General features: G+C 31.9%; 8 protein-coding genes across 14 annotated transcripts; 6 read left to right on the forward strand and 2 right to left on the reverse strand.

The window, feature by feature from the left end:
* The first annotated feature begins 8,367 nt into the window (after nucleotides 1–8,367).
* On the forward strand, nucleotides 8,368–13,783 carry LOC112736741 (probable galacturonosyltransferase 6). 2 transcript variants are annotated; one of them, XM_025786318.3, is made up of 8 exons: nucleotides 8,368–8,785; nucleotides 8,874–8,905; nucleotides 9,559–9,600; nucleotides 9,794–9,941; nucleotides 10,062–10,422; nucleotides 10,866–11,223; nucleotides 12,204–12,719; nucleotides 13,277–13,783. In XM_025786318.3, exons 1-8 carry the CDS (start codon nucleotides 8,644–8,646, stop codon nucleotides 13,529–13,531), a joined length of 1,854 nt encoding a protein of 617 aa, XP_025642103.1. In that variant the 5' UTR covers nucleotides 8,368–8,643; the 3' UTR covers nucleotides 13,532–13,783. The 2 variants fall into 2 exon arrangements, with proteins under 2 accessions (XP_025642103.1, XP_025642104.1); XM_025786319.3 differs by having other exon boundaries at nucleotides 8,387–8,785; nucleotides 10,068–10,422.
* A 708-nt stretch (nucleotides 13,784–14,491) lies between these two features.
* LOC112736742 (UPF0664 stress-induced protein C29B12.11c) lies at nucleotides 14,492–18,087 on the forward strand. The gene is made up of 5 exons (XM_025786320.3): nucleotides 14,492–14,876; nucleotides 15,263–15,374; nucleotides 16,865–16,936; nucleotides 17,033–17,247; nucleotides 17,676–18,087. Exons 1-5 carry the CDS (start codon nucleotides 14,761–14,763, stop codon nucleotides 17,785–17,787), a joined length of 627 nt encoding a protein of 208 aa, XP_025642105.1. The 5' UTR covers nucleotides 14,492–14,760; the 3' UTR covers nucleotides 17,788–18,087.
* Nucleotides 18,088–22,472: 4,385 nt separating this feature from the next.
* Nucleotides 22,473–24,287, forward strand: LOC112736743 (UDP-glycosyltransferase 89A2). Its single transcript, XM_025786321.2, has one exon. It carries the CDS (start codon nucleotides 22,708–22,710, stop codon nucleotides 24,133–24,135), a length of 1,428 nt encoding a protein of 475 aa, XP_025642106.1. The 5' UTR covers nucleotides 22,473–22,707; the 3' UTR covers nucleotides 24,136–24,287.
* A 1,525-nt stretch (nucleotides 24,288–25,812) lies between these two features.
* Nucleotides 25,813–29,838, reverse strand: LOC112736744 (E3 ubiquitin-protein ligase BIG BROTHER). Of its 4 annotated transcripts, none has more exons than XM_025786323.3 (10): nucleotides 29,631–29,775; nucleotides 29,392–29,478; nucleotides 28,750–28,826; nucleotides 28,454–28,630; nucleotides 27,995–28,229; nucleotides 27,743–27,780; nucleotides 27,561–27,605; nucleotides 26,922–27,049; nucleotides 26,280–26,388; nucleotides 25,813–26,158 (listed from the first exon to the last, which is right to left on the reverse strand). In XM_025786323.3, the coding sequence occupies exons 4-10, from the start codon at nucleotides 28,595–28,597 to the stop codon at nucleotides 26,126–26,128; spliced, it is 732 nt and encodes a 243-aa protein (XP_025642108.1). In that variant the 5' UTR covers nucleotides 28,598–28,630; nucleotides 28,750–28,826; nucleotides 29,392–29,478; nucleotides 29,631–29,775; the 3' UTR covers nucleotides 25,813–26,125. The 4 variants fall into 4 exon arrangements, with proteins under 4 accessions (XP_025642108.1, XP_025642110.1, XP_025642107.1 ...); XM_025786325.3 differs by having other exon boundaries at nucleotides 29,392–29,461; nucleotides 29,631–29,762; XM_025786322.3 differs by lacking the exon at nucleotides 28,750–28,826 and having other exon boundaries at nucleotides 29,631–29,838.
* Nucleotides 29,839–36,999: 7,161 nt separating this feature from the next.
* Nucleotides 37,000–39,137, forward strand: LOC112736745 (zinc finger protein WIP2). The gene is made up of 2 exons (XM_029291312.2): nucleotides 37,000–37,522; nucleotides 38,686–39,137. The coding sequence occupies exons 1-2, from the start codon at nucleotides 37,043–37,045 to the stop codon at nucleotides 39,133–39,135; spliced, it is 930 nt and encodes a 309-aa protein (XP_029147145.1). The 5' UTR covers nucleotides 37,000–37,042; the 3' UTR covers nucleotides 39,136–39,137.
* A 6,157-nt stretch (nucleotides 39,138–45,294) lies between these two features.
* LOC112735716 (zinc transporter ZTP29) lies at nucleotides 45,295–47,836 on the reverse strand. Its single transcript, XM_025785230.3, has 11 exons — nucleotides 47,679–47,836; nucleotides 47,545–47,603; nucleotides 47,369–47,461; nucleotides 46,836–46,925; nucleotides 46,556–46,693; nucleotides 46,416–46,472; nucleotides 46,259–46,299; nucleotides 46,068–46,135; nucleotides 45,909–45,965; nucleotides 45,684–45,801; nucleotides 45,295–45,596 (listed from the first exon to the last, which is right to left on the reverse strand). Exons 1-11 carry the CDS (start codon nucleotides 47,740–47,742, stop codon nucleotides 45,554–45,556), a joined length of 828 nt encoding a protein of 275 aa, XP_025641015.1. The 5' UTR covers nucleotides 47,743–47,836; the 3' UTR covers nucleotides 45,295–45,553.
* Nucleotides 47,837–48,828: 992 nt separating this feature from the next.
* Nucleotides 48,829–50,262, forward strand: LOC112736746 (cytochrome c-type biogenesis protein CcmE homolog, mitochondrial). Its single transcript, XM_025786327.3, has one exon. It carries the CDS (start codon nucleotides 49,100–49,102, stop codon nucleotides 49,919–49,921), a length of 822 nt encoding a protein of 273 aa, XP_025642112.1. The 5' UTR covers nucleotides 48,829–49,099; the 3' UTR covers nucleotides 49,922–50,262.
* Nucleotides 50,263–67,029: 16,767 nt separating this feature from the next.
* Nucleotides 67,030–69,444, forward strand: LOC112736747 (zinc finger A20 and AN1 domain-containing stress-associated protein 8). 3 transcript variants are annotated; one of them, XM_025786329.2, is made up of 2 exons: nucleotides 67,030–67,165; nucleotides 68,593–69,444. In XM_025786329.2, the coding sequence occupies exon 2, from the start codon at nucleotides 68,608–68,610 to the stop codon at nucleotides 69,127–69,129; it is 522 nt and encodes a 173-aa protein (XP_025642114.1). In that variant the 5' UTR covers nucleotides 67,030–67,165; nucleotides 68,593–68,607; the 3' UTR covers nucleotides 69,130–69,444. The 3 variants fall into 3 exon arrangements, with proteins under 3 accessions (XP_025642114.1, XP_025642115.1, XP_025642116.1); XM_025786330.2 differs by having other exon boundaries at nucleotides 67,086–67,384; XM_025786331.2 differs by having other exon boundaries at nucleotides 67,113–67,325.
* The last annotated feature ends 2,110 nt before the right edge of the window (nucleotides 69,445–71,554 follow it).

Genomic DNA, 71,554 nt, shown 5'->3' on the forward strand with positions numbered 1-71,554 from the left:
GAATTTCACTTTAGAGAGTAAATATGAGAGAAAAATTATTTAAAGATAAAAAATTACACTTTACCTTCTAAAATCTAAATTTAAAATTTAGAGGATCCAAATTCAAGTGTTAGACCCAGTAGAGTAAATTAAGGACTATTAGAAATGACTGCAGTGAACCAGGCATGATTAAGGTAGAAGGTAAGACACCTTTTGGAGTATCAGGTGTGGATTTGGTAGTCACCCTTCCTATATCATGATTCCGATTCTATGAATCACCTTTTCTTGCCATACTTACCAGATTGAAAAACAAATAAGCAATATTATTTTCAGTGATGAGAGTTTTAAACACAGTAATTAAAATATAGGATATCATAATGTAAACTAAATTTTAAACACAGCAATTAAAATGTAACATAACACAATGTAAACTCGGTTGATCTTAATTCAAAAGATTGAGATTGTCTTTAGTACTTTTGAAGCTGACTTTCTTATCATCAAATTTTTCTTCTTTATCATCTCTCTTTTTAGGTCTTTTACCCCTTCTTCCATTAATGACATCATTTTCGAAAGGGACAATGTGTACAATGGACACAATTGAGTTACAAAATGAACATCTTCTATACTATCTAGAATAACTATCCGAGTACTAGTAATAATAAACATTTTCCCAAAAACTTAAACTGATTTTGGGGTTCACCAAGGCTCGAACTCTTAACCTTTCGGATCTAGCGCTCTAATACCATACATGATACCACTCATCCCAAAAGTTTCAACTGATGAAAAAAGGTAACACTAATGATTATATCTCTAATACTCTCTAAATTTTTATTGTACACATTGTATAAATATTTCATTGGCTTCTCATACTTTTTCTTTTCGAAATTATCACATTCAACGTGATTTTTTGGTTTAATCTTAACCACAGTTATCCAATTGGACTTATAATTATTCGAGTAAAGCAAATAATACACTTGCCATGAATTTCTGGATAAAATAAAAGGATAATCATAATATATTTTTTGCTAGTATTTTCCTCAATGATATTATAGTTATTATGCTTTTATGTTCTATTTTGCAGACTCAGGTTAAACCATCCATATCTAAACTGAAATATTCAAATAAGTATACAGGTTGAATGTGTATAATAACTGAAAAAATAGCATTAGATGTATATACTTTTTTCTTTCAAATAAGCATACACATTGAATATGTATAATAAATGAAAAAAATATTTATTTTTTTTCTTTACATAACTATGGCCATCATTAAAAAATGATTATTAAAAAAATATAAACAAATGCCTAACAACACTATTCAGGGCAGAGTTAGATTAAAATAAGACTAAAATAAAATTTTAAAAGATTAAACTGAAATTTACATATAATTTACATGTAAAAAATTAAAATTAGGGAGACCGTTGTCTCCCTTTCTCTCCATGTAACTCCGTCCCTGACACTATTTGATCTGCGAGTTTCTATCTCGTCTTTACTCGTTATAATATATATAAATATATAATTTTAATATATATATATGTAAAATAATTAATAAAATAATTAATTATATTGTATCATTTTTAACTTTTTATTTTAATATATGTTATGTATGTGACGATAGTTATATAAAATTTGAAATTTAAGTTTACTTGTTGGATTTTAATAGTATAGGACTGTATATCCATATAGACAAGTTAGGGTTTAATTTTTTACTATTCGTAAATAAGAGTGAGACTAATCTTATGTGAGTTATAGTAGATTAGAACGGAATCAAGTAACTCCCTATATATATAATAGTAAAAGTAGATAATATATGCTAATGAATAATAGCTCAAATGGCATAGTCTCCCCATACTCAATTAAGAGGTTGTGGGTTCGAGTCTCCTATTTTTGATAAAAAAAAAAAAGAAGTAGATAATATATATTTTTTCTTTCAAATAAGTATATCCAGATTGAATATGTATAATAATTAAAAAATACTTATCATTTTTCCTTAAATAAATATGGTAATCATTAAAACAATGCTTATTAAATATAAAGGTAAGCTTTAATTTGTTTATATCACTTAATTTTTACGAGTGATAAATAGTTTTTATTGTGGTAAAAAGGTGATAATTAGGTAATATATAAGTGTAATAATTCGTGCTATGTACGTGATAAAACTGAAATTATAATTTTAAGTTATTTTATTAAAATTAATTTGAATTATAATCATTTGATTAATAAAAAAAAGTAACATATCATTTGTTATTCGTTTTTTCTTAATCTGGTATTAAGTGTATCAACTCTAATATAGTTATTAATCATTTTTATTAATCTACTCTAATGGCGAGCACGTGACGGCGCGACGGGTGGCAGCGATGGCGAGCGCGTATCGGCGCGACGGATTTGTTTTTTATGTCGTTGGGTGGCTGCTAGGTTTGTTCACTTATTTAGGTTTAGTGTACTTGGTTAAATGGGTTGTGCCTGTGTTTGTATTAACTATTTAGTTTAATTTTTATTTTATCATATGTTACAGTTAATTTTAAAATATTTAATACAATATGTGCTAATACTAAGAGTATTTTTTAAAAAATATATACGTAAAAATAGATATAATATGATTTCAGATATAACATAAATAAATATATTAAATAAAAGGTTAAACCAATATACTTACTAATGCATTTGTTCAGTTTTGTAAATTAGAGAATAAGTATGTATTCGGTTGCTTATTAGTGATCACCTAGATAATTGAGTATTTGAGTTACAAATTGATTTCACAGTGTACATCTTATTTTTTCCTCATTTCTAAATAAAAGCGGGAATTAAAAGAAATAAGTAGTAATATATCATGAAAAAGATAAAAAAAATTTGCATATGAATAGATAATTATTACAAAACAAAATCTCATTGTGAAATATTAAAATTTAACATACTGCAAATAATGAAGATCAATCACAATGTAATGACCACTTCTCCCTGTTTTTGACAATGATATAAGTTCTCTTTTTTCGGTCAAAAGTCCAATAATATCTAATTGAAAAAAAATTGAATTAAAAGTATCAAATTAAAGACAAATAAATGAATAATATAATAAATTTTTTATAGATTAAAGATATTTTATCAATTTATTTTATACTAAACGATAAAACTAACAATATATTAATAAAAATATATACCTTTAAAAAAGTCACAATATAATTTCAAACATTTGCATAAATTAAATGTTAAAATTTAGGATTTGGATTCTTTACATTTTGAATTTCACTTTAGAGGATAAAGTATGATCTATCACCACTTATTTCATGGGTGGGACCAAGAAAAAAACATGAGAGAGAAAATATTCAATAGTGAGAAATCTCACTTTATCCTCTAAAGTAAAAATCTAAAATTTAGAGGATCCAAATTCTAAAATTTAAAAATAATTTTATGTAGGTTAATACAAATTAACTATGTACCAAATAAGTTAGATTGTTCATTTGTTTGCTTCAATATATCAGCACGAGCAAGAAAATTGAAATGATTGTCAGAAATTTTACGATCATCGACCGTATTTACTATACGTGACTCCTTCTTAAAGTTATTCTACACACGTGTGTAGTTGGAAGATAAATTCTGCTTGATTCCTCAATCACAAAATTTGAGAAGACATAGACCCTCCACTCGATCAGTTCATTCTCAAACATCTTTGTCAAATAATTCTTGATTGAACAATGAATTTTATCACACTGTAAAACAAATTAAATATGAAAGCTATTAGCACTTATAAAGCTACTAAAAATATTTATAAATTGGACCTAGTATCACTTGAAAGAATCATGAAAAATAATCAACTAATCTTATCATCCATTAGAACCATTTCTATGTAAGTCGTCTTGCTATTGTCAAATTTGGATGGGACTTTCCATAACCTTATAATTCTTGCCTTTATTTTCTAAATTTTTTCATCACATAATCTAACATAGGTAATACTATTGATAGAATTGTAGTTAGAAGCCATTAGATATGAAAAATAAAAAATAGAAGAGAAACTATGTCTGAATTATGAATCATCTAAATGATAAATAATTGTAAAAGGGATAAGTATTGTTTTGGTCCCTGACGTTGAGGGTACGAATCGAAACCGTCCCCATTGTAATTTTGGATTTAAAATCATCCTTAACGTTTTTTTTCGTATTAAAATCGTCCTTTTAATTTTTTGGACAAAAATACCCTCACCACTACCAACACAATTACCTCCTCCACCACCACCACCACCAACACCAACACCACCACCACCACCACCACCACCACCACCACCAACAACACCAAGAACACCAAACAACAGCAACAACACCAAACAACACCAAACTAAAAAGCAGAAACAGAAAACAAGAAAGTAGAAGCAAGAAAGCAGGAAACAGAAAGCAAGAAAGCAGAAGCAAGAAAACAGGCGGCGAGGTTGCGAGGCGGAGGCAGCAAGGCAGAGGCAGCGAGGCGGAGGCAGCAAGGCTGAGGCGGCGAGGCAGAGGCGGCGAGGTTGCGAGGCGGCCGCCGTCCCCCTCCCCTTCCCCCCACCCCCACCCCGCGTCCTTTCCCCTTCCCCCCACCCCGAACCTGCGTCCCCTTTCTCTTCTTCTTTGACTTCTTCCACTTCCCCTCCCCTCTCCTCCATCACCACCACCACAGAGCCGCCGTCGCCGTCCACCCTCCCCCCATTCCCCTTCCCCCCACCCCCACCCCATGTCCTTTCCCCTTCCCCCCACCCCGAACCCGCGTCCCCTTCCTCTTCTTCTCTAGCTTCTTCCACTTCCCCTCCCCTCTCCTCCATCACCACCACCATAGAGCCGCCGTCGCCATCTCCCCTTCCCCTTCCCCCCTTCCCCCTTTCCCTCCCCTCTCCCTTCGTATACCCTTTCCCTCCCCCCATCCAAATGCGTTTTTTTTTTAATTTTATAATTTTTTTAATATAGTAGGGGTAGTTTAAGAATAAATTAAAAAATTTTATTAGAAATGACGATTTTAAAATGAAATGCAACATTAAGGACGATTTTAAGTCAAAAATTACACCAGGAACGGTTTCGATTCTGACCCTCAACGTTAGGGACCAAAACAATACTTATCCCATTGTAAAACATCACTATGACTGAGTGTGTGTGTATATATACATATATATACATATGACTACACAACAATAATTAGACAATATCTCTAATGAAAATACTTACTATAATTAGGTAAAAATTATGTCATTATATTTTATTAATAATCTTTATGATTAATTCAATGAAAATACTTGCTCAATATTTATATTATCTAAATAGTTAAAGAAGATAAAAAATATATAAAAATAAATAAATAAATAATTATCAAATAATATAGAATAAAATTTTCGTATTCTATAAAAATTGATATAATCTACGATGTATTCATTATATAAAATAAGTAAGTTAAATTTATTATCAAAATTTAAACACAACTAAAAATATTATTGGATGTGTAAAACTTTTAATAAATATTATTGTTGATTTATTCGGACTCAATTATTAATTATTTTATTATTTGTTTACAATAATTTTACATACTTGATTAAAATAATTGTCATATAAAAAATAATATTTATTATTTACAGTTTTTTTAACTTAACTATTTTTTTCTTAATTATATTGAGAGCAAATAAAAATAAAAATAAAAATAACTTAAAAACCGAAAAAAGAAAGAAACTTCATATTTAAAATTTTAAAAATAACATATTAAAGAAGAATAATCGTAATATATAAATTGAGGCAACAATTTAAATTAATCTAAAACTAATTTAATCAAATAGCAATATTAAAAATAAATTACTTAAATAATATTTAATTTATTATAGTCCTTAGACACGTATAGATTAGAGTCATTCTCGTAACGATAACCATATGAAACATTATAAGTTCGAACATTTAGAATTCGTGCAAATTCAGACCATCCCTTTGTTAAATAAGTTTAATCATGTGCTATTCATGTAATGTGGCAAGATATAGAATTGCCACACCCAGAAACTAAACCGACCTTTATTCCCCCCAATGGCATTATATTGATGTAAAAGAAAACAGGTAATTTGTGAAAAAAATCACAATATATTATAAAATTATTTTAATTACGGAAAGTTTAAAATAAGAAAATTTGAATATATTACAAATTGTTGAAATTGCATCTTTGAGCTTGACACGAATTTACCAAAGCTGAACTTAAATTGAGAAAATTCAATCTCATTATGTGCTCCACTTCAAAAATTTTCGGACAGGCGTAATAAGCATTGAGGGAATGGAACTTGAACTTGACCTACAAAACTCTATGAAAACAATTCCTCAATAAAAAATCGAACTCCTCCTAAGAAAACTAACTTTATCCACATTCTATTAGGTTGGTCAGAACATGTGAGTAGATCAAATCATCTTTCGGTAAAATAGAGTTTACTGCCCCTTCAGTAAAATATGTAAGTGAATACAACTTGCGATGGTATTTGATGGATATGGTGCATTGTAAACGATTGCACCAAAAGACAATCGCATTGAAACATTAGACAAAAAGAATAAATTGGAGTAAGAACAATCATTAAATTAACGAAAGAATATTATAATAGAAAGAATATATAAAAAATACTATAAAGAATTATAAATTGTACTTTAAAAGGATCAACCTCGATGAAAAATAATAATAAATTAAAAAAAATAAAAAATACTATATATAACCTTTATTAGAACAAAAATAATTATATAAATTAGTTATTATTAAGTTAATTTTTTATTATTTACGTTATACATCATATATTTGTCTTGATTGAATAAGTCATTATCATATCATATATTTTTTTTATCATTATTAGAATCATAGATTTTTATTTTAAATTTTTAAAGTAGATATTAATATCAACTTGGCGAAAATTACGATTAATTTAAAATTATATTATAATGATTGAAAATTAAAATTATTGACAATTAACATGATTATGTATTAAATGCTAATTTGATGTATAATGATTGACAATAATTAACATAATTATGTAAAAAATAAAATATAACAACTAAAATTAAATTTGTTAACTAATTTAAGTTAGGTAGACAATGTTTGGCAATTATTTTATTATTATTATTATTATTATTATTATTATTATTATTATTATTATTATAAATGAGTCACTATTAACATAACAACTTGCCACTAATAAAATTATTGAATAATGAATGAGAATTAGAATTGTATCAATATAATTAAAATAATTAAAAATATTCTCGATTGATAATTAGTTTAATAATGCATTAAATATTGATTTTAAATAATTATAATAAAAATATTTTTTAAATTGATATAATCATATATTATTTATTAAATACTAATTATAATATAATTATAATATTGTAATATAATTATAATAAAGATATTTTTTTAAAAAATAAATTTAGAAGAGAGAATAATACTTTCGGTTTGAAAGAAAAATGAATTTATAGGAAATTGATACTTCGCTTTCATTATTTGATAATGTATTAAATATTAATTTTATATAATTATAATAAAAATATTTTCTTAAATTAGTATAATTATGTATTATTCATTAAATTTTAATTGTAATATAATTATAATAAAGATATTTTTAAAAATAAATTTAGAAAAAAAGTAATGCTTTCATTTGAAAGGAAAAAAAATCATAAAAAATTGACATCTTATTTTTATTAGTTAAAAAAATCTAAATTTAATATATTAAATAAATTTTAAAATAATTATAAATTTGATAAATAATTCTTAAAGCAGTAACAGATAAATAAAAAAAAAAAGTTAATTTTGTTCCTATCCTTTTCACAACGTTTAATTTTTGTTACTACAATTTAGTTTTCATATATGTGTTTGTTTATAAAATTTTATTCTATAGTGTCTTATGCATTTATTTTGCCCTCACAAATTATTTTTGGTAGAAACCAATCGAAAAAATTGTGTTTTAAAAGAACCTTTAATCTGATCTGTATCTATTTACACAAAGAATAACGTGACTTTTAACAATAAAAAATAGACAATATTATTTTTAATCTTGTTTTGTATGAGATATAGATAAAAAATATTTAATTATTTTATTAATTTTTATAATTTTATTAAATTTATAATTAATTTTTTTATTAAATTTTTATATTATTTTTAATCTTATAATTAAATCATTTTTAATATAAAAAATATTAGAATTCACGAAATATGTTTTGTAAATTAAAAATATTTATAATTAATAACTAATTAAATTTTTGATTATATATATCTTAAATTTTTTTTATTAATTTTAATATAAAAAAATTAATTATAAAATTAAAAATAATATAAAAATTTAATTAAAAATTTAACAAAATGATAAAGACGAACATAATAATTAACCAAAAAAATTAGCCACAAAAGATGGCTATATCAAAACTTAAAAATTAAAAAGGAAAAAAAAAATTGGAAAACTTGGTTCTTCACTGCTCCTCCTTCACTTATTCAGTCATTCTTGCTCAGTAAGGTGCACAACGGAGAGAGTAGCTGGAAACTCTAGTAACCTCTTTCTCATCTCGACACCACCCTGTTCTTCCCTTCACCTCGAAGCACCGAATCAAACTCTCTCTCTGTTCTTTGGATTCTGATCTAAATCTACTCTGTAAAGTAATGTGCTTCAAGCAACAAAACTTTCACTCTTCATAGATATGAAATGATGATGATGAAGCAGAAGCTTCTACTTCTACTTCGTCATCGCCGCAAAAATAGGGTTCTCTTTCTCTCTCTTCTCTACCTCTCTGTCCTTTCCCCTCTTCTCTTCTTCTCTCACAGGCTCAACCTCCTCGCTCCACTCGGTAACTGCGTTTTGCTACTTTACAATGTCGTTTTATTTTTATTTATTTATTTGTGAACTGATTTGGTGCAATTTCAATGTCGTTTCAGGGAAAGATTTTCTCGAAGACTTATATCGCGTTGTAAGTAATTTTGTTTTCTTTTTCGATTTAATGCTGTTTTTTAAATTGGATAAATCAGTAATTTTGATTCTAATTTGACTGATTTAGCTGAATTTTTGGATAGATTTTTGGTAATGATTAGCTATGTGGCATTGTTTGTGAAGGAATTGTGTAATTAGGCATTTTTATTTATTTATTTATTTATTCGTAGTTTGATTTCTATTACTGTTCTAGTGTCGGTGGTGCACACTGCACAGGGCAATTGGATTTTCTTGCGCTTTTCTCTGATTTTGGATTTTGGTTCCCGTTTAAGCTGGAAGAAACTTTATTCTGCTTTATCAGCGTGAAAATTGGATTGGTACTGCTATTAATAATAATAATAATAACAACAACAACAACAACAACAATTAATTGTGTAAAACTCTTTTGCTTATCATTGTATTAAACTTAGAATTTTAATTTCTATGCAATGACAATACAAAATTTTTTAATTTCTAATTGACTACTCTTTTAATTTAACACTTTTTTTTTTCTTTTGGAGATAGTGGGTGTGGAAATTGACTATTTTGTCCAGGTGGCAATACCTATTCGATGCATTGATAATGCAAATAATAATAATTAATTAATTATATACTCTTAGCGTTAATCTCTGATTATTATTCTTATTGTTTCAGGCATACAAGACAGATAGCTTGAAGTTGAATGCTGTAGAACAGGTAGTGCGCGGTGGAAGATTTGTTTGTTAATTTTAAAAAAAAAAAAAAGAAAAGAAAAGAAAATTCTACATCATATGTTGTGACTTGTGAATAAGAAAATTCTTTTCCAGTAATTGAAAGATAAGAATCTATTATCATTATTGTTATTTCGTAATTTTGCCGTTGTGATATAGTGCCTAATATTGTTATTCAGGAGGGTGCTGAAGAATTAGAAGAGCCAAATCATGTTGTTTATAAAGTAAAAGATTCAGTTTCAACAATTAATTACAATTCCAACCAGAATAATGATTCTGAGGAGTCTAGAATTGCAGGGCACAGATATGAACTTTTGGAAAGAAATGGTTGGTAATTGTTGGTTCATTTATAGATATAGTGCTTACATTTCGGTCTGTGCCTATGATACTAGAAGTCTAGAACTAAACAATTTGGTACTTTCTGAAACTTTCACCATTATCATCAAGTTACAGGATTCGACCATGATGAAATACGAAAACAGGGAACTAAGCAGAAAGAATCATCTTCTATGGCTGGAGATAAGGATATACATGTTCATTCACTTCGAATGCCCGATGATAACATCCAAGTGACAAACAAGGACTCTGGTAGAAAAGAAGGCAAACATAATCAGATTGTAAATTCTGAGTCTCATGAAGTAAGGAATCCGAAGATTGAAGAGATTAAGGATCAAATTCTTAGAGCCAAAACATACTTGAATCTCGCACCACCAAGTGGCAACTTGCGTTTGAAGGAGTTGGAGCTGCTAATGAGAGAGCTTGAACAGGCAGTTGGCGAAGCCACCCAGGATTCAGATCTGTCAGCGAGGTAAATAAAAGTTAAGTTTCCTATGTATTTTACATTCATGCAAATACAATCTGGAAATTTCAGGAGAAAACTAATGTTTTTGGTCCTTGAAAGATTTAAAGAACTATATAACCTGATTTTTCATTTTTGTCCTGTGACACTAGTTTTATCAGTTGAATTCTTGTATGTTCTAAATTTAATAGCTTCAATTTGGACCCTCTATCAGCAGCACTGTTTGAAAAGAACTTAGTTTGTACTTAAAACAAAAAAATAAAAAATGTAAGGAGGATTCAACTCATTAATTAGAATTTTAGTGATCTCATTAAGACTTCTTGCATTTTCAGGGACCAAAGCATACTTCTTTTCTCAGATATATAAATAATAATCAATGAGACATTTGAAGTGATATGAACTGTTAACGAAAACTGGCAACTTTACAATCTGTAAACGAGAAAAGTTTGCAGTGTTTTGCAGAGTATGAGACACATGGAGGCTTCGTTGTCTAAAGCTTACCGCATATTCCCAAATTGTTGTGCTATGGCTGATAAGCTCCAAGCAATGAAGCATACCACTGAACAGCAAGTTCGTTCTCAGCGAATTCAAGCAACATTTCTTGCTCAACTTGCTGGAAGGACCACCCCGAAAGGCCTGCACTGTCTTTCTATGCGGCTGACTGCGGAATACTTTGCCATGAGGCCAGAGGAGAGGAAGCTTCCAAATGAAAATAAGATTTATAATCCAGAACTTTATCATTATGCTGTTTTCACTGACAATGTTCTAGCCTGTGCAGTGGTTGTCAACTCTACTGTCTCTACTGCCAAGGTAACATACCTAAGTTTTCTGGCATATGGATTGGGTCCCTTTTATTTTGTTTGCCTTGCGAAACTTCTACTTTCAAGCCAATGTTGATGTTGTGACTCTTGATGTAACTCTTGAAAAATAGGAAAGGGTACTAGTAAAATAGCGGTAGGCTTTCCTCTGAAGTTATTTCAATATATGGAAACTTATACTTAGTCCTTTAGTGGTCATTTTGGATTTACGAATGCTGAAGCCACCCGAGTCTTAGTACTGCCAAAACCCAAAAGTGCTTGCCTACCCTGTTCACTATATTATTGATCTAATCATTGTCAACCTTCCTTCAACATTGAGGCAAGTTGACTTTCTGCCTTTTTTAGTGAAATTTGAAGTTGATCCCAGGTACCTTAAAAGTAGTTATTCTTGGTTCAGCTTTGGTTACTGCCAATCTTGATGCAGAATCAATGTTAGTCCATTCGAGACCAGTAAAAGCTTTAGTGAGGAAATATGATATTTCAGAGTGTCAAATGTTAATTAAAAAATGAACATTCCTTTTATTATACCTCCATTTCCACATTCAATGCCCCTCTGTTGCAGTGCTGCTTGTAAAACTAAGCTTGCATATTATTTTAATTTAATTACATCACATATAACATTAACTAATGAATAACCAGTTCTTTTCCAGTTTGGTGGAGCTCTTTTTAACTTCTAAGCTTTCTTGGTTTAAAGAAGTGTCTAAGTTGTAGCAAATATTAGATTAGATAGAGAGACAAAGATGATATATCTGTGTATGAGCTCCCCTAACAAGTCATTTAATTTGTCTCCAGTACCTGCACCAAATCCTTTCGCTTGTCTTGACTCGACAAACTAGGGATTCATTTTCATTATGTACAGCATCGTGACAATTTAACTAATAGATGAGAAACTTATTGATATTGACTCCAATGTGAATGATTATTTATAGATTAATAGTTTCAATAACACTTGCAAGAACTTTTACATGGCAGGAACCAGAGAAGCTTGTTTTCCATGTAGTGACTAATTCACACAACTTACCAGGAATCTCAATGTGGTTCTTATTAAACCCTCTTGACAAAGCAACAGTTCACATTCAGAGCATAGACAACTATAGATGGTTTTCCAAGTACAATACCTTAGAGAAACCTAATTCTAGTGATCCAATATATACTTCTGAGTTGAACCACCTTCGTTTCTACCTGCCGGATATTTTCCCCACTCTAAACAAGATTATGCTATTTGATCATGATGTGGTGGTGCAACAAGATCTCAGTGAACTATGGACCGCAGATATGAATGGAAATGTCATTGGAGCTGTTGGAACTTGCAAGGAAGGAGAAGCTCCATTTCACAGGATGGATATGTTCATAAACATTTCAGATCCATTACTTGGAGAAAGGTTTGATGTCAATGCATGCACTTGGGCATTTGGGATGAACTTGTTTGATTTGCAGCAGTGGAGGATGCATAATTTAACTTCTCTCTATCACAAATATTTGCAAATGGTATGACTAGAAAACAATCCCTACTTGTCAAAAGATTAATGGTTTAATTGTTTAAATATGTTTTTGGTTTTTATAAATATACAAGTCATTTTGATTTTGATTCCTCATTAATTTTACTTTGATTTTGGCCCCTTAGACCATTTTGGTCCCTATCGTTATGTGGTTTATGTTAACTGATGATATGCCCCTCATTAATAATGACATGTGTCAATAACGACTTGAATTTCTATTTGCATGTCATCATCATTTAACAGTCCAACTTGATAGCAGGACCAAAAGAGAAATTAGTCAAAGACTAATAGTCTAATACCAAATACAAAAATGACCTGTATTTATAGAGTCTAGAGAGCAAAAACATATTTAAGAATGACTAGTAGGCATCCAAACTTTTGAAAGTTGATTCTCTCAATCTAAGTATACAATTTTCTTTTGCATTATTAGCATTTGTATTTCAGCAGCTTGTATTTTTATTTTATTTTTTGTTACTCTCTTTTATTATTCTAAACTCTGATGCACTGAAAGAAATAATGACACATTTTGGCTGGTGAATTTTTCAGAACATTGGAATTCAACCTCTAGGGTGGCTCACCTTCTATAACAAGACAACATTGTTGGACAGAAGATGGCATGTTCAAGGACTTGGTCATAACTCTGGTGTTGATAGAAATGAGATTGAGCATGCTGCTGTTATACACTATGATGGAATCAGGAAGCCATGGTTAGATATTGCAATGGGCAGATATAAAAATTATTGGACCAAATTCTTGAAATTTGACCAACCTTTTTTGGAACGGTGCAATCTCCAGCCATAGTCCAAAATCTAAATTTTTTTAATCTACGTTAAATTTAGAAATACTGTTATTTAATTATTATTAAAATTGTTTTTTATTATCATTTGTTGTATTACAATTTTTTTTTTCATATTTAGTGATGTATGTATATTCTTAATTTTTGTTTTCTTTTTTGCATTGGGAACAAAAGAACAAAGCAAAAGAAAACGTACCACAATTACAATATAATATAACAGAAAAACAAGATATGAAAGATTGTATTCTTGTCTAAAACTCATTGTGGATTGATGTATTAAAGGCTGTAAGATTTTAAAATAGCATGTGAATACAACTCTACTCTTTAAAATAAAGTTCTAAATTAAAATTGAGTGAGAAAGTTACTAATGAAGACTTGATGGAAAGGTTGTATTCTACAACTTTGGTAACACAATTAACTTTAACAAACCATGTAAAATCTACTTGGTAGCCAAAATGATACAACTCATTTGGATAAAACAAATTTCATTTAAAAAACATTAATTAGGAGTACTGGAGTAGATTGTAATTATGGGTTTAGTAATATCTATTCTTATTACGCATATTAAAATTATGAATAGAATTTTTTTATAGAAACTATATACGTCTTAACTTTTTAATATATTTATTTTATATTTATTAAAGATTTTAATTTTGACAATATTATTATCAAAAGTAATAATTTTTAAATTTATTATTTAAATATTATTTACGAATTAAATTGAATGATCATATAAAATCAGTTATATTAAATTAAATTATTTATATAAATAATAATTTTAATACGCATTCTTAATTAAAAACTTTTATTTTTATTTATAAAAATACTAGGTGGTTAGTAAAATTTATTATTTTTAGTTAGTAATTAATTAATAATATTTAAAAATATAAACTAAAAATATATTAGTAAATTATTAAACAAAAAAAATTAGACTGATAATTAAAACTAATAATAATAAATTATTTGTTATTGGAAGAATCCAGTTTGGAAAGCTGTGGAAGCTTAAACGGGGAATTTGTTCTAGAAATTCTATAAACGCGCGAGTTCGGTGCAAAATAAAACGTTGCCAACTTGCCATCATTTCATTCCTTCAAAAACCCTCCAAAACCAACCAAAATCACAAAACAAAACCCTTCTTCTTCTTCTTCTTCTGCTTCTTCTTCAAGATAAACATTATTCGCATCACTGTGATTGTGAATTTTAGTTCTTCTAATTGAATTGAATTGGTGCGATTATGGCTTTGAATCCTCAACTCTTACCAAATTGGATGCCCGTCCCTTTCGTCAACGAGATGTTCGTCTTGTCCAGAGATGGCGTCGAATTCGAAGTCGATAAGATTCCCGATTCTCCGTTAGTTTTCCTTCTCTTTCCTTTCAATTTTTCTTATTTTATCTTCAATAATCAATTTTTTTGTTAATTACTTTCTTCAATTTTGGGTTAATTATTGGTTCTATGGAGAGTGAAGACCTAATTGATACATTAAAAAACATAAAATCTATTTTGGCTCTATTGATCTGATATAATAGGAAATTTCGGTACAGAGTTATTGATTGTTGCAATTTTCTGGTGGTTAAGCACTAATGTGATCGATATTAGTAACATTATTCGTAGTTCTCAGGGACTTGTAGCTAAATGTTGCCAATGTTAGTTATTTCAAATTTGTGTACAAGGTGTTTGCTATAATGATCATTATTATTGTTTTTAATTTGTTTTTGGTTCATGTGTGCATGGTTCAGAAATGCTGGGGGTAAACTCAAAACAAAGGGAACAATCTATTTGTCGAATATAAGGATGGTCTTCGTTGCAAAATCTCAAATTGGTCACTTCTATGCTTTTGATATGCCTCTGGTATGTTGTTTCTGCTTCTCTACTTCTTACACGTTTGTTATTTCAGGTTATGCGCTTAATTAATAATTTAGAGTGAACTCCTATCCCGTCCCTTCAAAATTTGAAATGGCAAATTTATCCTTCAAAATTTGGGGGAAGGAAAAATGGTGAGGATTAGTTTTTCCACACAAAGGATTAATATGTCCATCTTTGTCCAATGGCAAGGGACGGATTTATTTGATAAGAGAATCAATAAGGGAATGGTTAGGGATGACATTGGGGGGTTTAGGGCAGCCAACTTTAGGAATTAGAAATGTATAAATCCTGAACTGTCTTTGTAAAATTTACTGATTGATACCCTGATCCGTGACTCATTGAGATGAAAACCCCTGCACGATCCTTAGGGAGTAAAAGATATCGATCGCACTGGACGTCATTAATTAGACAGAGTCCCTAAAAGTGACTAATAGCTGATGTCTGTGAGTCTGTAGGAGCCATGTTATGTTGTCTATATTTCTCAAGTATTAATGTGTCTGAGGCTATTTGTCTTGCGATGAACTTGTGGTTTTCACGTTAAAGAAGACCTTGACATACATAGAAGTTAGAACGAAGTTGACCCGAATTTAGGGATCTTTACCTTGCCACAGCCACAAACAACTTAGAATTCTAGGTGGTTCCAGGAGCAGCCTTAAACAGCTGAAGGCTTTATGAGTTATGCATCAAAATGAATGACCACAATCCACCGCCTCTCTTTTTGATACTGTCCAACACTATCTTGGAGATAAAACATTGAGGGCCAGGTCATTCTTTTAGGAGACAAATATTGTTAGACCAACTAATCATATTAAGATTTGAGAATGAGAGTCTTGATTTGGCAATGAGAGGAAGGTGGTGGAATATTCAGTTGGAAAGCTGGGAATATTGGTAAATATACATATCAATGGTTTATAATGAGAACACGAGTATGTTGTTGTCTAGTGTCTGTTCCATTGTTTATTTGGTCAACATATTTCTTTAAGCATCTTTGATGATGAAAGTGTTTCATGCCGTGGCATTATGAGTAAAATACATTTTACCTTTCAAGTGTAGCATGTAGCCCTGTTTTTTGTCGTATTACTTGTAGATTATCTTCCCTTACATCTTAACTCTTTTGAAGGATGAAGATTTACCTTTTAAGTGAAACTGTCTCTTTAACAGTAACATGATATATATGAATTGACATTATCAACACATCAGGCATTTAAAAAAAAAATGTAATTCTTTGAGGTTTGATTACTAAATGACTTGGTTACTATTTGATATGAAGTGACTGGAGGTTAACCTTGATTTGACTTAGTTGGAAAACTATTGTCCCACTTAAAACTCAACCTTATATGGTAATACAACGTACTTTTTGTCTGCATCTTTGGTTCTATATTGGTAATCATAAGTAGCACAATATATATATGTGCTATACTATTATTGTCTCATTATTTTTATCTTGCTGATCCTTATTTTTCTTCATCATGCAGCTTTATGTTCATCATGAAAAATTTAACCAGCCAGTGTTTCACTGCAATAATATTTCTGGACAAGTTGAACCAGTAAGTATATATTTTCTATTTTCTAGCTAGCCACTTTTTCTCTGAGGTACCATGATTATTTGGTCCTAATCCTTGAACTTATGAAATTTGCAACAGGTAGTTCCAGATGAGCAAAACAGAGCTCTCTACTCCACATACACATTCAAGATCTTGTTCAAAGAGGGTGGCTGTGGAACCTTTGTTCCTCTCTTCTTCAACTTGATTAGTGCAGTCAGACAGTATAATCGACAGCCATTTGTGCAGCCAACACAAACTTGGGTGGATCCGTTGCAGGCAGCTCAGACTCCTGTTGATGAGATGATGAGACATGCGTAAGTGAAACTTTTTGCTTTAAATTTATGTTAGAAATGAAGACATTAGAGTTAGGGAGAGGGTCTGAGTAGATAATAGGAAAGATAGTACGAACCTTCTTGGAAAAGGCTTGTAGAGGTTCTGGTGGATCAAATGAAGGATAATCATGTATCTTTAGTTAGACGGAGACCTAAGAAAACTTTAGAAAGATTGTTTAAGAGATATAAATAATAATCTATAAAAGAGCACTATGGTATTGTTTGATCAATGTAGCTGACCCTACCTGGTGAAAGAAAAGGGGGAATAATTCTTGTTTGTTGCTATGTTTCTTCAATAGGAAGATGATTGATTATCCTAACAAATCTTAATTATAAAACACAGAATAAATTGCTTTTTAAGATTATAGTATACTACTTATTATGTCATCCACGTTTTGAGATTTTTGCAGATACGTTGATCCTAATGATCCAACAAAAATATTTCTACAACAACCTGGTACTGATTCTCAGCTTAGGCGTCGGACATATCAGCAGCAGCCAGGTGCAGGCCAACAACTTTGAAGTCTCTGAAACTGCATCTTCCTTCTTACCCTACAGCGGAGGTGTTTATAAATGTGGAACTGTGTATTACTATTGCCGTTATAATAAACATGATCACGTTGTGCAATCAATATATATTGCTCTTTGAAGATTCTGATGTGTATGGTATCGACAGATATTTTCCTATGGAATTGTGTAATTGTGTTCCTTTTTTGATTGATGACCAGTGATTGGAGTCAGTTTACTATGAAGTGTGCAACATTTCTTGTACATAGAAACAGGACTTCAAATATATATTCTCTCACAGCAACAAATTGCTTATATTGATTCTGTTATGTCTCCGCGAAAAGTGCTTGATTAACACATTGAATAGGATTAGTGCCTATTTGTAACAATAACTAAACGATGAATATATAAATATCGTTTACACGCTTATTCTTAGATCACACGATATATATATTTTTTTATAACCATCGGGGCAGAAACGCCCAAAGAAAGCAAGAAAACTAAACAGAGACTATTCTAGGGAGAGTAATACCTATAGAATTAGCATGAAAAGCTAAGGAAATACAGAAAGGCAAATTGAAAAAAATATGACAGTCAGATGAAAGACTATGACCAAAGTGAGCTAACCTATCGGTACAAGTATTTGCTTCCTGAAAATTGGTGATGAATATTCTAGTTAGTAAGCCTGCTGCATCTGTTTTTGATAGCCAAAACTAAAGATCTAGTAGCATGTAAGTCAATTCCCTCTTGGAGGCAAAGCTTCACTGCAACAACAGAATCCGCTTCAATAATCAGATGAGAGCAACCAATATTCAAGGTTAGATCCAAGCCTAGCAAAATTCCGCAAAGCTCCGCTCTCGTCACTGTTCCGCCGTCCAAATTAGCACTAAAGCAAGCTATAAATCTTCCATCAGAGTCCCTTAGGATCCCACCACAAGCTGCTCTTCCTCCATCTAACACAGAGCCATCCGAGTTGAGCTTAATAAACGGGTGATCTGGTGGCTTTCATTTGATCTGTCTTTCAATGAAATTGCAAACCTTCTTCCTGCTCTGAACAAGCTCGAGCTGTGCCAAAGAGTAGTCCTTCGCTAAGTGGAAGGCCAAAAACTGAATGCTATTCTCTGCTACGGCCTCATCGCTATCAAAGATCACCTTATTTCGACGAAGCCAGAGTGCATTTATTGTGCACACAAAAAGGAGGGGTCAGTGAACCCCTTTGAAGAGGGATTGGGATGATAAATTCTCCAACAACCAAGGGAGGAGGGGGTGTTGAAAAAATTACCAAATCTCAATTTGGCATCAATGCTCATCCATGTTTGTCTCGCAACTCTGCAGTCTCGGATTACATGGAGTATCGATTCGGTAGCCTCACCACAAATAACACAAGATCCATCCTGCGCCATATTTCTTTTGACTATAATCTCATTTGTTAATAGCACCTCATTAGCAACAAGCCAGCAAAAAATACGCAGCCTTTGGGGAGCTTCAAGCTTCCAGATTTTCGAAAACAGCTTAGCTTTAGAGTTATCTGAGGGGCTTAGGTAGAGAGAGTAAGCTGACTTGATAGAAAACGCACCGTCTGATGTCAACAGCCAGGCTAGAATATCTTCTCCCATCTCTGGTTCAGGTGTTTTCGTCGACCTAAAAACGGGAATTCAATCGTCGCCTAGGACTACTGCAATTTGATTGAGATCCCACCTCTAGTTTGATACATAGTCACACACCCATTCCTCCAACATATCAGAAAACACCTCGGGCTGAGCAAAATCAATCAGGTGGTGTACCCCTGGCATCCAATGATCAGTCCAGAAGTTAACATTTTCACCGGACCCAAGACTCCAAACAAGATTATCGGCAAACTTCTTCCAAACATGAAAGATACCTTTCCAAGCATTAGATGAAGATAGATGTTTTGTGACAAGTGGCAGGGAGTCATCTCCACATCCATACTTGCTGCGGACTATCTTTACCCATAGCGCATCCTTATTATGGATTAGCTTCCAGGCCAACTTCATAAGATTCGCATTATTCAACACTCTAGTCAGTCTGAGGCCCAAACTGCCTTGGCTTTTGGGAAGGCAAATTTTCTCCCAACTCATGAGGTGAGGTTTCCTCCCCAAGCTAACATTTTCCCATAAAAAATTCCTGCAAATTTTATCAATGCTATCACAAATACTTAGAGGAAGTTTCATGGTCTGCATGACATAGGAAGGAATAGACGCCAGTGCTGATTGGGTGAGAGTAACTCTACCCGCAAGAGAAAGATTTTTAGCCTTCCACGAACTAAGTCTATTAGCCATTCTATCTAATATGAACTGAAAGTCCTCCTTCTTGGAACGACCATGAAGGAGAGGGACTCCAAGGTACTTACCCATATTGTTTGTTAGCCTCATTCCCAAAGCATTACTCAGTTCTTTTTTCCTAGCGAAGCACATATTCTCAGAGAAGTAAACACAGTATTTAGCATAATTTACCTTTTGACCAGAACATTTACAAAACAAATCCAGAATGTCCCGTACAACCTCAACCTGCTCCATGGAAGCTTTCCAGAATAGAACAATATCGTCAGCAAAACATATATGGGAGAGTTTCGGCCCACCTCTATTTAATACCATCGGCTCCCAAAAATTCTGATTAACAGCAAAGGAGATAATCTGAGACAGTCTTTCTATACATAAAACAAAGAGATACGGAAACATAGGATCACCCTGTCGAATACCTCTAGAAGGAGTGAAAGAATTAGATGAGATACCATTCCACAGGACTTTCATCTCCACAGATGAATAGCAATGAGAGATCAGGTTAACTAAATTCTCTGGCAGTCTAGCTTCTACTAAAGTATCCCTGATAAATTTTCAGTTCAAAAGATCATAAGCTTTTTCCAAATCTATCTTAATAGCAATATAACCGCAAGCACCTTTCTTGATCCTCATGGAATGGATGGCCTCTTGGGCTATAATAATATTGTCTGCACTCTGCCTGTCAGGAACAAAACTTGACTGGGAGGGGCCAATTAATTTGGGCATGATCTCTTTCAACCGATGAGAGATAATCTTTGTAATGAGCTTATACGAAACATTACAAAGCCCAATAGGCCAAAAGTGGCTAAAAATTTCTGGAGCGTCAATCTTTGGGATAAGCGAGATATAAGTGCTATTCGCCACTTTAATTTCTTCATGATTATTGAAAACCCGGAAAACCCAATTTACCACTGAATTTTTTACAGATTTCCAGTTGCTCTGATGAAACATCGGAGGCAGGCTGTCAGGCCCCGGCGCCTTCCAGGCTCCCATAGAGAACATAGAAGATTGGATTTCTTCAACAGTCACCATTCTTCCTAACTGGTTTTGCTCCTCATATGATAAAGTCGGAAAAAGGCCTGGAGCATTTAGTTTCTCACAATTCCCATCATCAGAATACAAAGATAGAAAGTGTTGTGCTCCAATATTTTGAATTTGTTGCACATCATCGATCCATTGTCCTTCTGCATTTTTAATCATAGATACTCTGTTTCTTCTCCTCTTGGCAGATGCTGTGCTATGGAAGTAAGCAGTATTCTTATCACCATAATTGATCCACTTGCACCTAGAACATTGCTTCCAGTAGACTTCTTTCTGAATAAGCAAAGTTTCCAATTCCTTCCACAATTGTGTTTGAAGATTATCAAGAAAAGGATTCGGCATGAAACTGAGATGAGCAGATATACCATTTAATCTCGCCAGTAGCCAATTTTTCCTTTTAACTAGATCACCAAACATTTCTCGATTCCAAGTTTTAGCAGCCTCCATGAAAGTAGAGATATTTACCTCCAGCGGTGATCAACATCCCAACTACTCCTTAGCAAGTTACTAAAATCGTTGTGAGTCATCCATGCCACAATAAACCGAAATGGACGAGTAGAGGAGCCAGGCTTATTTGCATATCTCAAATCAAGTAATAACGTCGCATGATCAGATTTCAGTTTCGGAAGATGCTTTACTACCGCATGATTGAATCTTTGAACCCAAGAAGGGGTCGCAACGTACCTGTCTAATCTCCTTCGAATACTACCTCTCTGCCAAGTAAACGGTTGTCCTTGGAAGCCAATGTCTTGGAGACCACATTCAAAGAGACAATTTGAGAAGCGAGCATGATCCCTAGAGAGATTTGAGGTACCCCTGTATCAGCCATTGAGAGAACACAATTGAAGTTACCCCCCACACACCAATCACCATGCACCAGATTCCCTAATCTTTGCAGATTTTCCCACAATTCGAATCTTGGTCCAATATGAAGTGAACCATAGACTACCGTCAGATACCAGTATTGTTCATTACAAAAAAAAACTCTAAGATAAATAAATTGCCTATGGGACTCAATAACATTAACATCCTAGAGCCTGCCATTCTACAGAAGCCAGATCCCGCCTGAGAAGCCAAGTCCTTCCACTAGATGCCAGTTCAGGAAACTAAATTTTTGAGCCACCTTCTCCGCTTTAGCCCCGAAGATATGTGTTTCAAGTAAACAAAGAAAATTAGAATGAAATCTATTGCACATATCCTTCACCAATCTGGAGAAACCTTTACCACCCATAGCTCTACGTTCCAATTTATTATATTCATGATTAAGTGTTAATTTCACTAAAGATAAATTAGACAAGAGAAATACCAGTTGAAGATCATCTATAAACCATCCAACTTGCATATCTACAGTATATTTTCTACCTCAATCTTAACCGTTAACATTTTTTATACTAAATCTGAATGATTAAGAATAAAAAAGTTCCAGAATCGTACGATGGAACAGGTAATAAGCTTCCAATCCTATACAGCCCAATCACTGCTTATTAGTTATTATTATAATAAACTTCATTCCTCATCTCATCTTTAGAACAAACCTTAATTCAATTCTTTACACACCACAAAGCAATAAAAAAAAAAAGGAAAAAAAGAAGACATGTCTTGTTCTTCCGTCAACAGTAACAACACTCACATCCTGGTGTTCCCATACCCAGCTCAAGGCCACATCCTAGCACTCCTAGACCTCACCCACAATTTAGCTCTAAGAGGTCTAACCATAACCATAATAATCACACCAAACAACCTCCCAATTCTCAAACCCCTCTTAACAACCCACCCAACAACTATCCGTACACTCACACTCCCTTTCCCTTCTCACCCTACCCTTCCGGCGCGTGTAGAACACGTCCGCGATGTTGGTAACACTGGAAACTACCCCTTCATCAACGCCCTCTCTAAACTCCAAACTCCAATCATTGAGTGGTGTAGGACCCACACTAACCCCCCTGTGGCTCTTATCTCCGATTTCTTCCTTGGCTGGACTCACCAACTCGCTGACCAACTCGGTATCAAGAGAATCGCCTTTCAGTCCTGCTCCGCTCTCTTGGCCATCATCTTCCACAGCACCTGGCCGGAGGCGCCGGCACTCAGATCCCGTCCGGTGGTGGAGTTCCCTGACCTGCTCGGAGCCCCGTCGTTTAGGAACGAGCACCTTCCGTCGCTTCTACGACTCTATAAAGAATCGGAGTCGGAATCGGAGTTCGTGAGGGAGAGCATTGTCGCTAACACGACCAAAAGTTGGGGTTACGTATTCAACACGTCACGTGCGCTGGAGGGTCCATATTTGGAGCACGTGAGCAAAATAATGGGACATTCGCGGGTTTTTGGGGTGGGCCCCTTGTGTTTGATTGGAGTTGGTGGCGGGTTTAATCGTGTCGATCGGAGCCCGAATGCCGGATCCGGTAATGTTTTGGAGTGGCTTGATGGGTGTGAGGAAGATGGATCGGTTTTGTATGTGTGCTTTGGGAGTCAAAAGCTGTTGAGGAAGGAGCTCATGGAGGCCTTGGCGGCCGGGTTGGAAAGGTCAGGGACCCGATTCGTTTGGGTGGTGAAGGAGGCAACCACAGCAGAGCACATGGAGAAAGGGTACGGGTCAGTGCCGGATGGGTTTGAGGATCGGGTTTTGGGTCGGGGCCTACTTGTGAGGGGATGGGCTCCACAAGTGAGCATTTTGGGTCATCGAGCTGTGGGTGGGTTCCTGAGCCATTGTGGGTGGAATTCAGTGTTGGAGGCGGTAGCAGCTGGGGTTGCTTTATTGGGATGGCCAATGGAGGCTGACCAATTTGTTAATGCATGGTGGTTGGTGGAGGTTATGGGAGTTGCTGCGATGGTATCTGATGGGGCAGATTCTCTGTTAGACCCGGATGATCTGGGTCGGGTCATACATCAGTCCATGGGTGCGGATAGCATCCAAAAGGAAAGGTCAAAAGCATTGAGAGAGGAAGCTATTAAGGCTGTCGATGACGGTGGAAGCTCCTCCAAGGAGTTACATGAGCTTGTTGAAGCACTAAAGCAATTGAAGTGAGAATTTTACGAGATTCTTCACCGTAAGTCGAGAATAATCTGTTGAATCTATAAGATTTCCTTTAGTACGATGGGCAAAGGTTTCTATAATAATTGGTCTGTCGCTGTAAATAGCTATATTAATATGAAATGGATTCTCTCAATTTTTTTTAATGACTGAGAGATTTCTTACGTTTTATTTTATAAGTGAGGCAAAAATAATAAAAAATTAAAAATCACAGTTTTAAACTTTTAATTTTTTTTTAATAATTGCGAGGATTCATTCCCTATTAATAACGGTTTTTCCGTTATTATAATTTTAGTTTACTCAATGTTTCCTTTTATCACTTCCACCCTGTGACTTGGTTTATCTAAGATAGACGAGTATGTGGGAAATTGTAAGCTTTTGTAAGTAAAAAATATATATGCAAGTATCCCAAATTAGGTTATTATTATTATTATTATTATTTCTAATTTCTAATTTCTAATTTGGGTTTACTTGTAATTCTGTTCTCTTGTATAGTTTATCATTAGTTAGCTAATAGGAATCTAGATATAGAACATGCATGGTAATTAATATAGTAGTCGTAGAAAAACTCAAATACAATTGTTTCATGTAAAATTGATAGTCAAAAAATTGTTAGATGATTTGACAAAGAGTCTTGTTAGGAAACCAATGGAATATTTGTACAATGGGTTCTTTGTTTGGCCCAAGAGTTAAAAAATGAACATCACTCATACTATCCAGAATAACCATCCGGGTACTAGGAATAATAATACTCTTGACTTTTCGGATCTAGAGCTCTGATACTATATCATAAAATCACTCATCCCAAAAGTTTAAACTGATGGAAAAAGGTAACATTAATAGTTATATCTCTAATATTGAATCGGACATCTCTAAACCTCCATTGTACACATTGTATAACTATTCTATTAGCTTTCTATACTTCCTCTTTTGAGAAATTTAATTAAATTGTCATTTAACAGTTTTCGACTTTCTAATTTCATATGAAAACGAGTTTCCACGTTCACAAGTTGTCTTTTCAGCTATAAGATCTGAGTCATTAACCTCATTCCCGCTGTGATATTACTATATTTTGGTCTACTTGATGAAGCTGGGATGAGATTTTTCCCTGTTTATATGCAGAGTGTAATGTAATGACCCTGAACAGTATAACGTCCATCTATACATACACTTGTGAGTCCCATTAATACATAATTGCAAATCAGACCAACACCAGCAGGAATGAAAAAACCAGAGTCACAGCCTTTGATCCTATAAATTAGAAATTAACTCTGATTATTATCAAATAACAACTAAAGTGCCAGCGTGAAACATTAGTTACTTCGTATGTTTTTTTTAAATCAGCGATACAATACAAGCATCTCTATCTAGAGCAAACAACTTCGACTATGTCATCCAACAATCTGTACAAGATTTAAGTCTGTCCAAAACTCCAAATGCAAATGCTTGATGCCAGTACAAAACAATGTAGCTTTTACCTCTATTATGATTGTACTATGATAAAGACTGATTAAAGCGCTGGAAAGTTAATCACTTCTTTGTCCAATGATGTAACTACCCTGATCGATAGAAGTTTAAATAACGTCATAAAATTGGTGGATACGGGATACATCATGCAATTTCAAGTGATGTACCGATCCCTCCAACACAAACACACTTAATCAGAAGCAGTTGACAATAAGTACGTGAAATATAAGCACACTAAAAAGTTATACAAAAACAAACCATAAAATCCAGGTTATCCAATACAACACGATGCATGTCAAATTGTCAATCGTCCCATAATATTTTATAAAACTTTGGGATTATGACCCACGCCAAAGCTATCTTTGCATTTTTTTTTTCCCTAAACCAAGTAATGGTTCGTCTCACTAAGGAAAAAAGGAAACAAATAAATGTATTTCTATGAAAGACCCCAGACTAAAGGAGAATAGAATCATATGCAGGTTACTTCTACAAATTTGTCCGAGGTTATTTCTGTTGGCTAAAACACTTCCCTGTAACATATAGGACAAGCCTGAAAAAACATGCAGAAGAAAAACAGAGTTTAAAATCATATGAATTTCAGTAGATGCCAAATACAGTGTTTGTCACCAGAACATGAACTAAAAGTATCAAGTTCATGATGAGTATCTTGCCTTATTGATGCTAAGCCATCTGGTCCCGCAACTAGCATGATAGAGATGTTTACAAGGCAAAGTGATCCGCTTGTCCCCTCTTTTATACTCCATCTGGCAAATCACACACCTAAACCGGACAATGTGTTAGATCAACAAATTAGCAGATAATAGTCACTATCAGTTAAAAGGAGCTGACTACTCATTTGAGTAAGCATCTTGTTCTCATTCACAGATTATGATACAGGATGTATTAGATTTTAGGACTATGATCCATAGTAAATTTGTTCTCAATGACCTTAGTATTTTTAAGATCACAAGAATCTATAAGTTCGTGGAATAATATAAATTTCCACTTCCAGTGAGGATATGTACCTTGTCCCTTTTTACCCCATAATATATATAACTATAGAAATTAGTAGTTTGGCAAAGAAAAAGGCATATGTGATTAATATTAATCCAAAGAATAAGCTTAACGGCAGCAATCTAAAATCGCTGAAGATCGATTTACCCCAGAGGGAAGTTGAATTGTTAAAAAGAAGTTAATAACCGAAGAACAGGAGTAAGTTAAAAATATAAAGCTGAAACAAATATTTGACAGTTAGACATAAATGGATAATAACAGCAGCAATTGCTTTGAAACTCTAAAAACACCAATATTACCTCTCATCCCTCGACTTCTTCCTTGAGAAGAACCCACACTTGTACTTTGAAACTGGAAGCATCGAAATCTGCTCTTGGGTAAGACCACGGCTTTGGGTTCCAACAGCTTCACCTAATTCGAGTAGTTCCTGTAATAAATAATATGATCTCAAGGCAGGGAAATGGGGGGAAAACAAAGCCACATTTGCACTTGAGAAATTTTTCAAATATGGCTTAAATGGAAACATGATTCATGATAGGACACTGGAATCATTTGATCCATATTAGTGACCCATTTGGGAGGACAAAACTTAGTCCCTGTTAATATCATTTTCTAAATTAATGTTCCTTTACTTTAGTTGTTATCGACACAGTTTTCTAACTGGAGTCAACATTTCAAATGTAATTCAGGTGAAACATACAATATGCTGTAAGAATATTATGTAATGATTTATCCAAACTATTTTATGGAGTAGCTAAGCTTACAACAACAAAGCCACAGAAATAACAATGTTAACAAACCTCCTAATAAAATAATTGCAAGATTAACTATTATACGTATCAAGAACATTAACCCTAAGAAAACCAGAGATATAGTAGCTGTGTTTTAAGAAGTAAATTAAGCCAATAAAGATCATAATATGAGAATCTCAATCCAACCTCGTAGGTCATGTTGTCAGGATCAATACTGTCTTGCCAAACAACCTGTAAAACATGGCAAAACTGCTTAGATATCTTTTATTGTGCTTCTCAGAGATGGAAAGCTAAAGGTAACTGCAGAAATTTCTAACACAATCACAGGAGTTAACACTAAATAAATCAGGACTTTTGAAGGCAAATACCTGATAATCATTGGAATTACTATGATGTCTTCGTGGACCTGGAACAGAAGAGACAAAAAAAACTTTAGAAAACCACCAGATGGATTACAAAAGTGGGATTACTCATTTAACTGATTTCAATCTCTTTTATCAGCTAAACAAAGCATAGGCAGAGGATCCAAATCTATCTGTTTCATACAACTTGGAAATGAATTTTTAAATTTGAGCAATTATCATATGAAAATTATCTTCAAATGAAACTCAGGAACATACACTCGATAGAATTGTCTCGTGTGGTATTGTTTACCCCTTCTCCCCATTCTGTATGTACAGCTGCAGTATGCTCATTGACAGTCGTTGAGTTTTCCAAAGGCCTCCTATATTCGTCAACCAGTGGTTCATGATGATGATTTACATCATAACCATGATTATAACGATAGTATGAAGTGCTGTCAGGTTCAGAAAGTCCAAACTTATAAAAGCTTGTAGTTGAAGGGTATGAACTCTCCTGGAATATAAATGGAATACCATTTTAATTCAACTCGAGTATTATGGATCTTTCTAATAGTTTTCCAGTAATACCAAAAGGATATCAAAATAATTTGCAGACAAAATGTGAAACAGAGCAGGGTATTTCCAGCAGATCTATATAATGGAAACAAGAAATGTGCAGCAATTTCCACCAAAACAAAGATATAAAATGCTAAATAGAACAGAAATCTTTGCAGGCACCTGAGCATGTGATGCACCAGAAAAGATGAAATTGACATGTTCATATGTGAGACCTTCGAAATATTCAATAAAGCTTCCTGCTGTACTATAGGGATAGCTGATGTTATTGTAATGGTGGATTTCCATGTGTGGATTCCAACTCATTTTGGATCCTTTCAGCCAGACAACACAACTAGTCTGCGGAATGAATCCCCAGCAATTAACATTAAGCATAGCAAAGACAATGAGGTGCAGAAACAGTAGAACACAACAAAATTTGCATTAATATTAACAAATTAATTAATTAAATTACATACACAAATTTAATATTCACAGATTCATCAATAAAACTTGAAGATAACTAACATGAGACAGCTACTCCTAAATTGTTAACCTGCACCCAAAAAAAGTCATATAGATATATTCAGCATGTATAAGAAGACAATTGTCAGAAAGCCATTCCTCCAATGTTAATTTCACTAGTTTTGCTCACATCACTTTTTTCTAAAATCTGCATTCCTAATCAAACAGCTCAAAAAACTAAGTGAAAAAAAAGCGCATTAGTACAAATGAAGCTGACAAAACTCCACCAAAACCAAAATCATGCTTTAATATATATATATATATATATATATATATATATATATATATATATTAAATGCAAGTTGAATACAATCTTTCGCTAATTGGATTCTTAAAAAAAAAAATGCAGCGTAGGATCATATTTTTTTTCTTAAATAATAATATACCGAGATCTCTCGGGAAGGCACGAAGATTCATCAATGAAGAATTGAAAATACACACACAGAAACACTGAAAAGGAAATTGTTGTGGCATCTGATCCAGTAGAAAATGCAAGCAAAACAACGAGATTATATCTCCTAAACAAACTTCAAATCCGCTGTCATTAATTCGGCTGAAACTAAACACGGCAAAAAGAGCTAAGAGAGTGGAGCCACCTGCTAAACGCGACGCAAATGCGGGAATCGAGGCAGAGAAATCCGGCAGCTGCGTCGATTGCAACAGAAGCTGAAAATGCAATGCTCCTTTACGGATCAATAACGAGAAAACAGTGTAAGATCAAGAACGATAATCGCGTGAAAAGGTAACGAAATAAACAATGGAATGAGATTGAAGAAGCAGCGAGAGAGAGAGAGAGAGAGAGAGAGAGAGAGAGGATAATGAAAATGTTAGATACCTTGATCTCGGTTTCGTTGCTTGGTGAGAGAAGTGAAAATGGTGAAATGGCTTCGTCACACACTCGTTTTGTAACTCTCTCTCTCTCTCTCTCTCTCTCTCTCTCTCTCTCTTGTGGTGTGCTGCTTTACGCACACAGTGGTGCTGGTTTCAGCAACACGCCAACTCCGTTAGATAGACAGTGATCACCTGCATCGCACCTGTTTTCCAACCCCTTGCGGATTTTTTTTTATTAAATATGTTGTAAAAAAAATTAATTAAAGGATAGAAATATTCTCTCCATTTGGGTTGCCAAAATAATGTGATATTATTGGAGGGCGCCACGTTTAAAATATTTTTTTAAAAATATTTTTTAATAATTAAAATTTAATATATATAATTAATTAAATTATATTATTTTTATTAAAATTAGATCAGATAAATTAATTTGACCAAAAATTGATAAATTATATTTTAAATTGGTTTAAATTAATATTTTTTTATAAAAATAATTATAATATTTTTATTATAAAAAATGACTAAAATACTCTTTTTATTATTATTATTATAAATTTTGATAATCCTAAATTTTAATCTTTTTTTTTCTGTTATTAGATTAGAATTTAGAATTTTTAAAATTAATATATATATATATATATATAATAAAAGTATTTTAATCATTTTTTATAATAAATATTATTATAGTCATCTTTTATAAAAAAAATATTAATTTAGATCGATTTAATATTTGATTTATTGATATTTCGACTAAATCAATTTGTCTTATCTAATTTACTTAAAAATAATACGATTTTCGATTATACGTATTAAATTTTAATTATTAAAAAATATTAAAATAAAAGACGTTTTTTGAGTGGCTCCCATTATTGGATGAATGAAGGATTCTATTCATTTAATTTATTTTATTTAGTAATAATTTCAATATATATTGTCAGGACTCAGGAAGCATTTAAATTTAATATCATAATTAGTTAAGTACAATACTATCAGAACATTGAATCATTTTAATCATTCTTTACATATTTTTGTTATTAAAAAGGGGAAAGGAAATTGGAAGATGTGTCCTCTCTTTTTTCCCCCTTTGATTTTTTTTTTTTAAATCTCCACAATAGGTACGTAGAATATTATGATTTCTATGTCGCGTATTATTTATGTATAATAATAATCAAATATACTTTAGTAGTAATATTATTATTGCAAGGGACAAGTCTAGTTGTTGGGCTGAGTTTGGAAATAGGTGATTTCTACTGTTATATTTAGTTGCATAGAGGTGACCAAAACCAAACCACTCTGCTTTTGTTAGGAACCAACCAACAAAATTCTCCTCTACTTTCCTCCAAGTAGAACAACAATCTTGTTCTAAATTAAGAGTAATTTATATTGTTAGACTTCAATTAATTTGTAGCAAAAATAAGTAATGAGAGACCTGCGAGAAGGAACAAAAGGAAAAGGCTGTCAGGCATGTGAGGAGGGGAATCAGGGATAACATAATTGAGAAGCGAATGATCCAAAACCCTGGCGTGCAAGTGAAGTGAAGCCACTATAAAAGTATCATTCATAATTAATAATTATAATCATCATAATAATAAGCTACGGTACCCCCTTTCTTTCTTTGTTATTCGGCTGGTCATGAATAAAAGAGATTCACTCCTTGTTCACAAAGGTGAAGGGTCTCATTTTGTTCTTTTTTTTTTTTTTTTTTTACATTGCACATTTTATTTTATGTCACATGCCATACAACATTTTAGAGAAAACGACCTTACATAGTTTACATGAACCCACATCAATCATCATCCTCTGCTTCTGCTCTCTTTCTGTTTAAGGAAAATATATATAACTTGTTATTATTCCATGGATAACAATTTGGAACATGGTGGTGTTAAGATTAACATTCGGGTAGGTCAAGACAAGAGAGCTAAAATAAACTGTTGAGAATCGTGGTTAGGTTTCATAAGATCACGCTTGAATTTAAAATTACATAATGTAACATGTTTCGAATGAAAAATTTTATATAATAAGACTGGCATAGATGCTTAATATTTACACTAACAAGTAAAATAATTATCAACCAGGGGTTATATATTCCAATGCCATATTAATTATCACCTATATCATTGTAATTGTAATTTAACAATCATGCCAAGACAAGAATACAAAACAACACAATGAATGATAATCAACTACTTACTCTAGTTAAGGCAAGGTATGTATGTAAAGAATATGAGTTGGTTTTATGAACAAGTAATCTTTGTTATTTCAAAAATAAAGTGTTGAGGATAAAGAAGGGACCCCACCTATTTGGTATCCAATAATTACAGCAAAAATAAAGATCAAAATGACATCTATTAGCTAATCCAAAATTAAAAGATGCAGCTTCAAGAAAGTTAAAAAAGAAATGGCCCATTAAGATTATTTAAGACTAATGCTAGCTTTAACATGAAATCAATCAAGTAGAATATACAATTATACATCAAAGTGTTTCTTATAAACCTGCACAGAAGAGATGAAAAAACCGCACTAAGTGAGCACTAGCAAGCAAGCCATGGAACTATGGAAGATAAAAGGGTTGCACCAAGGGCCTAAATGTAATTTAGCCATGTGCGCAACATGGTCTTTCTAGAAAGATCCATGGCTGTAACCATATCTACTTCCAAGCTGCTCTTCGCAAGAACTATGTCAGCTGCTTCTACGGCTACAATCACACATGTTCTCATGGATCATATTGTAACCAATATGTGTCAACTATTTGATCTATGGAAATTATGTGTATATAGTAAAATTTTCCATCATTGGTGACTTTATTGGTGTGATTATATAACCAAAGATGTGTTAAGGATCGTAATTTCAACCATTTGTTTAATGAATCTGGTTAAATTTTGTTCTTCACCCACTAAGTACTATTATTCACTAATATGGTAACGGAAATTTATTTTACACAGTTCTCTGTATTCAAATGTCGAATTAGGTGCCAATGAGTTATAACTCAAATGGCATAGTCTCTCTATACTCAATTAAGAGGTTGCGGGTTCAAATCTCCTATCTTTGGTAAAAAAAAATGTCGAATTAGGTATCTAAAGAAAGCCTTACTTGTAATTCTTTCATCTTATTCAACAAAGACATTATTTGCCTAAGATATATGAAAATACTAACAATTTCAAACAAGTTTTATCAAGTACAAGTTTTGCCTGCATCAAGAACAATGAATAAGATTCTTATTTAACATTATATTATATATGAAAATACTAACTTAGTGATCGACACAAATCACCACATATATATACAGATTATGCCAAACATCAGTACATTCAATCTACTAACTATATTAAACTAACCAGTGCCTTTGATTAAAATGGTCTAACAAAAAATATGTATACCATACATAATGCAACTACAGAAGCTCTGATTTTCACGGATAAGATATACTTGCTAACTAAACATCACTTAGTTAAGAATCATGCACTCATCTTCATGCTTCTAATCAGATTAGCATGTAAGCAGTAAAGCAAGCACATAAAACAAACAAATTGTTCATATACAAGTGGAATAAGAATTGAAATGCCTCTTCACGGGGCAGAGTTCTTAGCAACCAGAAAATAGTGACAAAAATTACTAATCGCATACATGCCCCAAGAATAGTGGTATTATTACTATTATATACATACACTGTTGGTAAATACTAAATACTGAATAGAGAACCTTTTTTGTTCCATATAGAGCCGATTTTTGGTCTACAAATAGACCTTTCGGTTTGGGTTCGGACATTGATTAATGACAAAAATATTGAAGCAGGAAAATGGGTCTTATCTATTTTTGGGCTTAAAGCCTACCTTGCTTTTTGATCTAGCCCATCAAGAGTAAAAATAAATTAAAAAAATAGTTGGTTCAACTAAAAAAAATAGTTGAAGTAACTTTGGTTAGTTGAGTTATTAGCTTACTTGTCCGCTTAAATAAGGTTCAGAGATTTAAAGTCCGTCTTGTGTATATTACAACCAATTGGTTAGCGACAAACCTTTAAATAACCCTTATATTCACAGCAAATTAGTACTTGATCTGCCGAAATGATAGATATCATAAGAAAAAAAAAGGACAACAAACAAATTAAGTGAATATTTTATACAATTATGATATTTTTCTTGGCTCCACATGGAAGAAAAATAGCTCAAATTGGATTATGTTATTATTTGTAAAAGAAAGAAATAATCCATGAAAGAAAAGAAAAATTACATGCATGCATGCCATTTAAAGTATGGAGGGCAAGATTATGGTACATACATAACATGAGAATATATATGAGATAAATCAACTTAGAATTAAGTCAAACTAACAATAACTATTGACGAATACGTACCAACTTGAATTAATGCTTTAGCCTTAATGTTAAGGTAAAAGAATCTTTAGGGAGAAAAAAAAAGAAAAGAAAAGATACTAATTGGAAAATAATTTCAACTTGGGCATGTGATTGGTTTCAAAACTCCAAATTCCAAAGTGTTCGGTGAACAAAACTAGCTCGTATCACTATAGATAGTGTGAGAAAAAGGAAGATGGAAGATGCATGGATAGTAGATAGTAGAAGATGGAATGAGTGAAGGGTGTTTTTGATTTGCATGTAATGTTATTAGAAGTGAAGAAAATTAGTGAGCATTTTGGGAGACACCGACAGAATCTGTGTCCCTTGAGGAAGCCAAGCCGACCAAAGCGTGCAAGCCAAAGAAAAATTGCCGCTTTAACATTCCACCTAACTATCTATCTAATTTTATCTGTTTCCCTAGGAACGGAAAATCACAATAATCCAACATGTCAAACATTCACATTGTGCATGTTCCCCTCGGAAATACTACTACTATTAACTTATTAACTACTACTATTACTATTTGCCTTATTATTATATTATATTATATTATATTGTATTGCTAGTTAGTCATTATTGTTTTAAAATAATAATACATGTGTTTTTTTTTCTCTTTCTATTTGTTCAATTCTTAATAGTTCTTTCTGATCTGAACAAAAAACTATATTGTTTTAATGTTATAAGTTAGTAACCATAGAATTATTAATTCATTATGGACATTTATTCTATAATTTGCTATCATTCATTACTTATAAAAGAAATATCTCAACATTAAAAAAATATATGTTTTTTATTCTATTTAAATTTATCTTTAACAGATAAATTAATATTGACATAAATATCAGAGTATTTTTTGTAAATATATTTATATTCGGTATTTTTAATTGTCAAAAGATATATTTTTTTTCAAAAATATTATTAGTATACTAAAATTAATCATTAAAATTAATTATTAATATAAATTACATATTAGAATATAAAATATACATTAAAAATAAATTAAATAATATATGCATTTATACACAAATACATAATAACTTATTTATTTTAATAGTTAAATTTATGTTTAATTACTCTACTGGTCTTTATAGTTTCGCAAAATTTTCAATCAGGTCCTTATATTTTTTTTTTTAATTGAGTCCTTACACCAATTTTTTTTTTTAATTGGGTCCTTACATTTTTTTTCCTTTTATTTAGGTCACTGTACCAATTCTTTTTTTTAGTTAGGTCCCTATAAAATTAAGCCAATTACTACTAAGAGGGACTTAATTGAAAAAAAAAAGTTGGTGCAGGAACCCAATTAAAAAAAAAAGTATAGAAACCTAATTAAAAATTTCACGAAACTATAGAGACCAACCGAGTAATTAAACCTTAAATTTAATATATATGTACCTGTTAATTTTTTTTAAGGAAAAAAGAGTTTTTCTCTATCTAAACGAGTTACACATCAAAGAAGCAAAATCACACAATAACATCAGTTCCAATGTGTTAGGTTGCATGGCTGGTTTTCTGGTGGAAGAAGGTAATTAAATTGAAAAAGTAGATAATTCAATAATAATAATAACAACTAATAATACAAAAATTTCTATTCAGAAAAGTCCCCCCATGGTGGAGCCACGACAAAACAAAAACAAGAGAGCAATGCAAAAAGAACAAATAAACTATTTTCAGCTTCTTTTATGTATAATAATAATTAGACGGAACTATACCAATGTAACTTCGGCATATTTATACTACATATTATTAATGCTTTTCTATAAAATATATTGTTTTTATATAAATTAAAAAGAACTATTATGAAATAGTGAAACTAAACTAGCTAGGTGGAATACGTACAATTATAACCCACTGTTTTGTATCCAATACAAGGTAGTAGTTTCTAGTTGAAGTAAATGACTGAATGGAATAGGAATGTTTAGGTAATAACGACACGGCAAATAGTCTTCAAGACTTCAATTTCGATAAGTGACTGTGCCTTCTCTATTTTCTCTCCTATATGTTGGTTAAGTCGGTGAACATATTATTCAGCACCTCTTTTAATTTCTAGATAGCAGAATATATACATACATATTTATTATTATGAAACATAATAGGCGTAGAATATAATGAATATTTAATTTAATCATTATATTATAAAAGCATCAAATAAACTTAAAGATCAATAATTATCGTTTGAAATTCTAATCATTATGTCCAAATATTTAAAATCATAAATTTATTCGTTAAATATTATAACTACATGGATATTTTAAACTCTCTTCATAAAATAACCATATACTAGTTAAACTTTAGTTTATTATTATTATTACAACAATTATAACACACTATATACCGACAATGTATACATACAACAATTTATAAACATCTAATCTAATGATATTTTTTCCCCTTAAAAAATCGAAATATATAGAGATTTGTTACCAGAAAATAAATAATAAAAGACCATAATTATTATGTAAATAAATGTAAAGAACTAACTTTTAATTGATGAACAATAATTGATAATTTTTTATTTATTATTAAAAATTTATAGTTTGATTCTATAAGTCAATATATTTAAAATTTCTAATTTTCTAGTTTAATTCTTTGTGGGTGACGTGCCTTATTCCCTATTTTCTTATGCTAGTTGGTTTTCTTTTAAGGAGAAACTTTTGGGATTATCAGTGTTCTTTTATTCATTTTAATCATAATTAGATCAGTATAGATATTAAATTATTTTTAATAAATAAATTTTATTTATTTATATATATAAATTATATTGACATTAATAAATATAAGTATAAATTATTATTGATTAAATATTAATTTAAAATAATAATATTTATTAAGGTGAAAATTTATGTGCAGTCGACTTCACGTGAAATTGATAGTTGAGAGCCATTAAATAAAAATTTAGTCAAATCAATCAAATTATCTAACGGCTCTCAACTATCAATTTCACGTATAGCGGACTCTATGTGTGTAGAGTAGTGCTATAATAAGGTTGCTACAACTATTTGTACCTGATCATGGATGACAGTGATAGTCATATATATCCTTCTTTTATTTCTACTCTCTCTATCTCAATGGTCATGGCAGATTCAACCTACAGCAACTCCAATAATGACTATAACACTAACAACCTCCTTCTCTTGGATCTCAATTATTCTCCTTCTCCTTCTCCATCTTCTTCTCCTTCTACCAATTCCTTCAATTACTTTCATCCTCCACCAATCACACAACCCCTTCCCTTCCTTCACCTAAGCCCTACAACAACACATCAACAACAACAACTAGATCTTCAATCTTCATTTTGTGCCATGGAAGTTGACAACAATAACAATAATAAGGTGCCTCTACACTTAGGGCTTCAAAGCACGCTAGTAGTACAAGAAGAAGAAGAAGAAGAAGAAGAAAAGATCACTGTTGCTTCTGAATATGTTATGTCAAATGGAATTAACAGAGGACAGTATTGGATCCCAACACCTACTCAGATCCTCATCGGTCCTACACAGTTCGCATGCCCCCTTTGCTTCAAAACCTTCAACAGATACAATAACATGCAGGTACTCACTAATTACTTCAATTCTTTTCCTTAAAACTTCACTTTAATTAATTTCTCTAAGGAACTCTACTTATAATTAGGGTTTCTACTTTACCTAATTTTTAGACTGCCTTTTTTCACTTTTATCTGGGCCTATAATTAAACTACTGTTCTACCACACTCCTTTTGCTGTGTTGAGGTTACAAAATTCATCAACAAGGAATATATATATGTATATATTAATTAAACCCAGCAACATGAATTAATTAATTAAGTTTCACAAAAATGAATACAAGTAGCTGTAATATTCTCTTTCTTTAGTAGCAAATGACCCATGTTGTACCTAATTAGCTTCTTTAATCCTAAACATGGCCCTGTGTTGATGAAGGAGGCGCGTCCTGCTATAAATAATGTTATTGTAATTAATAAAATAATTATTCAAAATCTTAACAGTTAAAGTTAATTAACCTACATCATACAACAAAGACCTAATGCAATTTTCACAAGGAGGTTCATTGGATGATATAAATAGTACCAAAAATTCAGTCCTCTATGCGTGTGGTTCCTTCCATGCTTCCCTTTTCACCTAATTATTACATCCAACTCATTATTACCATTTACCATTGCACCCATTCATTGGTAACTTATTTGCATAGTGCTATATATATCATACTAGGGCTTGTGGTAATAAGTTAAAATAAAATAACAATGTACCGATCCATACAAAATTTAATTGGCATACAATTCAATATTTTTTCAATTGGCACATCAGGTAATTAGATTTTTTTAATAAATTCTTCATTTTAATTTTTCATATCAAAAGTGTAATTATATATTAATTTTTAAATTTATTATTTAATAAAAAATTATTTAAATATATTAATCTAATTAAATGATGATATAAAATTTGTTACATTGTATTATTAATACATCAAAATTAAACTCATTTATTAATTACATCTATACAATTGAAATTTTGGTTATGCATATCGGAAATGTTTGGTAACCAAAGAAAATTAGCTAAAAACAGTCATAACTTGCCTTATTTAGCATTTATTAATTGTTGCGACAATTAATGAATGCTAAATAAGGCAAGTTCTGGCTGTATTTTTTGTCTCCCTAACATTACCCTATGTATATATATTGGTAGCTAATGCATGAAAGGAAAACAATGTGTATGTGTAGATGCATATGTGGGGGCATGGATCTCAATATAGAAAGGGTCCAGAATCTCTAAGGGGAACACAACCAACAGCAATGTTGAAACTGCCATGTTATTGCTGTGCACCAGGATGCAAGAACAACATAGATCACCCTAGAGCAAAACCACTCAAAGATTTCAGAACCCTTCAAACTCATTACAAGAGAAAGCATGGACTTAAACCCTTCACTTGTAGGAAGTGTTCCAAGGCATTTGCTGTGAGAGGTGATTGGAGGACTCATGAGAAGAATTGTGGGAAGCGATGGTATTGCTCTTGTGGCTCTGATTTTAAGCACAAGAGATCCCTTAAGGATCATATCAAGGCATTTGGAAATGGACACAAATCTTATGCAATTAATGACCATCTTTGTGTTGATCAAGATGATAATGGAGCTACCTCTGAAGTTGAAGAAAATGATTCATTCCACTCCTAGTATAATTTTTTTTTTGGTGACTACTCCTAGTATAATTTACATGCATGCTATGCTTTCTCATATATATTTTAATTTCTAGCTTAATTAGCACTCTGTTATTATTATTAGCTACCTTAATTATGTATGTTTCCTGTTATTGCATATGTATGTAGACCAAGTAATTTTTTTAACTTTCTAGATTCAATGTGTGATCAGGATTTTAATTTCAGTGGTCATATCATGCCTAAGGAATTAACATTTTTCTAAAAAAGGCAGGGAAAGATTTTTAGGGATCACCAATTCACCATCATCAATTAAATAAATAATACTCACTCTTTCAAAATAAGTGTGGCTTTCACTTTTTTTTAGTTCATTAAAAAATCAATGATTTAGACAATTTCCATACATTAATTTTTCAATAAATTCAAAAGTAAAAATAATACTTATTTTAACTCGAAGTGAGTAATATTATAGACATTTTCACTAAAAATATATCTTCAAATTTTAATATTAATTTTTATAAATTAGTATAATTAGCCGATTTATTAGAATTTTTAAATATTTTTAAAAAAATAATCAAATGAAATAATACAAAATAAAAGTATGTCATATTCAACTTAATATCTTAGAGAATTATGAATTTCTCCTCTTATAAATTTTCACATTTTGTTTTATCCGGTATATATGGGTCAAATCCCTCTACTTGCTATTTAACATGATTTTCATCGCATAACTTTTTTTTTTTATCATAATAAAAGTTAATTTATTCAAAATAAAATGGTAACTGATTGTCTGATTTATATATAATTATGCGACAAGAGTCATTTACAACAATTATGTATAGTCTTTATGGTGAATAACAATGCTATAGATACAACATGCTAATAGTAATCAGAATATAATATACATTAGAATATAAATATATATATAGTTTAATTCATTTTTAATGTATTTTTTATATTTTAATATTTATTTTTTAATAATAATTAAAATTCTAACTATTTAATTTTATTATCTTATTGTTAGTTAAAAAGAATTAATTCTTAATAAAGTCACTATTATTTAAGAAAGAAAAAAACAAAACTAATAATCACGTACTAGTATATCATAATAGAACCAGCCATGATCAGCTTTATGAGTCTTATGATGCTGCTATATATTTTCAACTACTTTTGATGGACCATCAGCATGAAGGACCGTCAAATAATACTATGTTATAATGATTTCTGTGAAAAATGATTAGGATCTGAAGAGAACATCTTTAATTTTCATGTACTGCTATTACTATTCTTAAAGGGGAAAAACATACATGGAAATTAATACAAGATGAAAACCCACTTTTTTTTTTTTTACGTAAAATTAATAATTAATAATTCAGAATCAGTCAAATTATCTATTGATTTTTAATTATTGATTTCACTTGAAAACGTTAATACAATCACCACATTCAAAACATAAGGCACCAATCTCTGATCCCCAACACTGTACTACGCTTTAATTTTAACATTTAGAAATAATTTTGTACTAATTTTTTTACCCTAAGGTGATTTGTTTTTCTCTATTATTTATAGCTGGCGTTTGATATAGAAGAAAGACACCAATATTGAATGTGTTTGCTTATGTCTTCATCGTTTTTTGAGAGGACAAAAACTATAAAAAGAAAAGAAAAAGAAAAAAGTTTTGAGATAGATTATTTTATATATAAATTTAATTTCAATACATACAATATAAAAAATTTCATCATTTCATAAAATTATCATTCAATTAGATGTATGTATTTAATTGATATTTTAAATAATAGACTTAAAAATTAATTTTTTATTAATGTAATAATAATATACGATTAATTATTTTTATTCAGACAAATAATATATAAAAATTAAAGTCTTTATATATTTTTCCCATAATTGTAAATACATTCTTTTGTATATTTATATTTACATTTACATTCTATCTCAAGAAAATGAACTAAGTGTATATAGAGGCTCAAATTTATGGATATGGAAGACTTGGGTGTGATCTGTCCAGATATGGAGTTATGGCGTACAAGACAAAAATGTGGGACAATTTTTTCTGAGTCAAAGGGAGAACAACTCGAACTATGCGAGTTCTTTGATCATGAAATTTTGCTTCACAAATCGCATGGTCCAATTTGCAGCTGATGGAATTTGAAATCTGAAATGTGGAATTCGAATCTTCCGTTTTTCTTGTTCTGGGTAATTTTTTTTACGTTTTGAGGGATACAACTCGTAGGGTCCGAGTTCTGCTTTTTCTGATCCCACAATGAGGTGAAGCACCCCTCCTCCCCATACGCGAGTCCAACATTTTCTTTGCTTCCATATTCAAATTAAAAGGCGGTATGTAGAAGGGAGAAAAATAAATAGAATAATATAATTGTTGAAGATTGAATGTTGGTGTAGGCCAGGTGAAGTAAATTTGAGAGAGAGAGAAAGAGATGTAGCAGCTTGAAATGTCATTTCAATTTTAAAAGTGGGTGATAAATACATAGCAGAGTTTGAATTGCATATATAGAAATAATCTCATCCAACAAATTCGGGACTCCACGTTCCTTCTTGTCCCCCTTGTTTGGATGATATGATCCAGTTGTTGAAAACATGGTAAAAATAATAATCATGGCAATTTAAGAAATCAAAGAGAAGGGGATGATGGATTGCATTGCTTGTTGGTAATCCATTCAGAACAGTGTAACGTCAATCAGTCACAACCGCAAACCCTGTCAACTTAACAAAACAAAGATGTGATACAACATAACATAACTTTTCTTTTCCATACATATATCAATATCACTCCACATGCAACACACATGTATCCAGCTACAGTCATCGTCCGCATGCACTCAACCCTAAAGATATCTCATACGGTAATTTAATTTCATACTTGATCTTTTAAAATGTTTAATTTTGTTTCAATATTATTATATTAGTCATTTCTTTGAAATTAAAAGATAGTAAAAATAGAGAAAGATATCTCTATTGTTTGTTTTTGCATTGTTATATTCTTTATCTTAATGTTGCAAGTGTGAAGAATGTATGAAATTAGTCGCACATCAAAGAAAACAAAGAAGAGTGAGGAGTTTATAAAATGAGAGACCCATTAATTTATTGTTCTGAGATTTTAAATTGGATATAATGTCATCTCATTTTATATTTTCTCGTTTGATTCCTCTCCACTCACCACATGCATGATTTTTGTTCTTGAGTTGTACTTGTAACATTTAACCTTTATATATAGTAGGTTAAATTACACAATTAGTCCTTACACTTTAAAAGTTTATAATTGAGTCCCTAAAAAGAATTAAAATTTGTAATTTAGTCTCCGCCAGTCAAAAAGTATTGATTTAACAGAATATTCTTAAAATATTCTGTTAAAATAGAGAATATTCTGTTAAATCAAAAACTTTTTGAACGATAGGGACTAAATTACAAATTTTAATTCTCTTTAGGGACCCAATTATAAACTTTTAAAGTGTAGGGATCAATTTACAATTTTACTGAAAATGTAGGACCAATCGTGTAATTTAACCAATATATTATTGATTCATCTCTGGTATGTATTTTGTAAGTTATATAATTTAACCTTGATGATTATCATTAGGATAAGCTTTTCCCCGAACCTAAAATTATAAGATGGGCCATCAATTAATTACGAAATTAAAAAGGATTCCTAGCTAGAGAATAAAGTTAATGTTGTATTTAGTTTATCAGCTAATCCATCTTTAAGGCTAGCAGTGGAGCATGTAGGGCTGGTTAATACTGATTAGTGTTAAGTGTCATTCTAAGTGTGGCGCGCCATAACAAATAAAAAATATAAATTAAGAAAAAGGAAAACGCTTTATTGATATCTTTAATAAAGTGGGAAATTTTTAATTTGTCTCCTTAATGGCTCAGGCACATCAACGACGAAGGATAAATTTTATATTTAAAAGGTAAATGTTGTTCCATCCTAAAAGTAATGCGTGCATGCATGTGATTATATGATTCATGTGATATCTACAAATATTCTTCATTACAATCAATGATTGCTTCCCTTTTTGTTCTTTCTGTGAGTACCAAATAAAAAGAGAGATTTCGGATTCATACAGATAATATTGATGAGGAACAAGGGTTGTATATGCATGTATGAGAGTTTATACACAGGTTTGTATAATCGTATTCTAATGATTCTACAAGTTATAATAAAAATAATATAAGAAGAATCTCTTAATTATAACAAAATTTAAACTTTAAATAACTAATTAATTTGGTAATAACTTTTTTCCCTAGGTACTTAGATTTGATTTAGTAAAATTTTTTAAAAAGATATTTTTATTTTTCAAAAATATAAACTTCTGATTTTGTATTTGATAAATAAAAGAAAAATAAGTAAAAGATATGAACATTTTTTAAAAGAGAGTCACTTAAATAAAGATGTTGAAAATATATTTTTATAAAAATATTTTTTAATAATTAAAATTTAACACATATAATTGATTAAATCGTGTTATTTTTGTCAAAATTAGGCTAGACAAATTGATCTGACCGAAAAATGGTGAATCAAATATTGAACTAGTCTAAATTAATATTATTTTTTATAAAAAATGTCTACAATACCCTATTATAGAAAATAACTAAAATACTTCTATTATATATATTAATTTTAAGAATCCTAAATTTTAGTCCTTTATTTTTCTATCGTAGGGTTAAGATTTAAAATTAATATATATATATATATATATATATATATATATATATATATATATTATAATAAGAGTATTTTAATCATTCTCTATAATAAGGATATTGTAGTAATTTTTTATAAAAAAATAATATTAATTTAGACCAGTTCAAGATTTGATTCTCTATTTTTTCGGTTAAATCAAGTTGTCTAACCTAATTTTGACAAAAATAACATGATTTAATCGATTATATATATTAAATTTTAATTACTGAAAAACATCTTTAAAAAAAGACGTTTTAGGTGTCTTTATTTGAGTGGCTCCCTTTTTAAAATACCTAAGGTAGAGCCTTTTAAAAATAATTTGTGCTTATTAAAATTAAAAATTCTAATATAATTTTATACATTAATTAATATTAAATTTTAAATTAAAATTTAATTTTGATACACTGTCAATATAAAAGTATTTTACATGTGTATCTAATCATATAACGTTATATTAATAAAAATAACTGCCTTTTCATTGACTACGTGAATGGTCATCCAAAAAAATAATTATAATTGTACAGTTAGTGCATTAAATTAAACTCATTTAATTATAACATGAATGTCTATTATATTATTTTTAAATTTTAAAAGTTATTTTATCAAATACACTTGTTATTATTACTTGTGCTTATTAAAAGTTATTTTTAATTTAATTTACTAAACATATATACTATAACTTTTGAAAAATTATCTTTTAAGAGTTTAATTTTAATACGCTTATAGTGTAAAAAATTTTACACCATCGTACAATCACAACTGTTCTCTTAGATGATCATTTACGTTATCAATATAAAAGATAATTATTTTTGCTAATATTATATTATATGATTATTAAACGCACGTATAAAATGATTTTATACTAACAGTATATCAAAATTAAATTCATCTTTTAAAAATTAACTTTTATAAATTATTTTAAAAAATAAAAATTTTACCAAATTAAATCTTATTGTATTAGAGATACTACCGGAATAGATAGAGAGAGGTATCTATAAATCGTCTTGCGTTTTAAGCTGTTGATTTGATGTTTAATTGAAAATTTAACAGTTTTTGTTTTTTCTTTTTTTTGGGGTGTTAGAGCAGGGCTGAGCAGTAGTCCCACTAAAATTTGAATAATTTCACATAGTATACAAAAGTGTATTTTTTTGTCACGGATACAAAAGTGTTCAAAACTCGGAGATGATCCATGTAGGCAGAGACCCAAATCGAAACCCAAAATGAGGTATATGGGCTAGGGCCCAATAATCAATAGACATAATGATAGATAAAACAGTTCAAGACAAAAAAAAAAGAGGTTAAAACTCCAACTGCAACCAAGTCCAAGATAGAAAAAAAAAAAAACTCCAACTGAAACTAACCAATCTAATATATAAGATTTTTTAGAAAAGTTAGATTACCTATTTATGAAGTTAATTTTTAATTCACAATTTATTAAAGTGATACTAAAATATTAATAGATGAAATAAAAAGTATATCACTTGCAAATAGCTTCAAATATATTTACAAATCATCTTTATATATATATATATATATATATGGATAATGACAAGATGATCTCTTTTTCGAGTAATACACAGGATTAAAATTCTTGTCATTATTTTTTTACCTCCTCCTGTTCTTTGTACAACATTCCTCTATATAGTAGGAGAAACTAAACCATAGTTAATTACATTTTAATGTTCATGTCATGTATGTTACTCCTGGGATTACTTGTACATTAAACCATGTTCTCTGGTAAACTCAGTCGTAGAAGAAACAAGCTGCAGCAGCATGCAAGAAACACTTAACTAGGTATCTTATAATAATTTAAATGTACAATATTAGCACTAATCTTATTTCTTAATTACCTTGCACACATGAATGCCATGCCACAAAAGACGGCCTTAACAGACTGCTTCTGTCCAGCATAATCAAAAGCCAATGGCAGCATTTCATGAAGTGTTAGAAATGCCATTACTCCACCAACTGTGTATTATGTTTAATGCAATCAACAATAATTAATATTAACACAACATAACGTAACATATCATATTGCTAATTGCACACAAACCAATCAAGTTGCAAGGGCTAACCTGCTCCAAGCAAACCTTCAAGAATCTCAGGATTTAAGCTTCTAGGGAACAGACATGCTACATTGTTATGTAACAAGGGAAAATCATCATCATCATCATACTTTATATAATCTTTGAATTATTTATGTATATAGAGAATGTTTTGGATGGTGTATGTACCTATAATTATGACTCCTAAAGGCTCAGCAAACCCACAAAATGATGCCAATTTCAATGCCTGCCATTTACTAATTAAGAACCATGCATCCACAAATTAATGGTTATTGTTATATGTATGATATTTGATATGAAAGTCTACATCATAAACCGTAGATTTAACTAACAAGAGAAAAAGATCCAGATCTTATTACCTCTCTGTTGCAAAATAAACAGGAAGTGCAACAGCAATACCCTGGAAAAAAGATATATACAACAAGAGTCTCACAATTGTTTAACGTTAAACTAATTAAGGAATTTATTAATAAAACACTAAGATTATATTATAAGGTAAAATATAATTAAAAATACCTCTGGGATATTGTGCAGAGCAATGGCTAATGCAAGGTTAAGACCAACTCGAAGGCCCTATAAAAGAAGAATTAATGGCATAAAGTTACAATATTAAGGCATTAACATGCAACAATAACACTAAATTTGAAGTTTATTACCTTCATGGACCCAAGGAACACTGCCATTCCTTCAGGAAAATTATGTAAGCTAATACCAATGGCAGTGATAATTCCGCTGAACAAAACTTGACGGCGCTGCCTTTTCATAATGTCCCTGTTTCTACGATCTCCAACATTCTATTTTCAAGCATGCTATCATATTATAAGATTGTTTGTTTTTTACTCAACATATATAGCAGCTCAGCTACAATACCATGCATTTTATTTAAGATTTAATTTGGTAGATAGAAATTAAACAAGTTTAAGTAAAAGAACGAACCTTTGTCTTTTTATCGTCTGGAATGGGAACTGCTGTTGGTTCTGGGATAAATTTGGTTACAACAGCAAAGAATATGACACCAGCAAAAAACTGAAACAAAGAAGGTAAAAAATATATTCATTGTGAGAATAAATATGACTTTAATTAAACATTATATTATGGTAACCAATTTGGGTTGTTCGAGTGATCAGCCCACTCGTCTGTTTAAATAAGTGTTAGAAGTTCGAATCTCATCTTATGCATACAACAACCCATTGGCCAATACCAAACTTTTAAATAGAGTTCAGATCCACGGTGGATTAGTACTTAATCTTTGTCGGGCTGAGAGATACCGTTAATTAAAAAAATATTATATTATAATAACCAACTTGGGTTAGTGGAGTGATCAACTCACTCGTTTGCTTAAGCAAGTGTCGGTATTTCGAATCCCGTTTTAGATCCACTACGGAGTAGTCTGTCGGGTTGAAAGATACCGTGGATAACAAAAAAACACTATATTATGGTGAATAATAATAATATATAAGAGAACTTACCCAAAGGTTTCCTTTGAGATATCCAAGTGAGTTAATAGCATTATGAGCAAGGTCAAAGAATGAAATGCTCAGCATCAAACCAGCAGCAAAACCCTTTATGATTAGAATGTGAATGCTTAAGTAATCAAAAAATATTGAGTTTGATTAATCAATAATGAAACATTATATATGTATACCTGCAACAGTCCAAGCAACTTTAAACTTGGAGTTTTGTTGATTATTACAGAGAGTCCACCTGTTCAACATAGACAAGTTTGTGTGAATGAAGCAAATTAGAGTTTTGATGGAAAGAAATGAAATTAAATAGTACCTATAGAAGTACTCAAGCCACCAATGCATGAGAGAGCAAGACCAACCATGAGCTGAGAATCCATGACCTTGAATTAAGGATGTCACGGCTCTATTCAATGCAACACAATACAAATATTGATAAGTGAAAGAAGAAAATAGTTGGACTGCACCGGTTATTGTTATTGTTATTTTTATATAGCAATAATAATATTAATAAGTAACCGTTTGTGGAGGGAAATGAGAGGGATAAGGTATGTGGTATTTGAATATTCGAAAGCACAAGAACTAAACAAAACTAAATTAGACATGATAGCAAAAGAAAGAGATGGATTGTGAAGTTGGTCCACGAAAAGCACTACTTTATTATTTTCTCCTCTTTAGGTTGGGTAGAGATACATATGTATATGTTATCATAGGTGAACCTAATTCTTTTCGAATAAGTTACTACCATGACCAGATGCGCAAAGATTTATATCCTCTAAAATATAATAAAAATAAAGTGTAATATTTAAAAATAAAATATACAAATACATGCATTATATATTTTTGAAATCATTAATAGAAAATATTAAAGGATCAATATTTTTAGTGGAAAAATTAAATGAAAAGTTAACTAGTACAAATATTAGCTCAGGTGCAAGACAAATGAAAAAAATTATTCATCATTTAACATTTTTTATTATTAATTTTCTCTTAACATTTTTTTTTATCAAAGATACGAGATTCGAACCCGCGACTTCTTAATTGAGTATGGGGAGATTATGTCATTTGAGCTATAACTCATTGGCTTCTCTTAACATTTGTCTTCATTTTTTCGTTATTTTGTATTCTCAATCCGAAAACCAATGATTAATATGATATATATCGGAGTTTTATTTAAAAATTGATCATTGACCAATAAATTAATACATATATAAAATAAAATTTAAAATTTACATAAACATATTAGTAAATTAATTACTAGACCAACTCTAACTTGATTTCTTTGTTTTTCATGTTGCCTATCTACCACTCTCCATATTACATTGATTTGAAATATTTTTTTGGACAAGGGATGGATTTGAATTTTGATTTTTGACCATGCATTACAGAAGTCTTCTACATACTGGGCCTCGATTTTACTTAGCATCTATAATAATGGATCTCCAACATGGAAGAAGAATGGCCCATAAATTGGGCCAGCGCACTCCACTTGTCACGTGCAAATATTTTTCTTTTTTTCACTTTTTCTCCTTCTTTTTGTTCAATGTTCTGTGAATGGTTGCATGAATCTTCTCCTTTGTTCGCCTCCAACACTGCCACAAAAAAGACCATTGCTGCCGCCAAACTTCTACTCAATTATGGCGGCTAATACTCTTAAACCCTAACCCCCAATCTCCAATTTTCCCACGTTTATTTTCCCTCACTTTCCCGAGAAAAAACAGTAAAAAGAAAATTCCGATGGCCACCGGACTCGCCCTCAGATTCAGATCCCGCCTCCTCCATACCACCTCACTCCTCCACTCCTCCCTTCTCCACACACGCCACCCTACCGCCGCCAATCTCTCGACGTCTCTCGCAGCTGCCTCCTTCATCCGTTCCATCGACTCACCTTCCGCCCTCCCCTTCGCTTTCTCTATCCACCAGCGTCTCCTCTCCACGGCGGCTCGGCGCTCGGCATCTCGACCAAAGAAAACGGTTGACATCGGCGCGCGAGCCAGGCAGATGCAGACACGGCGCCTGTGGACCTACGCCCTAACGTTCGGATGCATCGCGGGGTTCATCGTCATCGTTCTGAACAACGTCCAGGACCAGTTAGTGTTCTACGTTACTCCATCGGAAGCTCTCGAAAAGTACGCTCAGAACCCTACGAAGACGAAGTTCCGATTGGGAGGTTTGGTCCTGGAAGGCAGCGTCGTGCAGCCTGCATCTTCGGCAGAGATGGAATTCGTGGTCTCCGATCTGATCACCGATATTCTTGTCCGGTTTCAGGGTTCGCTCCCCGATCTCTTCAGGGAAGGTCATTCTGTGGTGGTGGAAGGGTTCGTGAAGCCGTTCACCGATGAGATCAGGAATCAGGTGTCCGCCAAGAGCGTTTCCGGAAAGGCAAGGAGCGGAGACTGCTATTTTTCCGCCACGGAGGTTTTAGCAAAGCACGACGAGAAGTATATGCCTAAGGAGGTTGCGGCGGCTATTGAGAAGAACAAGAAGATCATTGAGGAGGCTGCAGTGAAAGAAGCGGAGTCAGCGGCAGAGGCTGCAGTGGCAGCAAAGAGCTCTTAGGTGGATTCTCTGCCTAATTTTTGGTAAATTTTAAATTTAATTTCTTGGGATTAAATTGTGAACTGAATTTAATATCCCAAATGATACTATTTATACTGTTAAGATTTTTGGAGGGATGAGAATTGTTTAACCGTAGTCCATAGGATGAGGTTGAATTTTTTATTGTAATAATTAGGATGACCTACTCATTGGTAAAGAACAAAGTTTGGATATTGGATTGGAAGAGTGATCAATTTTGATTGTTACTGAGGCACTTTGTAGTGTTGTTGTAATGCATAGTTACTATACAATGATGATATTTCTTAAATAAATAAGAAACATTTACAAGGTTTGTAACCAAATATTAATGATTTGATGTAATTATCAAATTATGTTCTCTGGACTGCATATTCTTGTGCTTGAATTCGGTTTGAACTTGTGCCTTTAGCTTGCTATTAGCTATGGAAGTGAGCTTTCAACTTTCAAGCTTTACTTGCTACAGTGCTGTCTGTTAAGTTCATCTGATTCTGTGTATTCTATTAGAGTTTGCATTTGCAAGCACCCTTGGAAATTGATTTAGTGCTTTCTATAAGATTGTAAAATCTCAAGTTTGTAGCTACATAACCCATCACTGGGTCTTTGAACTTCATTTGATCATTCTGTTGTATTAGAATTTGTGAATCCATTGGGAGATTGACCTTTGTAAGGTTTATGATGTAGATACAATGCTGAGAGAAAATATGTTGCTTTTGCTTTAAAGGATCTAGGTTGTTGATATATTATAGGAGAAATTATTGTATGCTCTTGGAGTACAAGGAAAGAGAACGAGGTATAATTGTGTATGTTTAGGGTTTAGGGATTAAGAACAGGCAGTCAACCAAAACATTTGGTAGTTGATGAACATAGAGCATTTGGTTTGGGATTTACTGGTTTAGTTGCTTATGATGCGCATACTTAGAGTTATTTGATTGCAGACATTGTTGTAGTTGCTAGATCCTCGGGGAAAAGAAAAGGCATGGGTGAAGGAGGTAACTTGGAATGGGTATTTTCAGTTATTCAAACTTGAGTCGAGTTCTGTTGGTTTTTGTGTGTGTTGCAGATATAGTTCCCTGATATTAGAAGCGTGAAACTGATCTCTTAATTCCTATTTTTCTGTAGTTTCAATTGCAACAAATATATTGTTCTTTCTACAGACTACAGTTTATGTTGTGAACACATGTAACCGAAGTACAGAACCGAACAATTGTGTTGATTACTTTTGGCCGGAATAAACATTCTCACATTTGAATATGAAATGCAAGTTGAGGATTTTTCTTTATCACCTTTTTGTTTGAACATCTAGACCTGTGAACATAGTATTATTAGTTTTAAACTTTTAATTACTCTGAAAGTTCCGAGTGTTTGCACAAAGTACTTGCTAGTATCTTACATAGCATGTGCTTCGGTGCTTGTATAATTGGTAAAACAATTGATATATGTAGTGAGTACTTGTTTGGTTTAAGTTATTACTTTCATATTTTGTGACCCTTTTAAGAGCACCGCTTATAGAACGGGAAAGGAAAAAGAAGACACAGAACAACCCATCACATAATACACGTACAAATTTCTCTTCTTGTCCACAATAGATTAGATAGGATGAATTGAATTAGACCCTAATCAATAATTAGGGACGAAGAATAAGATAATACAATCAAGTAATCAACATAATAAATAAACAACAAATATTTTAGCCCATTTAAAATTTAACCAAAAAAATAAAGATGCAGGGAGAATTTAGTCGCGGAGAAGGGCAAGGAAAGAGAGGATCAACGTGGAGCAAACAAATGTAGCAGAATATGTGACCATAGATCCAGCTCCAGCATCCATGGGTGCCGGAGCCGGCGCTTCGCCACTCTGTGCCCTCACTGCATCAGCAAACATAAGTGCCACGATGAAGACCATGAAGAACACTGCTCTGCTAATGCGTGCCATTTAGATGCAAAGAAGAAAGGGAACAGATATACTTGAAGCTTATAAGCTTTAGAATAGCTAGGGAGGTGGAGAAATTATCTTGTATGTGTTGAAAAATGCAATAACTCTTGGCTTATTTATAGCATTCACTAATCACTCTACATTATTGTGGGTAATCATTGTTATGACTTATTAGATAAATGAATAATTTTTAAGTTAATGAATTGAGCAATTGAGTTTAGAGACGGCAACGTCTCTAATGCTTTTGAATTCTTTTGAGGTTGGCGTAGGACCCCCACACACACCAGACAGGTCATTTTTGTTTGCTGCTTTGTGGTGGTCCCTTAAAGCAGGCTTCAAACGGCTACCCAGTACCCATAAAAGTATGTTTGAGGCAGAATCCAACGGCTATATACTTGGGGATGAAGTTGTGATTTGGTTCTTAAATTTAAAATAAACTTGAAGAACATGCAAAACTATAAACCAGGTAAGTATGAGGATGATCCAGTGGTGCAAAATTGTTCATAATTTGTTCTAGGTAAGTGGACCCATGGCCAGAGTGGCCAACGTTAGAAGCTAGGGAATATGATATGAACAAGAAACAAGGTGGCTGTTGTTGACATTGTTTTGTTTTATTTTGCATACATATGTTAAAACTTAAAAGCATTATCTAATATTAGTAGATTAATAATGATTGATCTCTCTATTAATTTACTCGTATATTTATTAAATATATTTAATGGTAATAAATTTAAGATTTGTCAAATTATGGAAAATTTGATTTTTTTTTTCTTTTGTTTTTCAAAAAACAAAAATTGCATACCAAATTTCTCATTTGTTTTAAGATGATACAGTATCGATCTGAAAATGATTTCCTATAATTTTCGTTTTGACGTCAGACAAACAAAATAAAGACATGGTGACAAATAGAATAAACTACCAAAATTGATTCTGAAAGATTTAACGGTGACAGATTTGACCATAAAAGAAAAAAAACTAACTTGTAATCTAAATGATTAATTTCATTTGTCGAAGCTAACCAAATCCAATCGGGGATGAACGGCATTAGTGATTTAGTCTAGGTGTCATGTTATTGAATACGTGTCACTTGTGACGTGGATATTCGAATTTAAAATTAAATCAAAATTATGCTGATAATGGTGATTTAAGCAAAGACACTGAATGTGACTCTTCATTTCGTGCTCTTTATCTCATGAAACTCTTGCCCTAACAGAATCTTCCGTCACTTAAATATTCAATCAACAAGAACATACAATATTCAATATTCTATTTAAATCCAACCAAAACAGTAACAATTAAACTTAGAAACTGGAAGAATATGGAGCATAAACAACATTCAATCAAATATTAAAACCCTATCTAATCCATCCGCCATTCAACCATTACCAACATAAGAAAAAATAAATAAATTTTTGTAACTTCACAAAAAAGCTAGAACGATTCACGAACTTATCCGTGTATGTGTCGTTGTTTTGGCGCTAAGGAGTGAATCTCCTTCCTTCAAGAGACAACCCCTCACGCATTCTGATAGATTGATGAGCACCACAAGAACGCTAGTATCACCCAAACACTACTCTCTTCTCACTATAATTTCAATGGTGATCAAGTTACAGAAGACTCTGCTAGGACAAGGATTTCATGAGATAAAGAACGCGAAATGAAGAGTCACACTCAGAGTCTTTACTTAAATCACCATTTTCATTAATTTTGATTTAATTTTAAATTCGAATATCCAAGTCCCACAGGTGACACGTGTTCAGTAACGTAAGCTAAATTACTAATGCTATCCATCTCCGAATAACATTTGGTTAGTTTTGACGAACAGAGTGAATCATTCAAAGTTATAAGTTAGTTTTCTTTTTTTCATAGTCAGCATTAAAATATTTTAGGGCCAATTTTAAGGTAGCGTTTGGAGAGACGGAGGGCAGAGATTGAAATAAGTCAATGTGGGAGACAGATTGAAATAAGAATGAATTTTTAATTTAATTTACACAAAGAGTAAAATTGGAATTAATTAATTGAAATGAGGGTATTTTAAGTAAAAAATATTATTAAAGTTTTAGTCTTTGTCTTCAAAAATTTTCAGTCTCCTGTATCTTCACTTTCTGAAGGTACTAAAATACTAAAATTTTAGAGATAGAAACTGAAATTTTACTACCAGTCCTTGGACCAACAAACATAATACTGAATCGCAATTTTCCAATCTTCGTCCCAATACCTCAAAATAAACACTATCTAATAGTTTATTCGTAACAAATATTTATCTAGACAATTCACTCATATCCAATTCTTATACTTTCACTAAATAAAAAAATATAAATAAATTACACAGTGAAGTGTCAATATTATTATTAAGAAATATTATATGCATTACTTTTGTATAAATTTTTTATATATATATATATATATATTTTTTTTTTACTTTTAACGATTAAAATGATTAATTAATAAAAATTTATTTTTTTATATCATAAAAAATTAAAAATATATAAAATACAAATTACTACAAACATTATTATTATTGGCAAAATGACAAAACGTGTGACAACTGACAATTGCACCAAAAATATATTTATTAAAAAGGGAATTATAGTATATAGATCAACATGTATACAGAAATTTTTTATTCTTTCTGCGTAAATGTCTGAGGAACACATGGTTAAGGAGTCGAGCTGTGGAGAAATGGCAGGACAGAAGAGGGGTTTTTCATGGTTGGCTTGGCGCCTCACATAATCTCTCTGCAAACGTAAGGATTTATTAAGCTGAATTTCCTCTTCTTAAAAAATGGACTTTCTGTAACGGTTTATTGTTATTCTTTTTTTTCTTGTAAGGAGTTAAAAAAATACAAAAGAGAAACGGTTCAAAAGAAAAATTGCCTATAGAATGAAACTAATACATGGAGGTGTCTTTGTTAGATTTTTTTTTTGGTGACTTAAAAGAAAATAAACAAAAACTAAGGAAAAAAAAAAAAAAAAACAATAAACTGCTTAAGAAAGGCAGTCTCGCTGAATACTACTCTCAAACTTCTTCCAAGGCAATGAAAGCTCCACTTGGGGAGAAATAGTCCTCATTGCAGTCTTTGCCATGATGTCTGCTACTGTATTTGCATCTCTCAAGATCAACCGAAGATCAGCACGCCATTTCTAAGACATGATATCTCGGATTTTTAACACCAAAGGATCAATAAACCCAGAGCAATCTTATAAATTATTGACAATAGTAAAAGCCTCCACACAGTCTGTCTTTGTTAGATTTGATTAGAGTATTGAGGTGATTTTTGTTTCTTAATAATAAGAAATACACAATGTAAATAAAAAGGAAAATAGAATACAATGAAATAAATCCAATATAGATAAAATAGAAAATTTAAAAGTGTACATGAATAATGTGAGGCGTATTTAATTATTGAAGTAAAATAAAAATTAAAGAAGATGAAGTAAAAAATAAAAAATAAAAAATAGGATAAAAAATGAGTATATATTATGTCATGTTGTTTTCTTTGTCTACTTTTTAAGTTAAACCCGTGAAAAAAATACAATATAAATAAAGATATTATCGAAATTAAAAATAAAATAGTTTGAAATGATTTAATGAAATATTTTTTGATTGAATTATTTAGGCTTTTTGAAAATAATGCTAAATATTGTTTTATAGGAATTTTTTATATATAAATTAATGAAATAAATATTGTGTTATCAATATGTTTAATTTAAGAAGTATTTATATTTTTTTAGAATTTTACATATTTTATTTATAGTTCAAACGAAATAAGTATACACAAAATTTGGATTATTAATTTTGTTCCTACAAAAGATAGGTGGTTAGTTAGGAAAGAAATGATTAATTAAAAATTTTAAAGTTATAAAAATTTATATTTAAATTAAATTTTTATGAATAAAATTAAATAGGTAAGCATTGTTACTACTATCTTATATTAGTCTAGAAAAAACATGATAGTAGTTAGAGGAAAGATTAATTACAATTGTGAACCTTATGGTTTAGATGGAAAATGTTTTTGATCACCAATTTTTTGTTGCATACAAAATCGTACTTGACATTAAACGTAGTTTTATAATAGTATTTTGGACAATTATACCCTCACTCAAATATCATTATTTTTGTCGTCGTCGCCTTCAGCCGCGCCTCGCAGCACGTCGCACTCGCGACGGATTGCGCCATAGCCTTGCCACGAGTCACCGTCTTCTCGCAGCAACGCGCCTGTCCCGTTGAACTCGAGTTCATTGTCGTTGTCGGGGTGGTGGTGGTGGTGGTCGTGTTCTTTGCGTCCTCTAGTAATGTCTCTTTCTCAGACAGTACATTCAAAACAAACCAAAGTTTTGTTCAATGTTCTTGGTAATTAGGGTTATGAATTTTTGGTCTCTTGCAATTGAAAATGAATTTAGGAATTATTGGTTATTGTAATTGGATATGAGTTTTGCTAATAGAAGAAGAAGAATTTTAGTTCTAAGCTGTGTTGATGATTCTGAATTTTGACGATGATGATGTTTTTCTTGTTAGTGACAATGGTTTTGGTGATGAATTGTTGTTTTGGTGTTGATCTGTGTGTAGCTGTTTATGTAGGTTGGATATTTTTGTCAGATATACATGAATAGATGGTGATTAGGTGATAGTCGATGGGGTGATGCAAATGGTGATGGAATGGGGTGGGGTGGTGGGGTTTAGGTGAGAAGAAAGAGAGGGACATTTTTGTCACCTAAGATATTAATCTTTTGAAAAAGGGCTATTTTAAAATTACCTTGAACCTTAGGGACAATTTTGTATGTGAAAAAAAAGGTTGAGGATGAAAAATAATAAAAGTTGACATAAACATTATATAAAACATTAATATCAAATATAATAAAAGTTGAGTATGAAAAATAATAAAAATTGATATTAAAATAATATCAAATATATTATATCTTTTTAAAAGATTAATATTATATAGATACTACTATTTTAGTTACTATAAATATAAACTATTAAATTATAAAAAAGTTGACATTGTTGAGTAACTCCTCTACTTTCGACACTACTTGCAATAATTCTTAATCTTTTTTTGGATCAACATATGAACTTCTATTTTTTCAAATAATAAAATTTTTATGATTTTTTAAAGTTTCGATTAATTTTTTAAGGATTTAGGATTTAGAATTTTTTTAATATCTTGAAGAAATTAATTTGTTTATTTTTAAGTTATAAATTTGAGATTAAAAAATTTTAAAAAATAATAAATAATAAATTATCAATAAATAAAAATAAAAATATTATAAGTTATTTGAATTTTTTTAAAATTTAAAATAATTAAATTTAAATCAATTTAGGTATAATACTAAAATTATTACGTTATTATTATATGTAATCATTATGGTAAAAATTTATAAATATTTATAATTTTATTTATTTTTTAATTTTATTTAATTTGAAGCAAATATAAAAATTTATATTTAAAATATTTTTTTGTCGCATAATTTTAATGCCTAAAATTTTTTTTATTATTTTCTGCTCTAAAACAAATAACATTTTTTTTGTCTTTGGATAATTAATTCCAGTTTTTCACCATTAAAAAGTTCATGAATATCTGATCTAAACAAAAAGCTCACTTAGTCATACTATTTTAACGGATAATAATAACACTAATTGACTTCACAAGTTGATGTTCCTACTGATTTGTTGAGTGAGGTACTCCTCTAAAAAAGCGAACTATACATGTGTCAATTTAAGGTAAATTTAAGAGAAATATCTGTAAATTTACATCTTTATTATAGAACGACCCTAATTAAAAATATATACACATAACATAACATTACAAATGGCGATGATTGGAAGAAGCACACAAAATCCCTTATTCAAATCAAATAAATTATTTTCCTATAGTATTATTTTGTTTTGTATTTTATTTTCTTCACCTTTTTTTTTCTTGTTCAAATATAGTAATTAATCTACAGAATTTATTAACAATTGCTTAATGAGAAGAACAATTCTGACAAACTATATTTAATCATATTGACTGAATCAATGAAGAACAAAAATAGTTTCGAAAAATGTTGGAACTGAATGAACATCCTTGATCAATGCAAAACCATACACGTGAAATGCAAATTCCGTCCACACAATAACTATATAAATTAGCCTCCAAAGAATCATATCTTCATCACATTACATTCAAAACAATAAAATCCTCTAATAAAGTTTATTGTCTACTACCAAAGTAGCCATCACATTCAATAATAAAACCCACCTTGCCAACTATGGAAATGAAGAAAATCTCTCTTGTCCTCGTTGTGGTCGCCGCCTTGATTGCGGTGGCTATGGCCCAAGCTGCCCAGCACACGGCCACAGCCGCCGCAGCCGGGGCCCAGGCGACACCAACAGAGACTGTGACCACGGCACATCCGGCGACTACAGCAACTCCGGCTGTGACCGTGACCACAACCCATCAAGCCCCGGCTCCTGCCCCCAACGGCGTGAATGCATTCAATCCCACGGTTGGTTCCATAGTTGGAGCTTCCCTCTTAACCTTCCTGGCCTTCTATTTGCAGTGAATTTGAGGAAGATTAGAGAAGCGAAGCTACCTAGGTGGAGATCCTAGTTAATTATTTATAATCATAATAATAAGTGATTTGTTTTCCTTTCATTGTTTTTCCTAGCTAACTATGCAAAACATTGTGTAGCTAAAATGTTTATTGCTATTCTCCTCTTCATGTAAATTGTGTCGAAGGAGTAATGTAAGTTATGCTATCATCTATATCATTAAGTTCGATAATCTTGATTCGCATTTTTATTTTATTTTATGGCACTAAGTAGTAACTAGTGATACTATATTACTGAGAACGCCAAATGACAAAAGTACAATCTTGAATAATAAACAAAAACAAATTAATATTAATGAGAGTATTATTATAATACTAATTAAAAAATACTATGAACGGTGAAATGTTTTGTAAACAAATTAACATTTTAAGTTCCCTTGTCTAGTAGTTAATCCAAACCTCTCAAATCTTCTGAAAATGCCGAATTTTATTTTATGTTTTTAAACTAAACAACCATTGTTTGAAATCTGCAACAAACTAATCTGAAACAAACAAACCACTAATTAAGCAGCAACGGATAATATCCCCTCCAATATATTATATAAAGAATAACATTTAAGGCCAGGTCCAAAACACATGCAAAAACCCCACCTGATCAATTCCAGAAGCCACTTCTTCTAGCCTGTTTAGGGCGAACACAGACGTAGCCCAAATAAAGAAAAATGGCCAACATTGACACAAATTATTTTGTGTTCATCCACCACTTATCATTCTTATAAATTTAAATCACTTATATAAAATATAGTAAATATAGACTAAATCTCTAAAAGTGATTTCTGAGATTAGTATTGTGTATGAAAATTATTTCTGGTGTTTCAATTGCAATAATTATGTCTTTAACATTGGTAAAAGTGTTCCACATTAATTTCTAATTTATTTTTCATTATGTCCACTTTTAGTAACATGTGTCATATGGTTTAACCATATATCATATGTAATAATATGGTGACAAAAATATTCTTGACACATGATATACTAACTTAGATCATTATACCATATGTTATAATATTATTTGTTCACATGTCATCCACTACGTTAATATTGTAAATGTACTTGATTATGCATTAAGTAATTTATTTGTCTCTAAATAAAATATCGTATACCAAATTAGTTCTTTTATGATGAGTTTTTTTTCAATTTTTTATACATTCAAAATTTTTAATATTTTTAAATACATTAATTTTAATTATATTTTTTACATGTTGTGTAAATACAAATACTTCTGTAAATTTTTAAGATTTAGTTCATATAATTTTGTTTTATAATAATTTAATATCAATAAATTTTATAATATATAATTATATTATTTAATAAAAAAATTATATGATTAATTAAACAAATATTTTTTATTTTAGTCCCCAAAACTTATATTTTATAGAAATAAAAAAACGTATATTTTGATTCTTAATTTTTTATTAAAAAATGTGCGTGATTTTGGACGAAAATAAAAAAGTGTGTTACTCAATTATATAATTTTTTATTAAATTAACGTAAAAAAATATAAAATTTTAAAAATATTTTATAAAAATATTTATATTTAAATAATATGTAAAAAATATAATTAAAATTAATATATAAAAATATAAAAAATTTTGAATTTATCAAAAAACAAGAGAAAAAAACGGACTGCTGAAAAAATTAATTTAATACACTACATTTAATTTTAAAGACTAAAATAAATTATTTAATATAAAATAATGATTTATTTGCGAGACCGAGGATCCCCGTAGAAGCCGAACCATGCGAATCTGCTGGGGACTCCGAAGTGGCTACTGATGATAGGCGAAGAAAGGTCGGGAGCAGAGGAGATCTGATAATGGAGGGAGGATGCAGTAAACTACAAGTGTTTGGGATGTCTGAACGGGACCGAGAGTCTAAGGATAGAGATGACGGACAGAATAATGGACACTGTAATGATGTGTCTTATGAGAACAGTGACGAAGATCAACGTAATGGCTGTAAAGCACCTGAAATTGAAGTGACTTGCCACCAAATTTTACCAGAGATTCAGGAACGAAATGAACTTAGTGATGATAAGGATAGTGAGGAGGACAGAACGTTTGCGGAGGATAATGAAGTTAGTGATAATGAGAGTTCAAGATTGAAGGAGCAGCTGATAGAGAACAAAAGGGTTTGGGAATTGGCAAAAGAGTCAGGAGCCGAATTATATGATGAAGAAGAGGATATTATGGCAGGACTTCAACAACAGAATGAAGAAATTGCTCGGAAAAAAAGGCTGGCAAAACAGAAGGCAAAAGCTAGACGAAGCAGACCCAAAACACAAAAAAAGGTGTGCAGTATTTATTTAAAATGATTATTAGTTCTTGGAATGTTAGGGGGTTGAGGGGTGACGGGAAGCTGAGAATGGTGAAGGACCTGAAGAATAAATATAGATTAAACATGCTAGGTTTGGTAGAGACTAAAAGACCGTCGGTAACTAGATTTGATATTTCAAGAATATGGGGGGATAGTTGTGTTGGTTGGGAATATGTTGAGGCTACTGGGGCGTCTGGCGGGTTGTTGCTATTATGGGATGAGGGTTTTTTTGATGTTAGAAATTGCTATAAAAGTGAGAGATGGTTGTGTGTTGAAGGAATTCTGCCGCAGAATAATTTTAATTGTGCTTTTATATTGGTTTATGGTGCACACGCTAGAGATGAGAAGCTTGTTGTGTGGGAGGAGCTGAGTTACATAGTTGGTCTATGCCAGGTTCCCTGTTGTTTCATAGGAGACTTTAATGAGATTTTACATGTTGAAGAAAGGAGAGGTACCGATAGCTTATCCTTGTCGGCAGAGGATTTCAAGAACTGGGTACAAGACATGGGTTTAGTGGATTTGCCGATTACCGACCGTAAGTTCACCTGGTTCAGAGGACGTTCTTGTAGCCGTATTGACAGAGCCCTGGTGAGTTTGGAGTGGTTAGAAAAGTTCCCGGAGACTCGGTTACGAGGTGGTCCAAGGGGACTGTCAGACCATTGTCCTCTTATAGTGGAAGATAAGAGGTTGAGAGATGGCCCTAGACCGTTCAGAAGCCTTGACTCGTGGTTTACACATGAAGGGTTCTTAAGAATGGTAAAAGAGGAATGGAGAGGGCTACAACAGATGCAATTCACAGATAAGCTGAAGGCTTTGGCAGGTCCTTTGAGAAGATGGCATAAAGACACCTTTGGAGACATGAACAACAAAATTTTGAAGCTGGAGGAAGAGATTAAGAAGATTGATGATATGGTGAGCGAAGGGGCCTATGATGAAACGGTGGAGGCAAGAAGGAAAGCGCTTGTGACATGCTGTTCGAAGTGGTATGTTAGAAAAGAACTACATTGGAAGCAGATGTCGCGCTCAAGACATGTCAGGGACATAGATAAAAACACAAGATACTTCCACAACATAGCTTCGGCGAGAAGGAGAAACAACAGGGTTGATGCATTGGTTATTAATGGAAGATTGATAAGGAATCAAGCTAGAATCAAGATTGCAATTAGGGACTTCTACAAGGACTTGTATCACCAGGAGAAGTCGCCGTTGGTGGGGTTTAGAGACGGTTTGGTGGAGAAGATTAGTGAGGCTGATGCTTTGGCTTTGGAGATACAACCGACATCTGAGGAGGTTAGAGAAGCAGTGTGGGATTGTGAATCATCAAAGGCTCCTGGTTGTGATGGCTATAACATGAATTTCATAAAGAAGTGTTGGGATGAAATTGGCTCTGAGTTCACGGGAGCGGTGTTGGGCTTTTTCCAGTCCTCCAGTTTACCGGCGGATACTAATCTCACTTGGGTTGCATTGGCTCCTAAGTTTACTGGAGCAAAGGAAATCAAAGACCTTAGGCCTATCAGTATGGTTGGATGTGTATACAAAGTCATTTCTAAGATGCTGGTTAGGAGAATGCGAACAATAATGCCACGGCTTGTAGGTGAGACACAGAGTGCTTTTGTTAAGGGCCGGAAAATCCATGACGGGGCTCTTATTGCTTGCGAAACTGTTCAGTGGCTTAAAATGAGAAAAAAGAAAGCAGTGATAATAAAGCTAGACTTCCAGAAAGCATATGATAGAGTCAAGTGGAGTTTCGTGGATCTTGTTCTACAGAAAATGGGGTTTGGAAGAAGGTGGAGGGGGTGGGTTATGGAGTGCGTCAGTACCTGCTCCATGTCAGTCTTGATAAACGGTTCGCCCTCTAAGCCGTTTAAGATGGAAAGGGGTCTACGACAAGGTGACCCGCTGTCTCCGTTTCTGTTTGTCCTTGTCGTTGATGTGTTACATAGGATGCTTGGGGAGGCGGTTAGAAACGGACGCATATCTCCACTACTGATAGGTAGAGATCAGGTTGAGCTGTCGCACCTTTAGTTTGCAGATGACACCATTCTGTTCTGTCCTCCGGAAGAAGAGACAGTTAAGAACTACAGGAGAATTCTTCGCTGTTTTGAACTGATGTCGGGGTTAAGCATCAACTTTGATAAATCTAGTTTAATTCCTATTAACTGTGATGCTCAGTGGGTACAACGTATGTGCTACGTCCTGGGGTGTAAGGAAGCCTCCCTTCCAGTAAAATACTTGGGGATCTCGCTAGGAGCTAATCCAAGGTTGGTGAAGACTTGGAAGCCAATTGTTGACAAAGTGGAGGAAAAACTCAGCATTTGGAAAGCCAAAGTTCTTAATAAGGCCGGTAAGTTGGTGCTCATTAAATCTGTACTAAATAGCCTCCCTGTATATTATTTGAGCCTGTATAAGATGCCAAAGGCTGTTGCGGAGAAGCTTATTTCCTTACAGAGAAGATTTCTATGGAGTAAGGAGGATGGTAGGAATGGTATGGCTCTGGTCAAGTGGGAGGTGGTGCAGGCGCCTAAAAAGCTTGGTGGATTGGGTGTGGGGGATGCCATGCTGCGAAACACAGCCCTTCTCTTTAAGTGGTGGTGGCGCTTTTCAAAGGAGGATTGTCCGCTATGGAAGAAAGTGGTTTGTGCTTGTAATAACCTGGACCCAAGTGTGCTGTTGTCCTCCCAGGTTTTACCTACCAAGGGGGGCCCTTGGAAGGATATCTGCCAGATACAGTTCAAGAATCAGCAAGTGAGACAAAAGATGATTACTGGGTTGGCTATGGAGGTGGGTGATGGAAGAGGGACTCAATTCTGGGAGGATGTTTGGTTGCGTGGTGGTGCTCTGAAAGATCAGTTCTCGAGACTTTTCTCGGTCTCAAACCAAAGAGGATCTGTTATAAGGGATTGCGGGTTCTGGGATGGGGCTGAGTGGATATGGAACTTCCAATGGAGGCGAGAGCTATTCCAATGGGAGTTGGATCTAGTAAACCAGCTGCATGATATATTAAGGCTGGTCAAATTGGATTATGGCAGTGAGGATAGAGTTGTATGGAAATTTGATAAACAAGGGGTCTTTTCTACTAACTCTTTTCTGCAGGTACTACAGGAGGACATCATGCCAGAGGATATAACAAGCTACAACTTTACAAAGACAATCTGAAAAGGTTTAGTTTCCCCAAGAGTTGAACTATTTGTCTGGTTCGTGTTGACTGGTAGGATCAATACAAAGGAGAGGCTGAGCCGGTTGGGAGTTATCCACCACGAAGATGTTGCATGTGTGTTTTGTAACAAGAGTATTGAATATGGTCACCACTTGTTCCTTGGTTGTGATTTCTCTTGGCAGGTTTGGTGTGCGTGGTTATCATTTGTTGGGAGGCTATGGTCTTGCCCGGGGACGTTGAAGGAACATTTCATAAGTTGGACTGAGATATCAGCTAGCAAGGAGGACCGCAAGAGGTGGTTGATGGGTTTCTGTGCGATTACATGGAACATCTGGCTAGAAAGGAATCGAAGAATTTTTCAGAACAAAGGAAAAGGAGTTGATGAGATCATTCATATGTCTTTCATGAACTATAAGGAGTGGTTAGGTGTGGATCCTTTTTGTTGTTAATGGCAATGCCGAAGATGACAAGGGGATAAGCATTAGTGTTGTTAGGAGTTGCCTATATTGCTTTATGATGCTCTTTGGTTCTTTCTGTTATTTCGCTCCACTTGTTGTGTCGAGCTTCTCTCTTTCAAAAAAAAAAAGTTTAATATATTTATAATAATAACATAATAAATGAGACATAAACAAATAATATTATAATATGTGTCCTTTAAAATGCACGTCATTAAGCAACATTAGTGTGCGGCCGACGAACAAAAGATTAGGAATTAACGTGGCCATTTTTGCCACGCCAATTTCAAAACCACTGTGAAGATTTACTTAAAGAGTGTAACAGTTTTAATTTAATAAAGAGCATTTAAATAATGGTCATCTCATTATCATAATATTTGCCAAATATAATGTATATTAATTTATGAAATATAATTGTTTAAAATATTATTTATATATTAAAAATTAATTACTAGATCAATTATCATATATTTATACATATATTATTTAATTTATTTTTTAATATATATTTTTTATGAATACATATGTTTTATATCGATAACTGATCTAATAATTTATTCTTTGTATATACGTAATAATCAATATTTATTAGTATCTTTGAATAAAAATAGGAATACTCAACATACTCAAATATCAAAAAAAAATATTACCTTTAAAAAACATATCATTCTTAAATGTTAATTCAAATCATATTAACTGTTACTAGCACATGTAAATCAAAATTTTTAAAAAAAATTAAAATAAAACAAAATTTAAAAATATTTTTAACAAATTTTAAAAATAAAAATTTATTTTACCAACTTTTTTTTTTTTATATTGAAACGGGATTATAAAAACTCCGAAAACAAAAGTTTAAATATAAACTAAACGGAATAAGGTAACTTCTATTTCATTATTAACGAGAATACTAACTAAATCTAAAAAAAGTAAATTCTAAAATACAAAATCATCGTCTAAATTTAAACTCTTTTTTACTAGACATTCAGCATATCTATTGCCTTCCCTGTAAATTTGTTATTATCGATCATCATTCAAACTCAACTCACAAGTTTTAGCCACCCAACAAAAAAATCACAAGTGAAAAAAATAAATATCTGCAAACAGAGGGTAGAGTCATAGGGCCCCATACCTCAACTTGTGCCAATGAACCTCAAGCAATTCTTCCACTACCCAATTCGGTTTTGTACACTAGACTCTCAAGTTTGACATATTTTGTTGTGGCCCAAAACTTTAAAAAATTACAGTGTCACCCCAAGATAACTACGAATTACACACTATCAAACTTGAGAGTTAACTTGGGCCTCCTAATTTCTAGTTATTTAACTCCAATCCCAACATTGTTATTGCATAAATCCTTATGGATTTTTCCCCTTGAATAGGAACAGGAAAGGCATCACCAAGTTAATAATAAGAACCAATTGGAATAGATTATTTGATTTTTATTTAAATGATTATTATGCATGTAAAGAGTGGTTGGGAGAGAAGTGATGTGTTTGAAGAATAAATTGTTGAAGGACAGCAATGGACATGTGTCGTATGTTTGTGGTGACTGGTGAGCAAAATCGTATTCTTGGTTATAGGGGATTGCATAATGCATAATTGCATATTATTACGTAGAAAAGCAATTCTGTGTTTTCAATAATAAAATTCAATATGTTTTGAGTGGTATAGCATCATCTCATATTTTAAGGAACGATACTGAAAAAGTTTATATCAAAAAACACAAACAAAAAAACCACAAACTTGGGTATTTCTGTCTATTTCACAGCCTAGAAAATTCTATGCCAAACAAGGAAGAGACTATTCAACAAAAGTGATTTTTGCGTTCTTCCCGTATCTTGCCCCATCATAAGTCATAATTCAAATCTTACCACTTACATAACATATATTTTTATATTCTAATATATATTTTGAGATAATACTTAATTTATCCTGAATTTAAATGTGAGTTTCAATTTAGTCTATGAAATTTCAATTGCCTCTATTTAGTCCTCAAACTTTGTGAACATAACTCATGTTAGTGTTTGAAACAATTTTCAATGTACAAATGTTAACAAACACTATCGTGACAGTCGGATGCCACACTAAACTTTGTAAAATGATGTCGTTTTAGTTTTGACACTCAAATAACCTAAAAACAACATCCTAAATGGTGTTTATTAAAATTTTACCTAACAAAATAAGTAATACGATGCCGTTTTTGAGTTATTTAAATGCCAAAACTAAAACTGCATCATTTTACAAGTTTTAACGTGACATGTGATAGTCTACAACAACGTTTTATTAACGTTTTTATACTAAAAATAGTCTCAGGAACTAATATGAGGTACGTTTATAAATTTCGGGGACTAAATAAAGGCAATTGAAACCTCAGGGACTAAATTAAAACTCGCATATAAGTACAGAGACCAAATTGATTATTATCTCTATATATTTAAGCTTTCCACATTATTAAACCTTCCAAATCAGCAAATGTTTGAGTTATAGTCGTATCAATCAATTGATTAATTAAAGCAAAGAATTAGCAGAGCAGGCTAATTAATTAATAAGATACGAATAACATGATCCTGAAGGTGGCAAAAGCGTTAATATAGTAAATGAGAAAGGACAAAAAAGGGAATGTAGAATAACACCCATGACCAATGATAACTTCCCACGTCGCCCATAACTAAGTGAAAGCACCAAAAAGCGCTTTTATATACAAAAACACTGACACAAACGACGCATCTCTCTCTCTCTCTCTCTCTCTCTCCTCATCGATCCCAAATTCACCAGGGTTAGGGTTTCTCTTCTCTCATCTTACTCGCTAATTCGTTCTGAAATTTCTCTGATTGTTAATCGTTACTTTTCATTTCCGTTCCTTTTTTCTTACTCCTTTGGTGGATCAAAGATTCGTATCCGATTCTAGTATGAGCTTGTTCTAGATCGACGGCAAGGTCTCGTTTTCCTGTTTCATTTTTTTTTTGGTTTCGATTTTCTTTTCCCGGTCAAACTGGTAAGATCATCGTTTATATATTGGAATTTACATTTCTCGCGTTCCCGTTTACGGGATCATGGTGTGTTTTTTTTCCTGATAATGGTGGTGTGACTGGTGCTTTTGTTGAATTTTGTAATAAATTTATTTATAAATTTTTCAGTGCAGAGACTTAATATTGTTGGTGTCTGAATTCTGTGTCATCTGATTGGAGAGTATTAAGTATTAACTGTTCTGGTTGTAGCTCCTGAAACTAGTTTATCCTAATGTTTCATACTTTGAATGCTTTTTGGGGTTTGTTATTGTGTTTCTCTGTTTGTGTTTCTGAAGCTTCTGGTAATTTTTTTTTGTCTATACCAAATACTGTCTAGTGTTTTTACTTTTACTTGGAATTCTGTTATCAAGGTCTTTGGTGATGCTTGATTTTTGTTTTTTATTTTATAAAAAAAGGAGGAAAATTTTCATGTTGGTGGATAGTAATGATATTTTACCATTTCATGATCTGTTCTGGTAAATTTATATTGTGTATTTGGGGTTTGATACTTTGATACATGCGGAGCCCGTGTACGGTGTATCTGCAGTAGTCGAAGTTGGTTGTCATAACTAAGGCTGGTTTGGGAAAAATTATTACTGGACTGCTTTTTTTTTTGGGTTTGAATTTGATCATGTATAACTGTCGTAGCATTTTAATCCGAGGGAGGCTCAACTTACAATTGAGGAGAAATAAAATTCATGTAGACATATTCAATCTTCTGTGTTGTAAATTTTTGTTCAATGAGTTATGTCAATATACAACCTTAATTAAAGTAGTATCAATGCCTTAACTTGTCATATGAGCAAGTGATATACGGATCAAACTTGTGTGCTATCTTAATGAATTTGACAAACTATAATTGTCAACTTGGTCTTGAAGATTTTGCGCCACCTTTTTCGTATTCTTATGTTTTTCCCTCTATGTAACCGTATATTGGACAGTTGTAAGGAAAAAAGACACTGTCCTGGAGAGAATTCCCTGTTTAAGTTATGTCAGATTAGGAACTTGTTAAGCATTATTATTTAAATTCAGCCAAACATGGTGTTCATAATTGCAACTTTTTATTGGTTACTAATCATAATAGAAATATAGGGTACTGGTTGTGGTCCAGACCAGAGTGCCATATATTTATTGTTAATTACTGCCGACTTGATGCCAGATCTAGATGATGTTTATTTGAATATTTGTGGTGCAGGAAAGTTGAAAAAGGATGGACCATGACAAAATTGGTTGCCAGGCTCCCCCTGAAGGTCCTACATTGTGCATCAACAACTGTGGTTTTTTTGGTAGTGCTGCTACCATGAACATGTGTTCGAAGTGCCACAAGGACATGATGCTGAAACAGGAGCAGGCCAAGCTTGCAGCATCGTCCATTGGGAATATTATTAATGGGTCATCAAGCAGCAGCGGAAATGATCTTCTTGTTGCTACCACAAATGTGGATATCCCAGTCAATTCAGTAGAGCCTAAAACTATCTCAGGGCAACCTCTATTTGGTTCAGGTTCTGAGGAGATTGGTGAGGCAAAGCCGAAGGACGGTCCAAAACGTTGCAGTAGCTGCAACAAGCGGGTTGGTTTGACAGGGTTCAATTGTCGGTGCGGTAACCTTTTCTGCACTGTACATCGTTACTCAGACAAACATAACTGTCCATTTGATTACCGCACTGCTGGACAGGATGCCATAGCTAAAGCAAACCCAATTGTCAAGGCTGAGAAGCTTGACAAGATTTAAGATTTGTTTGTGCTTAAGTTTCACCGCGCTGAGATTTTGTTATGCTCGATTTCATGATGAAATGACCAAGTTTCCTGCATATTTTAATGGTGTTCTTATTATATTGTTGTATGTGGTGTGGGATACTTGGAGTTGTAGGACATGTCTGCAATACGAAGTAGAGCTCTCTATCATGTAACTGGCAAAAGAAATATATATGTTCGCCCCCCAGTGTATTAAGCTTTTAAATCTCTGCTGGTTTGGTGGAACTTGTTGGTTTTACCTTTATAGTAGTGCATCTATGATGCTTAAAAATGGTATGCACAATTTACACAAGATTTCAAGAGCATCCTAGATTTGTGGTTAGTTAGATTGTAATTGTTGTGTCCTTCTAGTGTTTTTATTCCTGTGCTTTTCTTGTGAAAACTTCTCAGACTAAGGCTGGCATACCTTATATTATTATTAGGGGGGGAAATCAGAAGACTGAAAAAAAGAAAGAAACAGAGGAACTTAGCTTCTATTTAATAAATTGATGCGTATATTAGAATATGGATGGCAATGTAATTTCGTGTAATAAACTCATAAGCACATCTTTAGACTTATGTTGAAGGTCAATTTTAACTCCGAAGACTGCCGTTACAACACAGATTGTCGGTCTCAGATGAATTTGGGGAAGAACAAATTTCAGTGGCAGGGATTACAAAAGTTCAAATAACGGGAATCTATGGGAGGAAAAAAAGTGTCCTAATTAAACAACTGAGCCGAGTTCCAAAGTTACTCTCAATAGTCAATAATAGCCAATCTAGACTCAGATTCAGATAAGGAGTTACTAGTTGACACAATAAGAATAGAAGTCATGTTTTGATCCAATTTCAGTGCCTTCACATATTCGAAAAATTATTTAAAAGGAATATATATATTGACAAATGCCAACCTAATTAATAATTCCTCAATGTTACAGTAATAGACTAATAAAAACTTGGACTTGAAGATATTTTATTTTTGGTCAGAAAATATTGAAGCTCAATAAAGAAGTGGTTTTATGTTTATTTGGACTCGGATTAGACGTTCCAAATTTGGTTGTCGAATTGGATATCAACCCAAATAGAAGCACATACATGATCCATCTCTCTGGCTCAGCCCAACCTGCAACCGTTTGTCCTTTTTCATTAGTTGTTGAAATATTTGAACCTTTCAGTAAATGACGTCTTTACGACAATAACTATGTGTTGTTTCTAGGGCTTCTAGTTGATTAAAGTTAACTGTTGTAACTAATAAAGAATTTGATCCAGTAGCAACCGACAAAATATAACCTGTTGGGAAAAATTTCAAATGTACCGAAAAACACTGATATTCCAGTTGTTTTAATCGTTGATTTTAATTAATATATATTATATATATTTTTTATAATTCATATCAACGGTTAAAATAACTGGAATACCGGTATTTCCAGTATACTTCAAACTCTTCCAAACTGTTATACTGGTAGTTAAGAGAATGAAATTAAAAAGTTCTGAAATTTTTTGATGGATTTAATGCATATACGTAATTTGACTTGTATTTTTTATATGAACTTTTTAAATTTTAACTGTTCTTATAGAAACCTTTGAGAACTCTCACTTATTATTACTAAAATTAACATGTTCCTTAACTTAGCATCCATAAGCTTGTTATACTAGGAAAGTTTGGTTGTTCTGACTCCCAAAACTTTGTGTGGAATATTGCACTGAACACAACTCTCTTGAGCATGAGACAATCTTGCATGTGTCACGTGACAACTCGTAATCTACATAAAATTTTGGAATCCGAATTGCTGTTGTTTGCATTTTACTTAACATCCAACATGCATGGGAATGAGATACAGATTTGTTTTCATTTATAGTACTTAAAAATCATAATAAAAGTGAAAAACAAAAATGAATAGTAATAGTTAATAAATAGATGGACTTTGTTAGATAGATAATGACTTTTCTGAACAATATGAATAATAGGCTTTAAAATTAGCCCAATAAAATAAAAACACACTACACCCCTAATTACCTATCTAAATCTTAATAGTAGGATAATCATTCACACACCTAGTAAATTAAATATCCAATATATCTATTGTTCACATTATTTAGTATTTTCATTGTCTACCTATAATTTTCCTAAATAATTTAGTTAACATGTATCCTTTGAAAAGATTATCATAAGATTATTAAAAAAAATTTGAACTTTTTATTTTAACAAATATACATTAAATATTTTAAACACTTAAACTTTGTATTTTTTTTACAAAAAAAATTTTAATTAGTTATTTTAATGTTTATCTTATAACCCTTAATAAATAATTAAATATTCATAAAAAAAATATTTAACTGTTTACCTAAATCATTTAAGCTAATTCAGTAAATATTTTGTCATGACTTTATTTCTTTTAAAAATTTAAATTGATATAAGAAGA

This window comes from Arachis hypogaea, chromosome 13 (assembly GCF_003086295.3).
Source record: "Arachis hypogaea cultivar Tifrunner chromosome 13, arahy.Tifrunner.gnm2.J5K5, whole genome shotgun sequence".
Classification (NCBI taxonomy): domain Eukaryota; kingdom Viridiplantae; phylum Streptophyta; class Magnoliopsida; order Fabales; family Fabaceae; genus Arachis; species Arachis hypogaea.

Coding starts and splice junctions, on each gene's coding strand:
- LOC112736741 (XM_025786318.3), top strand. CDS start 8,644: ATGATGATGATGAAGCAGAAGCTTCTACTTCTACTTCGTCATCGCCGC. Junction 8,786..8,873: donor CAACCTCCTCGCTCCACTCG/GTAACTGCGTTT, acceptor ATGTCGTTTCAG/GGAAAGATTTTCTCGAAGAC. Junction 9,601..9,793: donor AGTTGAATGCTGTAGAACAG/GTAGTGCGCGGT, acceptor ATTGTTATTCAG/GAGGGTGCTGAAGAATTAGA.
- LOC112736742 (XM_025786320.3), top strand. CDS start 14,761: ATGGCTTTGAATCCTCAACTCTTACCAAATTGGATGCCCGTCCCTTTC. Junction 14,877..15,262: donor GATAAGATTCCCGATTCTCC/GTTAGTTTTCCT, acceptor TGCATGGTTCAG/AAATGCTGGGGGTAAACTCA. Junction 16,937..17,032: donor TTTCTGGACAAGTTGAACCA/GTAAGTATATAT, acceptor AATTTGCAACAG/GTAGTTCCAGATGAGCAAAA.
- LOC112736743 (XM_025786321.2), top strand. CDS start 22,708: ATGTCTTGTTCTTCCGTCAACAGTAACAACACTCACATCCTGGTGTTC.
- LOC112736744 (XM_025786322.3), bottom strand. CDS start 28,597: ATGAGTTGGAATCCACACATGGAAATCCACCATTACAATAACATCAGC. Junction 27,050..27,560: donor CTGACAACATGACCTACGAG/GTTGGATTGAGA, acceptor TATTTATTACAG/GAACTACTCGAATTAGGTGA. Junction 26,389..26,921: donor AAGAAGTCGAGGGATGAGAG/GTAATATTGGTG, acceptor TGTCCGGTTTAG/GTGTGTGATTTGCCAGATGG.
- LOC112736745 (XM_029291312.2), top strand. CDS start 37,043: ATGGTCATGGCAGATTCAACCTACAGCAACTCCAATAATGACTATAAC. Junction 37,523..38,685: donor ACAGATACAATAACATGCAG/GTACTCACTAAT, acceptor GTGTATGTGTAG/ATGCATATGTGGGGGCATGG.
- LOC112735716 (XM_025785230.3), bottom strand. CDS start 47,742: ATGGATTCTCAGCTCATGGTTGGTCTTGCTCTCTCATGCATTGGTGGC. Junction 45,966..46,067: donor TTTAGGAGTCATAATTATAG/GTACATACACCA, acceptor ATAACAATGTAG/CATGTCTGTTCCCTAGAAGC. Junction 45,597..45,683: donor ATGGCATTCATGTGTGCAAG/GTAATTAAGAAA, acceptor ATGCTGCTGCAG/CTTGTTTCTTCTACGACTGA.
- LOC112736746 (XM_025786327.3), top strand. CDS start 49,100: ATGGCCACCGGACTCGCCCTCAGATTCAGATCCCGCCTCCTCCATACC.
- LOC112736747 (XM_025786329.2), top strand. CDS start 68,608: ATGGACCATGACAAAATTGGTTGCCAGGCTCCCCCTGAAGGTCCTACA.